The sequence below is a fragment of the Malus domestica genome, chromosome 17, assembly GCF_042453785.1.
Source record: "Malus domestica chromosome 17, GDT2T_hap1".
NCBI lineage: Eukaryota > Viridiplantae > Streptophyta > Magnoliopsida > Rosales > Rosaceae > Malus > Malus domestica.
This window is the reverse complement of record NC_091677.1, coordinates 24,953,878-25,024,697: the sequence shown is the minus strand read 5'-3', so window position 1 is coordinate 25,024,697 and position 70,820 is coordinate 24,953,878. Positions and strand designations below refer to the sequence as shown.

The 70,820-nt window shown below is 38.0% G+C and overlaps 7 protein-coding genes across 8 annotated transcripts; 4 read left to right on the top strand and 3 right to left on the bottom strand.

Moving 5' to 3' along the window:
* Window positions 1-10,824: 10,824 nt before the first annotated feature.
* LOC103440704 (late embryogenesis abundant protein 7-like) lies at window positions 10,825-12,156 on the bottom strand. The gene is made up of 3 exons (XM_008379398.4): window positions 12,002-12,156; window positions 11,594-11,776; window positions 10,825-11,217 (listed from the first exon to the last, which is right to left on the bottom strand). The coding sequence occupies exons 1-3, from the start codon at window positions 12,062-12,064 to the stop codon at window positions 11,089-11,091; spliced, it is 375 nt and encodes a 124-aa protein (XP_008377620.1). The 5' UTR covers window positions 12,065-12,156; the 3' UTR covers window positions 10,825-11,088.
* Window positions 12,157-18,622: 6,466 nt separating this feature from the next.
* Window positions 18,623-19,935, top strand: LOC103440842 (late embryogenesis abundant protein 2). The gene is made up of 2 exons (XM_008379547.4): window positions 18,623-18,747; window positions 19,227-19,935. The coding sequence occupies exons 1-2, from the start codon at window positions 18,688-18,690 to the stop codon at window positions 19,686-19,688; spliced, it is 522 nt and encodes a 173-aa protein (XP_008377769.2). The 5' UTR covers window positions 18,623-18,687; the 3' UTR covers window positions 19,689-19,935.
* An 8,522-nt stretch (window positions 19,936-28,457) lies between these two features.
* LOC114822799 (uncharacterized) lies at window positions 28,458-31,769 on the top strand. Of its 2 annotated transcripts, none has more exons than XR_011578454.1 (3): window positions 28,458-28,617; window positions 28,951-30,963; window positions 31,365-31,769. XR_011578454.1 is itself a non-coding variant. In XM_029097977.2 (3 exons), exons 1-3 carry the CDS (start codon window positions 28,547-28,549, stop codon window positions 31,554-31,556), a joined length of 360 nt encoding a protein of 119 aa, XP_028953810.1. In that variant the 5' UTR covers window positions 28,467-28,546; the 3' UTR covers window positions 31,557-31,769. The 2 variants fall into 2 exon arrangements, 1 of the variants encoding a protein (XP_028953810.1); XM_029097977.2 differs by having other exon boundaries at window positions 28,467-28,617; window positions 30,867-30,963.
* A 1,554-nt stretch (window positions 31,770-33,323) lies between these two features.
* On the top strand, window positions 33,324-36,533 carry LOC103440699 (uncharacterized). The gene is made up of 3 exons (XM_070816902.1): window positions 33,324-33,393; window positions 34,535-36,018; window positions 36,195-36,533. Exon 2 carries the CDS (start codon window positions 34,571-34,573, stop codon window positions 35,996-35,998), a length of 1,428 nt encoding a protein of 475 aa, XP_070673003.1. The 5' UTR covers window positions 33,324-33,393; window positions 34,535-34,570; the 3' UTR covers window positions 35,999-36,018; window positions 36,195-36,533.
* Window positions 36,534-40,043: 3,510 nt separating this feature from the next.
* Window positions 40,044-43,168, top strand: LOC103440700 (monothiol glutaredoxin-S15, mitochondrial). Its single transcript, XM_008379394.3, has 7 exons — window positions 40,044-40,204; window positions 40,352-40,436; window positions 41,117-41,251; window positions 41,365-41,464; window positions 42,302-42,368; window positions 42,766-42,844; window positions 42,938-43,168. The coding sequence occupies exons 2-7, from the start codon at window positions 40,362-40,364 to the stop codon at window positions 42,998-43,000; spliced, it is 519 nt and encodes a 172-aa protein (XP_008377616.1). The 5' UTR covers window positions 40,044-40,204; window positions 40,352-40,361; the 3' UTR covers window positions 43,001-43,168.
* A 1,056-nt stretch (window positions 43,169-44,224) lies between these two features.
* Window positions 44,225-51,176, bottom strand: LOC103440701 (periodic tryptophan protein 2). The gene is made up of 7 exons (XM_008379395.4): window positions 49,839-51,176; window positions 48,185-48,436; window positions 48,004-48,096; window positions 47,374-47,745; window positions 45,628-45,972; window positions 44,923-45,150; window positions 44,225-44,809 (listed from the first exon to the last, which is right to left on the bottom strand). Exons 1-7 carry the CDS (start codon window positions 51,057-51,059, stop codon window positions 44,639-44,641), a joined length of 2,682 nt encoding a protein of 893 aa, XP_008377617.1. The 5' UTR covers window positions 51,060-51,176; the 3' UTR covers window positions 44,225-44,638.
* Window positions 51,177-56,630: 5,454 nt separating this feature from the next.
* LOC103440702 (uncharacterized) lies at window positions 56,631-60,429 on the bottom strand. Its single transcript, XM_070817749.1, has 11 exons — window positions 60,367-60,429; window positions 59,841-59,866; window positions 59,610-59,706; window positions 59,254-59,365; window positions 58,207-58,243; window positions 58,026-58,095; window positions 57,830-57,934; window positions 57,517-57,667; window positions 57,350-57,432; window positions 57,106-57,199; window positions 56,631-56,998 (listed from the first exon to the last, which is right to left on the bottom strand). Exons 3-11 carry the CDS (start codon window positions 59,641-59,643, stop codon window positions 56,911-56,913), a joined length of 774 nt encoding a protein of 257 aa, XP_070673850.1. The 5' UTR covers window positions 59,644-59,706; window positions 59,841-59,866; window positions 60,367-60,429; the 3' UTR covers window positions 56,631-56,910.
* Between the last annotated feature and the right edge of the window lie 10,391 nt (window positions 60,430-70,820).

The following is a 70,820-nucleotide window of genomic DNA, read 5'->3' as shown; positions in this document are numbered from 1 at the left end:
GGGCGGAGCCACCAAGGAATTAGGGTAGTCCCCGGCCCATCCTGACTTCATATGAGGTGTGAACCTCATGGAAGAAGATAAAGCAAACGACGTCATTAAGTTGTTTTGATTTTAAATCTTTTCGGTTGTCTAATGAAACGATAAGTTTGGCAGGAGAGTTTTAAAAGAGATGTGCAATTTTAAATGGAAAAAGCAACACCACTTCTGGTTCGATTCTCTCACCTAACAGTAATATACACCCTATAATTTTCTAAAGCAACCCACCTTCTTTATTTGCAGACCTCTCCCCCTTGTCTTTCTTTTTCTACTTCTTTGTATTTTCTTTAGCCTTCCACAACCTACCTCTTACTTGGTTGTCTGGGTTTTTACATTTTTTCTTCTTAGTATTGAATTTAAGAGAATTTTTTTAGTTTTGTGAGGATTACACAAATTGCATATGTCAACATGTTATGAATTCAACTTTTTACACACACTCATATATATATATATATATATATATATATATATTTATACATATTTGTGAAAGACCCCTCCTCATTCAGAATTCTGGCTCCGTCACTGTACACACACACACACACACACACACACACACATATATATATATATATATATATGTGTGTGTGTGTGTGTGTGTGTGTGAAAGGTCGATCCTCACTTAGAATTCTAGCTCCACTGAACGTCAGGTGAAACGTAATATGGACTTGCAACAAAATTGTTACGGAACTTTAAAGTTTAAGGGCAATTTGATGATTTGGCCATATTTTGGACGCTTCTTTTATTTTATCTTATTTCTGGTTTTTTTTCAGTTCACTAGGACCCACTCAGTCTCTCTCTCTCTCTAACCCGTACACTCTCTCCTTAGGGTCTTTTTTTCTAAGATCTTAGGATTTTGTTATCGTGACCATTTATCGTACATCGTGTAAATCATTTTAAAATTTAAAATTTAAAATTAAATATAAATGATACCTAACAAAAACTGACCGTATGATCACAGGATCTCTAAAATCCCTCGGATCCTTTTCCCTTAATTTCTCTCTATTCTCTCTTCGTCATCTCTCTCTCTCTTCTCCCTGTTCTGCAACAAAGAATAAGATAGGCTGCGAAGCTGCCGTTCCTCGGCGAACCCAACCTCCAACCACCACTATCAAACCCTATCTTCCAAGTGAATATGACTCCAGCCTTAAGTCTCTTGAAAATTGAACTTTTGTTTAGGCCCAAAATATCAGTTTGGGCCGAGTATAGAATCATTCTCGGCCCGAAAGGCCTTGCGACATGGGTGCTATGGATCGTTCAGTACGTGGGCTTCCAAACCTAGGACGGCTAGGTCATGACGCAAGACAAGTCGAGTCCTAGTGCAATAAGGAGTCTCGGCAGGACCAATAAACCGGAAGTGAATTCCGTTCAATAAAGGACTAGGTTCACAATCATAGTGAAAATAGGATTGGTCGAGTTAGTGTTTGATCAGGAGAAGAAGTCCTAGTCCAAATAGGGTTTTAACTCGACCTTGAGGGTATCCGTTGCTATAAATAGAAGAGGCTGTACATAGTGCAGAGGCCCCTCCAATTCAACACACAATTGCCATGCGCAAACTCTCTCAACAACTTTGAGATTTTTATTTTCTCTTTTCGCTGACACATCTTCCGTTGGCATCAACAGCACTGTGAAAGCAACCGGTGATATCTTAAGTCGGCATAGATAGCTCTGTCATCGCAGAATCAGCCGGTTTCGCAGTATCTTTCTTTGGCATCAACAGCACTGCGGCGATGACGGTTGGTTACTTATCCAAGTCTCGGTCGAGAAGGATTTCCGAATCCTTATTGATTGAGGTCATCTCATTAGCCTTCTCGGCGAAGTGAGGTGTTACAGTTTATTGAGCTCGGCGCATTGCACGCCGAGTTATTTTATGATTGGATACTCCCAAGTGGGATTTAGAGTTCGACATTCAGACGGCCGAACCACGTTCACTATTAAGACTTATATTCGCTTTGAGTATTTGTGCCCTTACACTTTGGTGTCGATTCGGCGAGAGTTTACTCTGACGAATAACATCACTGTGACCGAATCCGACGACGGCTATTTGTGAACTTCGTAAGAATAGTAACCTTGTCTTCAGGTTCGAGAGCCCAAGAGGCTGAGACGTGTTCCTTTCTCAGTCGCAATCGCAAGACGCAGAAGTCAGCCGTGCACCCAACGCAACATCAACAAATTTACTCCTCGGCCGAGCTCGGCCGACGAGTTGGGACGCCCCGCATTCACTGAATGACGTAGTTAGCTTATAGATTACTCGGCTTGCGCGCCACGTAGGCTTGGTAGTTTTTAGGGTCAACAATTTGGCACGCCCAGTGGGACCCAGTGCTAAACTACGAAGTTCATGCCAATTGAAACACGATCGGTAAAAAAGAAAACAGCTATGGGAAAATCAACAACCGATTTACCAACTCAGAACATAGGACACAGTTTGCCACAGGCGCAGAATCCCATCAGCGCCGTAACGCCTGAGTCCACGAGCGCAACTCACCGAGAAAGGGAAGTTAATCTCGGCGGTGAGTTTCGCAGTCTCGAAATCCCCGACAGGAACACATGCGTCCTCAATGAAGGGATAATAGAGGATTATGACGAAGATGGTGGCGAAGGATCTGACCCACCAACAAGGTCGTTTCTTTGAAAACAGCTCGACGAGCAATCTCGGACGGTCGAGCAGACGTTTAGTCGAGGAATCGATAAACTTCATGACGTGATACGCAATACCAGTGAGGCACAAACCAGATTACTCGAGATACTGGTTAGTAAGGGCAGCGACGGTAGGACTTTCGATCTTACTCAGCATTTGCCACAAAAAATAATCTCATACCAAGTGCATCAGCCAAGTCAATCCCTGCTTGGCTCAAACCAATTAACTTGGAGAGAGGAGGAGGATCAAACAGTAGGTTAGACGGATCCGACCAGAGAGTGGAAGCAACACCCGTCGATATGACTGAGGTCCAACGGATGATCGATTCGGCCATAAAGAAAGGGCCGAAGTTCCCTAAATTTATACATCTGTATCCGGCTTATGTGGAACAGTTCGAATACCCTAGAGGTTTCAAAATCCTGGATTTTAGCCTTTTTGCTGGAGAATCATCCTTATCCTCATTGGAACATGTGGCTCGTTTCACCGCGCAATGTGGAGATGTCAATAGCGACTTTCACAAGCTGCAACTGTTCAATTTTTCGCTGACGGGTTCAGTATTTGCTTGGTATATCAACTTTACACCGCATTCTGTCCAGAACTGGGAGGAGTTGGTCAAGAAATTTCATGAGCAGTTTTATCGACCAGGAATGGAAGTGTCAGTATCCTCGTTAGCAAGGATGGCTCAAGCATCCGACGAATCACCAATGGATTATCTTACCAGATTTAAATCAGCCAGGAATTGGTGCCGAGTACCTCTCCCTGAAGTCGAGTTCGTAAGACTTGCTCTAAATGGTCTTGAGGTGGAATATAAAAAGAAATTCTTGGGGGCAAATTTTTGGGATATGTATGAACTAGCCCAGCATGTTAAGCAGTATAAGTATTTGCTCCGTGAAGAGAAGATCTCGAAAGCTCCATCCAAAGGGACGATTTACAAAAATCTTACTGTCAGTTATGCATCGGCCGAAGGTGAATGTGTTAGCGTGGATGCAGCCGAGATAATCATAGATAAGCCATACGTCTGCAAGTCACTGACTTAAATTGACTCTAAGGAGGCCAAAACTCGCTCGACCCACGAAGAAACAATGAAAACGTCAAAGGTCTATACTTTTGATATTACAAAGGCCGATGCGATTTTTGATCAATTATTATCAGCAAAGATCATTAAACTTCGGCCTGGACATAACATTCCCAAGGCCGAAGAGCTTAAAGGAAAGATATATTGCAAATACCATAATTCAAGCAAACATACGACAAATAATTGTGTCGTGTTTCGAGACAACGTCCAAAGCTGGATTGATAATGGCAAACTGAGATTTCCAGAGAAGAAGATGAGCGTTGATACTGACCCATTCCCAACGGCAACAGTAAATATGGTCAATGCGTACCTACCTAAGGACAAATGGAAAGGGAAGGCCGAAGCTGTTGCGACGCAACGCTTTCGAAATCAGAACTCTCGGCCACGTTTCATGGCCGATTTTCATTCAAACGAACCACCTACAGCTTTAACGGGACCCGCTATTGTCAATCCTATAATGGATTACAGCACTGACGAAGACAGTAGGACGGTGGTTTTATGCAGTAAATGTAAAGCAAAGGTCAACATTGAGCCAGAAGAAAAGTCCTCTCCGCCTATAATGGAACAACATACAACCGCAACCCAGCAAAAGGCGACCAACGTAGGCCAACATCAAGGGGTTTTTGATAGGCTCGGTCCTAAAGTGAGGATGGAAGAGACACCTTCAGTCAGACGGTGCCTCGATTTTGATGCTCCGTTCTATGACGAGGACTACTATAAACGTAACTCTAGCAGCTCGGAATCATCGCGGAGCCAAAAAACTTTCAAACCTCCCGAACCTAGAAACCAACATTGGTATACATATCACTCTTCGAAAGGCGTCTACACCGCACTGTCCAAATCCCAGAAACACCGACACCAAAGAATAGATTGCATGGCCTGCCGACGGGAAGCCCAAGAAACTTCGGTCCCTAAATGACGGTCGAAGGACACAATTGCCACTGACGACGAACGACCACCTCCAGCGATTATGACAGAGTTGGTTCAAGGGAAACGGCTGGTCAACCAAGATATCGAAACCAGGTTCGAATAGGCTGATAAATGGATCAAACTTCTTCTTCGACCTGGGAGATGAAGGCACGGCTCAAGCATTTCAGGCAAGAAGCTGAAAGCAAATTAGCCCCGCCGGCCACACAAGAACCTTTGATCAAAATTCGACGGAATTTGCATCCACCATTCCTCGATGAGGCCTTGGAATATATGCGAGAGTTTCATAAAGAACATTCAGCCAACGATCTGTATGGTTTGCCGAAAGCATGTCAAGACACAATCGATCTGGTCCTAACTTGCCCTGATGTCGAGCGAATCATTCAGAAGACCTCAGACCCAGGATTGAAAGCGAGGTTCCAGCACATACGAGAAGCACGTGTCCTTGTTTTTAAAGTTGACCCATACACTGATATCGATGCAGCCGACCTTCCTTTCTCAATGAAGGACCTTCAGTATTTACGATATCACTTCGAAGTATTTTCGGCCGTTTCTTTCTTCGGCCTTACGACCGATGAATTAGCACGTGTCGCATGGTTGGATGCCTATCTCGACACTAGGGATGCCCGGATACACTACCAGGAGCAAGTTCGGGCCCTGGCCCCAAGCACACTTTCGATCTCAGCCTCACCGGAGGCACTTACGCAGAACCAACAGGCTGCTGAAGAAACACCGCGGGATCAAACCATTGATGAAGGAGCAGAAGAGTCTCTTTATCCAACTCTGATGGCAGCGGAGGCTGCAGTTGCCAACCAGGAAAGAGACGAGGCTAGCGAAGAGGATCGTAACCCGATGAGACCCGTCAGTCCTGGATAACATAGAAATCAGTATGGTCTATGTTTTGCCTGCTGATTTTCAGTCAAGCACAGCTCAACCGAATTTCCTCGATGGTGATGTAGTCGCCGAGGAAGCCGGTCATATCGATTTTGTACCTATTGCTGAAGTCGAGTCAATAACAAAATATGATAGTCTGAAAGCAGCTTTGGTTGAATTGTTTTCTCGTTCATCATCGGCCAAACTTCATCATTTGAAGCCATTGTATGTGACGACCCATATCGAAGGGTATCCTGTCTCCAAAGTTTTTGTCGACTGTGGAGCCACCGTCAATATCATGCCTGTAAACATCATGAAGGCCTTACGTCGCTCTAATGATGAACTTATTTCGTCCGGGATCACGATGAGTAGTTTCGTTGGCGACAAATCCCAAACCAAATGAGTACTTCTGTTAACAGTAAATATTGCCAGCCGTATTCACATGACCATTTTTTTCATTGTCGACTCCAATACCGAGTATAATGCACTGCTCGATCGAGACTGGATTCATCAAACCAGCTGTATTCCTTCATCATTGTATCAAGTGCTCGTCTTTTGGGACGGCAAATCGATCACTGTTCACCCGATCGATAGCCAACCCTTCGAGGCTAACATGATCCAAGCATGATATTACGATGATCACGTCAGTTATATCACCCTACAGGGTTTCAATGATGAAGGACGACCGACTCGGATTTCTGTTCAAAAAGCTATCGAGGTTGGCGCCGAAACTGTCCACCAGGATTCGACGAAACTCGGTTTAGCTAACTTCATCCCCGATCCCGATGTTTGACACCGATCGGGAAAAACGTCAGGCCGCGGTTTCATCTACTATAGAACGACTGCTAGCTCATTGGTATATTATATCTAAATAACCAAATTCGGGTGTTAACCTCGTTGAGTTCCTCGCCGAATGAGATAATGGTCCTGTCTTATCTCTTGACAAAATTCAAGCCGCACCGGCTGAGATCGAAGACAATCAGCCCCAGGTCAAAGATCCCTTTGAGGAAATTAATGTTGGGATGGCCGATGACCCACGACCTTTATTTGTTAGTGCTTTACTTTCTCAACCTATGAAAGCCGAACTTCGTGCCTTGCTTGAGGAATTCAAAGATTGTTTTGCTTGGAACTACCATGAAATGCCTGGCTTAGATCGCACTCTTGTCGAGCACGAGTTACGTATTAAACCTGGATGTAAACCTTTCCGTCAACCACCTCGTCGATTCTCGACCGAAGTGCAACTCGGCATCAAGGATGAACTAGTTCGGCTATTAAAGGCAGGGTTCATTAGGACAGCTCGATACGTTAAATGGTTGGCTAATATCGTTCCTGTGTTAAAGAAAAGTGGTGCATTGCGCATTTGCATCAACTTCAGAAATTTGAATCTGGAAACTCCCAAAGATGAGTATACAATGTCGATTTCGGATTTGTTAGTCGATGCTGCGGCAAATCATGCGATCTTATCCTTTGTGGATGGACATGCTGGGTATAACCAAATTTTCATTACCGAAGTCGATGTGCACAAAACTGCTTTCCATTACCCGGGGGCACTCGGCACTTACGAATGGGTTGTCATGCCATTCGGCCTTAAGAATGCTGGCGCCACTTACCAACGGGCAATGAACACCATATTTCACGATTTAATTGGAACCATCATTGAAGTCTACATCGATGATGTTGTCATTAAATCTAAACGCCGACAGACACATCTGGACGATCTCCGACATGCTTTCATCAGAATGCGTCAACACAACCTTAAAATGAATCCTGCCAAATGTGCCTTCGGTGTGTCGGCTGGTAATTTCCTCGGCTTTCTCGTGCATCACCGAGGGATTGAGGTAGATGAAAATAAAGCACGCGCAATCATCAATGCTCCACCCCCGACGACGAAGAAACAACTACAGTCCTTACTCGGTAAGATAAATTTTCTCTGCCGATTTATAGCTAATTCGACAGGTAAAATGAAGGCATTCTCTACGCTTTTGAAACTTAAGGACTCAGATAAATTTGAGTGGACAGACGAGCATCAGGCGGCGTTCACGCAAATCAAAGTCTATCTCACAACACCACATGTCCTTGTTCCACCCCAGCGCGATAAGCCTCTCAAGTTATATATCTCGGTGGCCGAAGAGTCCATCGACTGCCTCCTCGCCCAAGACAACGATGCCGGACGAGAGCAGGCTATTTTTTACCTCAGTCGAAATCTTAATCAACCGAAAATCAATTATTCCGCTGTTGAGAAGCTCTGTCTCGCCGTGTTCTTCGCCACCTCCAAGCTTCGGCATTACATGCTTCCGTCGGTCACACAAGTCATCACCCAGACCGACGTTATCCGGTACATGCTTACCCGACAACACTGCGGCGAGGACGGTTGGTTACTTATCCAAGTCTCGGTCGAGAAGGATTTTCGAATCCTTATTGATTGAGGTCATCTCATTAGCCTTCTCGGCGAAGTGAAGTGTTACAGTTTATTGAGCTCAGCGCATTGCACGCCGAGTTATTTTATGATTGGATACTCCCAAGTGGGATTTAGAGTTCGGCATTCAGATAGCCGAACCACGTTCACTATTAAGACTTATATTCACTTTGAGTATTTGTGCCCTTACACTTTGGTGTCGATTCGGCGAGAGTTTACTCTGACGAATAACATCACTGTGACCGAATCCGACGACGGCGATTTGTGAACTTCGTAAGAATAGTAACCTTGTCTTCAGGTTCGAGAGCCCAAGAGGCCGAGACGTGTTCCTTTCTCGGCCGCAATCGCAAGACGCAGAAGTCAGCCGCGCACCCAACGCAACATCAACAAATTTACTCCTCGGCCGAGCTCGACCGACGAGTTGGCACGCCCCGTATTCACCGAATGACGTACTTAGCTTATAGATTACTCGGCCTGCACGCCACGTAAGCTTGGTAGTTTTTAGGGTCAACAACTTTATAACCTTCAATTGAAAAGCTTCAGTGCGAATTTAAAGGTTCTAACCACCACGAATTTTCTTCTTTTGATAGGTAGTGTAAGATTATGTCCTTGCATGTTGAGATTACTTTCATTTTGTAGTCTTTCTCGAATATCTAACTTGGTACGTTTCCAGCCAGCCCTCGAGACCGTGACCATCTTAAGGGCCTTAATCCTAGTAGTTTAGACTTGGTCTTAGATCGAACGACAGACCAATGACAACAGAGTGACAACGATTTGATGATTCTTGGCCAAAATCTGCAATATTCGACGATAAACCGGCGCCAAGCCCAGTCCAAACTCGGTTTAGACTCGATTCAAGCAATTGAACCGAAATATTTCAAAGGTATATCTCTTATAATCTTTTCCTTTGATTCTGAGTGACCAAAATCTAGAATATTTCAGCCAACACGATGAAATATTCTTTCGTTGGCAACGACTACAAGTACATCCGTGTGGAGTCGTGCGACAGTGCATAACGGTGCATGTGAATTTATGGACGCTAGAAATGGTAGTTCGAGCCCCATATTCTAATAATCTAGTATTTAATTAGTTTACTAAGTAAATTTACTTAGAAGATAATTACCTTGAGAACTACATAAAGCATCAGGGTCAGGCAATTATGATAGTTTATTGTACCTGTTTGAGACCAGGACTAGCATCACATGTATATGTTCACACTGCACCATTATACTCACTTTGGATCCATTGTACGTGGCAACTTATACTAGTTTGCATTATGATCAAGGTTTCTCATTCTAAAATGTCTATAAATAAAGTCAGAGGCCTTAAGCTAAGGACCTTCGTCAAATTCAATTTGTATGATTATACAAAACTATGAGTGATTCTTCAATCAACCGATTGCTTTTTAGGACAAACTTAATTGCTCTTTGTCAAATTCAATCCCTAAGATCTAAGACTTTTACAGCTCTGTCATCCTATGGTATGATTCGGTTGATGTGTCATTTCAACCACCTTGATTCCTTCTTGAAGGCATATGTTTTATACTAAGTCCAATTTGATATTAGTTATCTCCAGTCAACTTACATTTCATGTAGTTCGGCTCATCGGCGTAGTTTTTACTTTTGTAAACGTTTGTAATCCTGACTTCATCATGAAATGATTACATTCTGTTTATTTTTTATTTTATTTAGTTTATGTTTCGCTTTCATTTACTTTTTTAGGCAACCATATACAAAGTGACACTGAATTTTAAGCCCTTGTTCACTCCAGGCATAAAAAAGAAGTTAACCGAACCAGCGTCTAACTCGGTGAACAATCATTTTGTTAAGTAGTCAGATTGATGTGCAAACTTTCACACACGTTCAAACACTAACACTGTGTTGGCAACCTCCTTCAATGGCATGCCTACTCTCTCTTTCTCTTGAGCAATCTCGTGGCATTGGGACCGAAAACAACACTAAATGCAAGTACGGGTTGAACCTAATCTAGCCTCCATCTAAGTTTTGACACTAACATGCACCTTGTGTTATCACTAGAATCAATCAATTTTACAAGGCTTTTTATCCAAAATGGTTCTTGAGATTTGCATAACTCCTCATTTTGGTCCTTGAGATTTGAAATTGATAGAATTGATCCCTGATTTGTCCACCATCGATTATTTTGATCATTCTGTGAAAAATCTCCATTAAATAGGGATAAAATGACAAAAATACCCTCAATTGTCAAATCATTGTGGCCTATTGTTTACTAAATTGAGGTTAGTTTTGTCATTTTAATATTTTTAACATAACTATTCATTGAAGGATTACAATAATTGATGATGGACAATCTCAGGGACCACTTGTATTGATTTCAAATCTCATGAACTAAAGTGAAGAGTTATGCAAAACTCAAAGACCATTTTAGCTATAAAAAGAACCATTTTACAATTTCTACCTATAACCAACCTAACCACATATGTACATAGCACGCGCATAAAATGTACGGACCACATAGTGAACACACACGTACAAAATTAGGTTTCTTTCCACATTTATTAAGTCGAAGGCCCTTTTTACTTCTTACACACTCCTTATTAATTTTTCTCCTTTGATCTTCTTTAATTCATCTAATTCGACGGCCGAAAATTAGAAGGGTGTGTGAGAAGTGAAAAGAGGTGTGTGGATATCACACCCCAAAGTCATACTATTAACCACAAAACCTACATAAAATGAGCCTCATTTTTCAGATATGATGTAAGCAATTATATGGTGTGAGTCGTGAATCTCTTAGACAGATTCTTTTTTCGGTCGAACTCTTAGACAGTTTAAAGAGTGAAGTTAGAGGTTATGGCGATGATGCAAATTAGAGAGAATAATAAGGTTTTGAGACAAAACACTCTTTTTTTAGTATTAATTCATTTCCACAACACTGTTAATTAACGAGGGCACATAAGGATTTCTCCTTTTATTTACCAAAATGGAAAAAACAAGGGAATAAAAATACAATCTTTTGCATCAGACAGAAAACAAAACATATAGCCATTTCCACAGACCTAGGATGGCTAGCTAATCGCCATGACCGCAGGTCATAGGAACTTTAGTTGAAACTGAAGGCAAAGCAAGCGTTGAAGAAAGAGCACTATCTTCAAATCCTAGTGCTTGGGTTGCTTGGGGTATTGTTTTGGTTGCTTGGGTCGTTAGGGTTATTCATTCCCAAAGTGTTCTTGACTGCATCAGCTGCTCCTTGAGCCATGTTTCTCACTTGCTCACTTGTCTGCAATCAAATACATGTAGTACATGCACTGTAAAGTATGTATATAGTACAAGAGAAAGACCATTGCTATTCACGTTCCCATGTCGTTATTCTACACACATTCCATGAATATTTTAAAATAAAAATAAAAATATTTAATTTGGAGTGCAGAAAACCAATAACGGAGTGCGAATAGCATTTGCCTAAGAAAAAAGGTGGAAAGGACTGGCTTTTATCTTACTAGTTAACATAAATGGGTGATGAATTGATACTAATTTATATTGACTTATGTTTGGTGAAATCTGAGTAATTTTTTACTGGATATCTAATAAGAAATATATTATAAATAAAAATTCAAATAAATAAGGAGATGGCAGGAAGTGGTTGCATTGCATGCCTGTTGAAGGAGGTGGGTGGCTTGGTCCTTGATGTCAGTAGGAGATTCATCAGATGCCTTGTTCTGGGCAGACCGAGATGCATCAGATGCCTTGTTTTGGGCAGACTGAGATAAATTTGATGCCTTGTTTTGGGCGGACTGAGCTGCACCCGATGCCTGGTTTAGAAGCTCATCCTTCTTAACCTGTGGCGTGGATCAGTAAAGAAAAATAGATTATTAACTTGATGAATGCAACTTGATTACATTATTACAAAATCAAAGTTAATATTAATTACATTATAATCAACAGTTAAACCAGAGCTGCAAACGTGGGCATCGCTAAATTGCTAGATCTAATGTGCTCGCCCCTATACGAATCCCCTCGCTAGGTTAAAAGTATAATATAAAAAACCAAACAGCCATATATACCTGAGCTTGACCAGTCAACTCGCCAGCCTTGTGACTCAAATTCTGGTTTTGGTTGCTTGCCATTTTTGTGCTTGCTTAGTTTTTTCTTCGATGAAAATCAATCAAATTTCAGATGAAGAATGCAGGATGCAAAAGCTGTTCCATTTGAAAACTATATATAGGTTGAGGAAAGTCTTCTATTCTCGGCACTTCCTTGTTCCTACCCCATTTTTTGCGTGCATTCACTAGCATAGTTGTGGCATGTGTTGATGTAGGAATGTTTCAAACAAGTTTTGGCTTGTCTTAATTAGTCAAGAAAGAGAGTCCGTTGGCATAGACTCCGGTAAAATTAAAGCTTTAATTACCTTAAAACAATGGTACAAGATTAGGAATTAGGATATCCGAAGTAAATTAGGAGTAGCCAAAATTGAAAATAAGATGAGAAATAATCGGTTAAGGTGGTTTGGACAAGTGAAACGAGGTATAAATCAACTTTAGAATTTGTGCACCTCATCATTTTACACCAGTAACATCATCACTTAATGTTGGTAAGTTGGTAATGTCATCAATTAATTAACGTTGATGACCTAATAGATGTCCAATTTTTAAAACGTTAGATTATTAGGAATTATTAGGAATGATTTAAAGGGTTGATACTAATTTGGAATTGTCCCAAAAGATTGGGTAGTTATCTGTACTTAACCTTTTAATTTATTATTTTTTTCAAAATCACATTTAGTTAATTTAGTACTATCTTTTCATTCATCTATTATATATCCTTATGATATACAAATATCACATTGGCTCCATTATTTTTTGTGAGCTGTAACACTGAAACGATAAGTGATAGCTTAATTATACACCTAACTGAACAAACATTTTGGCTGATATAAGATTAAACAAACTATGCATCACTAATTAGTTCGTCCCTAACATTTTGGCTGATACTAGCTTTACTAACTATAAATCTCTCACATGTGTACGTAACATATGAAACATTACACAAGGAAGCATTCTCGTCAGTGTAAGGAAACAAGACTAAAGAAATAGAGAAGACCTAGAGAATGAAAAACTACATATTAATTGTAACCTAATTGACATGTATTATACGTGGCTCATTTCATGATCGTAGCATTAATTTTACGGTTTTTAGATTTCATAAATTGGACAATTGTAATTTTATTTAGGACCAAGGGTGCATCATCATCTAGTTGTTTCATTCACTTGGAATTGTTGGAGAATAGAATCCTACATCAAGCATTTAAGAACATAATATGTAATCACTGTTATAAAAAATGGTGTAGGTGGTGCCTAGGCGCTAGACGGTAGAGGAACGATGAGATTGTAGGCCAAAACGTGGAGTAAAATTGGATAAGGGCTAGGCAGGCTAAGTGATGGTGGTGGTGGCAAGGTGGTTCCATTGTTTTTCAATTTTCTGATTAACTTAAATGTTTTTCTAGGTTACTGTTAACTACATTGTAATGTTTGGGAATTGAAGAGAAAATCAAGAAGAAAGATGAAGAAAAGAAAGATCAATACAGAGAGTTTGAGAGAGAGAGAGTTTAGAGAGAGAAATAGGATTTGTATTGACTAACTCACATGAAGATTACACATACTGTTTATATAGAAATCCTAACTACTTTAACCAAATACTAACTACCTAACTATATTACTAACTGTATTACATTTTCACCCTTAATACTCCCCCTCAATCTCAACTGGGGAAACTCAGTTTGAGATTTGAGCAGACCGATCAATGGCGCTAAGTAAGAGTAACCCAATTCCCCAAGTTTGGGTGCACCAATCTTCCAAAAGCTGAAAGCAATTTGCAAAGTACTTTAATTAGACATCATCAACTTCTTCTTGTAAAAAGAACAAGAAAACAACTGTTCCATCATGGGTGTGTAAAATGGCAAAAATGAGTATCTTCTCTGCTTCAAATGTTATCAACCCGTGTCCAATTTCAACTCATTCAACTTGATCTGGGCAAATAATTTTCCATTAATCTGTCACTTGCAGTTTGGAGTAGTGTGTAATAATGAAGTTTTTCATCTTGCTATTTCCAGCTTCTGTATCCAACCAGTGGACCGAGCTTTAATCAGACATCCTTCCCCTGCCTCTAAGAGTATCTTCACAAAGAACAACCTTCTATAAAGGAGTCGTAGCACACCCTCATGCCGGTTATAACAATTTCTTACGGGATTACCCTTCGTGGGATTCACCGTCAACAATCTCATTCAACTTGGCTTCGGCCTTTAATATTTACAAAAAACAGAAAATTAACAAACTATAGTGTGGCATCGGCCTTAACTATAGCACCACGGGATCGCCCTTTGTGGATTTTACCAAAAAACAACTTCTTTGAACAATGGCATCGGCCTTCACAATTGAAAATCAACATCTATGTAGGATTACCCTTCGTGGGATTTACCTACTCACATCACGGAATTACCCTTTGTGGGATTTACCGTTAACAACTTCTTCTACCTTTCGTAGGATTTACCTATTCACATCACGGAATTACCCTTCGTGGGATTGACCGTTCACAACTTCCTTCATCGTATAACCGGACTTACTGTAGATTCATGCTAACCACTGAGTTGGTTAGACTCTGAAATTATAGGCTGAGATAAGAAAATATACTGCACAACCACGATATAAACGAATTGTAAGTAATCCCATCGGGATCTATTCCTTTGCTTAACATTTCTGATACCATTTGCAAAGCCCAAACTCTGTCTCCACAGTTCCACAGTGCACTAACCATGGTGTTGTATGAGCTCACATTCGGAGGACATCCCACTTCACAGTGCACTAAACATGCTGTCATATAGAGGCCAAAATGCAGATATGAGAACAAGAAACAACGCATGCAAGACACTGTTAGGTTTCTGATTCCCTTAGTCCAGGTCCATCAATGTTGTAAATGACAACACATACTATACATTCATTTGTCGTATCTTCCGATCCATAAAAAAATGCAAGAAGATCATCCATGAACCAAGAACTAAATGGTTGTTGCACTTTTGACGAGCTTCTAGAATGAGTCCTTTTGGTTTTCAATTGATCCCACAGAAGTTCAGCTAAGACTACCACAAAGACTTCACATGAAACGTTTGAGTTGGGCATTTCAACAAACACCTGGTCTGCACCCATGTCTGATCTTTCTTCCATACCAGAGAACAGAGTAGAGATCAAAGAATTTACTGACCCATTCCTTCAAACAGTTGGAGTGCACATAATCATAACCTGAAGAGCTCCCAAGATTTGCAATCTTGAACAAACAACAACCATTTCCTATACAAAAACAGAGTACAAAACAGTACTTTCTTTGAGCAACAGTCCAAACTGAACAAATTGAATCCCCAAAACCATCTTCAAGAATCAGAATTACCAATTAAGTAATTAACAACTGTTTCTTCATATACCCAATTAAGTAATTAGCAACACCACCTCCTTGAATCGAAAAACTGTGCTAGTCATCTACTAATCAAAGCAAGTAATTGAACCCAATTCACAGTCCACTGTTCTGATCAAAGATCTCTAAGAACCCTCCAAGAATCAACAAATCGAGTTACCCAATAATGAAATTAAGCAACTGAATCGGAAAAGCAACATTACCAGGCAAGTAGTGCAAACGCCAAGAGTTGCCCAACCGCCATGATCAAGATATCAAAGAAACCTCCGCAATCGGACCCAGAATACTAAGTCTCCTTATACTGCTTTATGTACCTCTTAGCAAGATTAACGTAGAAGAAGAGCGGTTTCTTGTTGTTGGATACCTGAATTATGTTCTTCTTCGGCACCTCAATCGATTGCGGCGGTGGAGATGGGACTCTCTGCATTTGCTCTGCCGCCATTTTGCTTTGAAATTTTTCTCCAACTTTCGATCTCTCGCTTTCGATCGGGAATAGACTCATGAATTTGATCGGAAAGAAATCAACCCAGAAACACATCAACCCAGAAGTAAAAGAACGATCATGGAAGCACCCAGAAACTTATCGTAATTCCTAACATCTAATGAAAATTTGGATAGAAACTAAAGCGAGAAACACAAGAAAAAAAAAATAGGAACCACCAGAATCCATGGCGTGAGCCTGGTGGCTCTGATACCATGTTAACTACATTGTAATGTTTGGGAATTGAAGAGAAAATCAAGAAGAAAGATGAAGAAAAGAAAGATCAATACAGAGAGTTTGAGAGAGAGAGAGTTTAGAGAGAGAAATAGGATTTGTATTGACTAACTCACATGAAGATTACACATACTGTTTATATAGAAATCCTAACTACTTTAACCAAATACTAACTACCTAACTATATTACTAACTGTATTACATTTTCACCCTTAATAGTTACCTACCCAAAAAGAGTCCAAATTATTTCTCTCACCGTTTCTGTTTCTCTTCCCCATGTCTCTTCGCACATACACGTTCTCTCTCTCTCTCTCTCTCTCTCTCTCTCTCTCTCTCTCTCTCTCTCTCTCTCTCTCTCTCTCTCTCTCTCTCCCCCTCCTCTCCGTTCGGGCTGACTTTGACTTTGCCTACGCCGTCTCTCAAAGCTACAACTGAATAGTGTTGAATTCTAGATACATGATTCCATTTACATATATTGATTCATTGAATCTTTGATTGATCTATGATGAAAGATTATGCCAATTTTAAATTATTGAATTTTCAAATTTGGTTTTGAATTTTGGGTTTTGGGTTTTTCTTATTTTTGCTAGGTACATTAGTCTATGAGGATGTTAATGTCATGATGGCTTAAGTTTTAATTTTTAATTTTTCTAAATTCTCAATACAAATATAATTTTTTTAGAGTATAAAATGTAAGTAGACAATTATTTATATGATATAATAAATTTAATGAAATCCGTCTAGTTCACCTAGGCCCACACCTAACTGCCTAGCGAGCCTAGGCGCTAAGCTCTGGCCTACTGCACAACTAGTGCCTAATGTCTTTTAGAACCTTGTATATAACTAATATATGAGATATTTCACTCCTATTATCACCAACACTTTTTTTGAAATAAAACCCAACACCTAGTAAAGTAGTAATAGGTGGTTAAGTTAAAACAATATATGTGATGTTGGTGGTGCACCATGTTGTACCTAAAAAGTTTAACATATTAGATCAGACTATTCTTTCGACAAGTTGCACTAGCTCCAATTTAGGGATATTGATTGTATCACAGGCCTTTGAAAAGTTGCGATGACGATTTAGTGAATAAATGATGACTGGCTCTCGAAAACATTAGTTCTCAATGTGGGAATTGGTTTTCCTTGTGACCATGTATGGGGCCAATGTGTGCCTAAAAAGTTTATCAAGATTAATGTATTTTTACAATACTTATAGACGTTCTAACCTAAAATGTTTATTTTTATTTTCTTTATTTAAAGATTATCTTTATAAAAAATTACTAAAAGTAGTGATGTTTTAATAACTAGCTATCCATTTGTATCGATAGGAGGGTGTCACTTGTTATCAAGATCATTCATTTGTTTGATACATACAAATGACTAAATGATTTCTAATTTGATTATTTTAGATATCTTCTAATCACTACAAAGAAATAAACATTTTTTTATTACAAAGTTTGTACGATAAAAATACATTAACGTAAATTAATGAACAAGTAACACCTACTCCCATCATATATATATATATATATATACTCACACATGACTAAATGAATGCAAATTGAACTGATTTTTTTTAGAGATATATAATCTTTTGATATTGATTAAGAAAATAAACATTCAAAACACCTTAATCACAAATGAGTGGACAGGAATGAACATCCATGGGTTTGGGTTTATGCAAGTATTGTCCTCAATCAAATTACTGGGTTCTTTCTTGGCTAGCATTAATTTACTTGCCAGCTATTATGCAGTTTAATTGAAATTAATTTTTTTTTTTTGAAAAAATGATTTATTCACAACATTATAAGATAGTACAAAATTCAAACGTGAATGTTAAGAACTAGAGTACACTCATCTTCAGTTTTATAACTACAATTAAAGCTCTCCAAAATATTGATACTCCAATCGAAGGGTTGCACATTATTGATGCGGAACTCGGTAACTACGTGAGGTAAAACTTCAATTAATAGAAAAAAGAGCACAACTTATGCCTTGGGACAAAGATTAGTCAACTAGAAGCAATAGCTCTATCCTACTCCAAGTTACAATCCCTCGCCAGTAATGCAAACTTAGTAGATTTAACTCGCCACACCTATTCAAAACAAACAATATCAATTATAACCACTGAGAGCATAAAAACCATAATTCCAAATATCAAATAAATAAAAAGAAAATTAAAAACCAGCCACAGTAAATAAACAATTGCCCTACCTCTATACAGCCACAGATTAGCGCTGTAGTTTTTCTGCATTAAACAATCGTGTAAACCCTACCATCCACCACTTGTACGTCGGAACAGAGAATCACGACATGTCAACGGACGATAGGCTTAAGACATATCGATGCAATCTCTTGGAAATTAAAACCGACGCAGGCAAATAACCTCGCCTCCAAAAGCATACGACGTGTCAACAGAGCAGGACACATGTTGACCAACCAGCCTACGTGAAAACGCTATATATACCATGCATGCACCGTTCCTTCTCATCAATATCAATTCACAAGCTCGAAGATAAACATACATCTAACAATTTCATCACTTTTATTCACTCTTTTACAAAGCTAAAAATGGCATCCCAGGATCAGAGACAGAGCTACAGAGCTGGTGAGGCCAAGGGCCAAGCTCAGGTATATAGATTTAATACACACAGATAACTTATGTGTATAATTTTGAGATTTAATTTAAATAGTTAATTTGTAGATTAATAAAATATATTAGTGCATTTTTTGTATGGTTTTGCAACTGGTATTAGTGATGCATGTCCATATGCTTAATACATAATATTCACAAATCTATTAAGTTTTTTGCGTTATGGTATGCTATTAATCTAATCCTGAATTTTTTTTAACTAATTTAGATTGACGGTGTGATACATCTTACCTCAATTATCTGATAGAATAATTTTTTTAGGGGCAATTAGAATATATATCTACAATGACCTAATGGAAGGGTTTATAGTATACATATTGTATTTATCATACTTACAATTTTAATTGTAGTATCTGGTGGTTTAGCTCTGCATGTATTTGTGGTTGAAGTTATTTATTTTATTGTTGCAAATTAATGTTTTAATCTAACCTAAACGAGTTTTGTCTTGATCTTTTAGGAGAAAACTAACCAGGTGATGGGCACAGTGGGGAACAAGGCACAAGAAGAACGGAACAAGGCCTATGACACAACCCAAGCAACAAGGGACAAGACATACGAGACAGCCCAGTCAGCCAAGGGCAGAAAACAGGCCCCTATGAACCAGGTGAAAGACAAGACCGCCGAGAAGGCGGAGCAAGCAAAAGAGAAGGCCTGGGAGACCAAGGAGACGGCCCAGCAGAAAGCAGAAGAGGCAGCCCAGAAGACCAAAGAGACCGCCCAGTACGGCAAAGAGAAAGCCTCAGGGATCATGCAGCAGACTGGAGAGCAGATGAAGCACATGGCACAAGGTGCTGCAGATGCTGTGAAAGGCACTTTTGGGTTGGGCAAGAATGATGATAAGGAAGAGGAAACTGGTGTTTATTATAACAAGGACTCCACCACCGGCACTACCGGTGGCACCACCAAAAGATCTTATTAGTTTAAAGTATTTTAAACTTTGTCGTCTATTTATATTTAGTGTCTGTTTTATTAATTTCAGGTGTTGGTTTGTTGTTTTGGTTCAATAAGTTTATGTTGGCATGTTTTAGAAGTCCTGTGGCTTCCCCATCTAACTGAGTTGGGCGAATAATATTCAAGCTACCTTGTATTTGGTGTTTTCGGTCGTCTGGTTTGGAGGAGGATATGTAATTTCCAGTCGTAATGAAAAACGATATAATACTGTTCGTGTTTATTGTACAAGCAGTGCAATTTTCTCTTCTTTAAGCAGAATTCATCTAGGTTACATGTTGGAAGGATAGTAGATGAAGTGTAAAAGAAGTGTGTATGGAACACACGAATTAAACCAAACTAAAAGTTAAAAGACAAAATTTTAAGTTAATAGGCATTCAAGTTTTTGTTTTTATATAATCTTCTTCAATTTCCCTCTTCCACATCTCCTTTCTTCAGTACTCCACTGATCCCTAGGTTTAGGTTTTGTCTCAGAAATTGAGGCTTCGCCTTTTCCCTTCGTTTCTGTGATGGCCGGAGGTTCCAAATCACAGCGTAATTGTGTTTGTTGTACCGCCTAGTGGTTTGTGTGGCCTCGCTTTTTAGCAATTTTTGCATTGTGTTCCTTGGTTTCGAATCTGTCACCATTGATCTGTTGTGGCAGATCCACACCACTGGTTCTTGTGTCGTGTTTTTGTGTTTTGTTGTGGTGGTCAAGTAGGGGATTTATTAGTGTGGGTTCTACATGATTTATTATCTCTAGATCAAGGATTTGGTCACTAGTAAATATGCATCCAGTTGACACCTCTCTTGCAAATGTGCTGTAATTGCGTTCTCTATCAATGGAATATCGTTATACTTTTATTAAAAAAACTAGACACACATACTAACTAGCAACTTTGTTTCCACGTTGTCTTTAACCTTCAAGTGAAAGTGGCATGGCACTAACACAGTCGTCAATTACCTTTTCCTCAAACTTTGCTAGCTAGAGACTAACGCGACCATGTAGAATAATGTATAAAATGAAATTATTTTTGAAAACCATAAGACATATTTTCATAATTAATTTTAATTAAAAGACATAAAAAACAGTGATAAAAAACTAAATTTTTTCTCTTTAAAAACACTCGACAATAAAACTGATTTTTCTGGAATGAAAATAAAGCTCTGTGCAGTCGGGCTACTGAAAAAAAACGTTTGCTCTCATATGATATTTCATGCAGCAGAAAACAACCAAAACCACTCTAATGCATTCGGCACATGGGCAACAAAAACAATGAAGACAAATATGGTCTCTCTCTTTCTAATCCACTGCTGCTAGTGGTACCGACTAAACTCTCTTAAGCTCGAATATTTGTCGGTGCGTGCAAGTGTGGTATGCAGCAGCAACCCCAACAAGATCTAATATGCATGGAACAAAACCAATATGTGCAGATAAAGAAATATTAACCTAGGGCTAGGGTATATATGCGGCTCATTAAAATGATATATTCTTTTAATTAAGATTAATAAAGTCATTAAGTAATAAAATAATTACATGCAAAGCCCATGACTTAATTGTGAACCCAAAGTTAAACAACCCGTTGCAAAACTAGATTATATGAACGTATATGCATGCCGAACTTATTTGAGTGGATGTTTTTGAAACTCTTAATATTCTTGTGATCGAGAGCATGAGAGACGCACATAAAATTAGATTATTATAATCGAAAACATGCACGGAATTAAAACATTACAAACTCATGTATTTTATTACGAATTGCCAACCTTATTCTAAGATGAGAATTCCAACTTTTATTCTCTTACTTCTGAAATGAACTTGAATTTAAAAGATATTTTTGAAGTTTTATGTTATTTAAAAGAGAATAATAATGGCTTATGAATCCAGTAATATAGGCGGTACGCCATAAAGCTGAGAAAGTTTTTAAGTGTCTCTTTCCTTTTATAATAACATATATGATCATATTCCGAACACACTAAACAGTATCAAATTTTACAGAGATGCGGTCCAACAGCTGCCGTGTAGACTATGGAAGGGGGTTTGGGTTGTCCATATTTACCCAAACATTGCCACTAAACCCAAACGTTTGCCTCTTTGCACTAGTAGAAAAATATGTTTGCGCGACGAAACCTTGCGCGACGTAGATCACTTCGTCACGCAAAGTATGTTTGCGCGACGACAACACACAGGACGTCGCGCAAGTGGTCTTTGTGCGACGGGACTTTGCGCGACGTAGTAATGCGTCGCGCAAAACAGTTTTGCGCGACGACGGTACAACTACGTCGCGCAAAGAACACTTGCACGACGTCCTGTGCGTCGCGCAAGAGTTTGGCGCCAAACCAAGCTTGTTTTACCGCTTTTTTCGAACTTTGCGCGACGCAGGTTCAATACGTCGCACAAAACAGTTTTGCGCGACGCATGATGTACATTATGCGTCGCGCAAAACAGTTTTGCGCGACGTATTGAACCTGCGTCGCGCAAAGTCAACACGAAAATATTCCTTTTTGTCTTTCTTTCCAGTGTTCTAACACTAGTCAAAAAGCTTCATAACTGCCTTCCCCTCTTCCTCACCTACAGACCTCCATAGCTGCTGATCACACTCAGGTGATTTAAAAACCTCTATGTTATTTATCCATTTTTTTATATATGATTGTATTGAATTTTTGGTTAATATTACCTAATATTATCCATTTTTTTATATATGATTGTATTGAATTTTTGGTCAATAGATGGGACTGATATCGGATGTGTTTGTAGGCAATGCGTTGATTGCAATGTATGGGAAATGCGGGTCGGTTGAGGATGCAACTAAAGTGTTCGAGATAATGCCTGAGAAGAATTGTAATTTGTTTGAATTGTAATTTGCTTTTATTGATAATGAACTTATTATGCAACGTTTTCATAACATGAAACATCGCCGACAATAATTGTAATTTGTTTGTATTGATTAATTATGGAAGACATTACTATATTAAAAAATTTAGTTGTTGCCATTTTCCTTTAACCTTATATTCTTTTAAGTTCGCCCCTACCCCCGAGAAATTATGTCTTCGCCATTGGTAGAGCATGCTAAGAGGCTGCTAAAGACGTTTGGATCAACTGAACATGTGATGGAGGCTAAGGATTTTGAGGTGCACACAGGAGCTGGCGTTAGTGGAAGAGTTGGTGACAAAATGGTTTTGGTTGGGACTTAATATGTGTTTACAAATTAATATTTCTTGTAGTTTAAGCAAATACCAAGCCAAAGTTCCTCTAAAATAACGGTATCTTTTATTTATTAGGCCAAGCATAAAATGAGATACATAATAGTATTATGAGAATATATGAACTATGGAAGATAGGCCTGACAATTCCTGACACGACCCAATAACACGACACGACACGACACGAAAAAAAAAATGAAACAAAAAAGAGAGGGAAAATGAAAATTAATAAAAGTTGTGAGAAATTTTATTTTTTTTAAGTTATTAACTTTTTATCACACATATGACATATCCCACTATTTTTATAATGACACGTGATATACTACTTTGTGTACCAGTCAATTATACGTACAAAATAAAGAGATTTAAATCTACTTAATAAATAAATAAATATATATATATATATACACACACCATTGAACTTGATGGGATACGAATTATACGAAACTAATTTCAACGATCCAACCGTCAAACTTGTTTGTATATGCTACGAGATCGTATCAGCAAAAAATTGCAAAAACCAAACATTCAGAGATTAAGTAACCGAACAAAACTTTTCAATGGTTAAAAAACGAAAAATCACGATTTAACGGTTATTTTAACTCCGATTTTGATTATTTTTTATAGCTACACTCCTTAATCCTATATGAATACAATGAATGAATTCGATCTTCAATTTAAAATATTTACACTAGTGGATACCAAAAAAATCTTATGTTATACTTAATGAAAGTATGAATAAACTCTTAAGTATTAGTGAATTTATTGTTTTGATGGGATACTCATTCTACGAAAGTAGTTTCAAGGATCCAACCGGCGAACATGTTTGTATATACTTCGAGATCGCATACGCCAAAAATTGCAAAAAACAAACATTCAGAGATCAAGTAACCAGACAAAACTTTTCGACGGTTATAAAAAGAAAAATCATGATTTAACGGTCATTTTAATTCCGATTTTGATGATTTTTTGCAGCTACACTCCTTGACCCTATATGAATACAATGATTGAATTCGATCTTCAATTTAAAATATTTACACTAGTGGATACCAAAAAAATCTTATGTTATACTTAATGAAAGTATGAATAAATTCTTAAGTATTAGTGAATCTATTGTTTTGATGGGATACTCATTCTACAAAACTAGTTTCAATGATCCAACTGTCAAACATGTTTGTATATACTTCGAGATCGCATACACCAAAAATTGTAAAAAACAAACATTCAGAGATTAAGTAACCGGACAAAACTTTTCGACGGTTATAAAAAGAAAAATCATGATTTAACGGTCATTTTAATTCCGATTTTGATGATTTTTTGCAGCTACACTCCTTGACCCTATATGAATACAATGATTGAATTCGATCTTCAATTTAAAATATTTACACTAGTGGATACCAAAAAAATCTTATGTTATACTTAATGAAAGTATGAATAAATTCTCAAGTATTAGTGAATCTATTGTTTTGATGGGATACTCATTCTACAAAACTAGTTTCAATGATCCAACCGTCAAACATGTTTGTATATACTTCGAGATCGCATACGCCAAAAATTGCAAAAAACAAACATTCAGAGATCAAGTAACCGGACAAAACTTTTCGATAGGACGAAGGATAACATCGTCGTTAGTAGCTCTGGTGTTGTTATTAAACAAAATTGTCCTATGCAGTGGGAGAAGTGGGCAGAAATTCCCGATAGGACGAAGGATTTGGTGCGAGACAAGTTGTCGGTTAGTATATTAATTTTTAGCCTTTATAATGAAGTTGTTTGTTAGTATATTAATCTTTAGCCTTTAACTACTTGGTTCTTCATAAAAATATTGTTCTTCTTGATGTTCTGTATATTCATTTTGACTTACTGGATTACTTAGGTATGTTTCGAATTTGGTAATGAAATTCAATCATCTAACTCTTTTATCTGGTTATTTAATTCATTTTGATCTATTTCATCAAATTTTGAAATGAACTCTTTTGTTTCTTATTCAAATTCATAAGCTAATCTTATCGAATCTTGTTTATTATAATCTTGTACTTTATGCCATGTTTGAGTTGCTTGTTCATGAATGTCACTGGGTTCATAAATTATATTTCCGATTCTTGCATTCTTTTCATCTAAATAAACAAATTCGGATTCAATATCATTTTTTTAGTTTTGTTTACAAATAATAAAAACCAAATTATATTATCTTAATATTATTAAAGTTCTTACTATTATTTTATTGTTTTTCATATTCGTAGGTCATTTTTGATCTTGATGATATATCCCCCGAGGTCAAGGCCTACTTAGATGAGACCTTAGCAACCCGGTACAAACATTGGAAGAACTATCTTCACACGCATTTTAAGCTATGGGATACTCCGGAGATTGCTCGCCTAAGTGGTTGCCCAAGCGAGTTGAAGGACCGGCCAGAGGATTGGGAGTGGCTCTGCAAACATTTTACGGACCCAAATTTTGTGGTATGTACATAATATTTTAATAATAATTTCTTATTGTTTTAGTTATTTTTAAGGTTTTTTTATTAATTTATTTCAAATAGTCGCACTAACATGTATATTGTGTGTTTAACAGAAGAAATCTGTTGCTGGCAAGATAGCTCAGGAGTCAAAGACACTTCTTCACCATTCCGATTCGAAGCCCTTTTCGTATAGGCTTAAGGCACGACGTCAGGTAAAAGTATATTAATTTAGAAATTTTATACAATTTATTTATTATTATTGATTAATAAAATTTTCTTAATGTTTTTTTTTCTTCAGGAGGGTTCTAAGTTCCCAGAGATCGACATGTTCGAGGATGTTTACGTTCGAACTGGAGATGCGAACACTGAGCATCTTCATGTAAGTAAATGTAATTGTTATTATTCTTATATGTATGCATGAATCGTTCAAATATTATTTATATATATGTTTTTTCTTTATTATTACAGGCTCTTATGGTGGAAAAGCGCACTGCTGTTATCCAAGAAGCAACATCGCAACTTCCCCCTGAGACCCCGATTGAGGACGTCCCGGTACCCGAGGATGCAGGTTTTCAGATCCTGACTGATGTCTTGGATCAGAACCTTGGTCGTCGTCACGGCAAGGTTGTTCGTGGCATGGGGAAAGCACGAGTTCGTGAGACTGGTGCCTCTTCTTCCAGATCGAACACCGCAGAGGTCGATTCATTGAAGGAGCAAGTGACAACCCTACAGGGTTAGCTTCAGGTCCAGGGCGAGCAGATGAGGGAGCAGATAAGGGCCCAGGGCGAGCAGCTGCAGGCTTATGCTGGCCACATGAGAGACCTTGTACGAGCCATAGAGATGACTGGCCTCCAAATCTCGCTACCAGTAGTACTTGATCTTGCTACACCTTCGACTTTCGAGCCACTTCACCCTACTGATACCTAGTAGCCATTTCACCAAGAAGATTACTTGTAGTTTTTTTCTTTTTCATTCGGACATATACAATACATTTCCATATATATATATATATATATGGAAATGTATAAACCCTATATATATATATATATATATATTATAATGAAATATTTTTCTTTGGTGCATTAATTATTGTTTAGAATTTTAATTACAATATTATTTAAAAAGTTAAGAAAATAATATTTTTGACCATTTCTTCAAAAAAAAAAAATTCACGAAAATCCACTTTGCGCGACGTATACTACGTCGCGCAAAGTCACGCGACGCTACTTTGCGCGACGCAGCATACGTCGCTCAAAGTTAATTTGCGCGACGCATGTAACCCTTCGTCGCGCAAATCAAAGTGGATTTGCACGACGTATCATACGTTGCGCAAAGTGGATTTGCGCGACGTAGGATTACATGCGTCGCGCAAATTCACTTTGCGCGACGTATGATGCGTCGCGCAAATCAACTTTGCGCGACGTAGGCTGCGTCGCGCAAAGTGGATTTGCGCGACGACGGGTTACATGCGTCGCGCAAAGTGGATTTGCGCGACGAAGGGTTACATGCGTCGCGCAAAGCCTTCTGTCACTGCCTTGCCGCGACGGTTTGCGCGCGACCAAGGTGAGTTGGGCAAAGTTTTGCACGACGTTTTTTGACTTTGCGCGACGAAGGACCTGCGTCGCGCAAAGTGTTTTTTTTACTAGTGTTGCTTTGTAATCCCTACAATCATGGCTGCCCTTACTGCAAGCACTAGAATCCTGACGAATGTCACAATTTTGAAATTTGATTGAAAGACTTGCACCAATTTGAAATGTAAAAACCCAAAGAGTCTCCACTCCACCCATTCCCATCACTGTTTGTCAATCTCGAGCCACTGTTTTATTTTTTTTCCCGGATTTTTGGGACTTGGCGGTTGTCATGCATGAAAAGGATTTGATATGCTCATGAAATATTCACTAGGCTTTGGCAAATTATTCTAATCCATGATAGACTTCCTTTTGTATATCAATGTTAATAGTGAAACCTTATTTTTCTTAACAAACAATATTATCTACAATAAAAATGTGAGATGGCAGGCTAAGTCTCACAATGGATTAGCCATAATAATATTGTTCAAATTCGCATTTGGCGATAATCGAATCTAAGACATTTCACTTACAAGTAAAGAGTAATACACATAGACCGTAGTACTATGTGGCACAACCACTTTTTATGTTACAATATAAATTTCATAATTGAAACATTCCAATTTCATAGATTAAATTTCACTTTTTATGTCCAGTGGTGGTGGTCTCGAGCCTCGGTTGTTTGTCATGTTGCCAAAAAATGATCGGAAAACTCGCGGGTTGCTTGAGTTTTGACCCCAACGATCATGAATGAGATTCTTGAGAAGGCTAGGTGTTTTGGACTCTTGAGGATGAGATGAAATTGGTGGTGGCTTCGATTTGGACAATGTTGGTCGGGATGACAGTGCACTGTGTCTGCACAGTGATAAAGGGAGAGATAGTGCGTGAGGGAGAAAGTGAGAGAAGAGAGAGGGAGGGAGAGAGAGAGAGGAGAGAGAGAAATCAGGAAATGGGAGCACATAACTCATTTATATACTGGCAATTAAGTCATTTTAAGATGTAGAAAAATTCTCTCTGTCCGATTTTTGTGCATGACGTGTGCATATTTGAATTATCCTATTTCTATTCCAATATTAAAATACTGTCATATTTCTGAATATTTCTCTTTAAAAAATTATTCGTGCATTAAATACAATTGTGACCCATCTTTTCAATTTTTTTTTTCTTTTTCAAGTAATGAAGAAACAATTGTAATATATGAAATGTCCGTATAATTTAAAGAACCAATTATATTGATACAACGAAGTTAGGAACGAGTTCCTTGATCAAGTTTGATATGGACTGAGACGTCGTGTATCAATGTAAACTAGGTAGGATTGCTACCCTACAGAACAAGGCAAGTACCAGACGACGTGTCAAGAAATCAGGACATGTGATGATCACCCAGCCCCAGTTGAAACGTAGTCATGTAGTATATATGCCACATGCCCCATGGTGCACCGCAAACTAGCTAGAAGAATTCTCACAACTCTCTCACACACACACTCTCTAGACACACACACACACACTCACTCTCTCTCTCTCTCTCTCTCTCTCTCTCTCTCTCTCTCTCTCTCTCGACGCGCGCGCGCGCGCGCACACACTATATATATATCACTCACTGTTTTACGATGAGAGAATATGGAGTTCCATGATCAAAGACAGAGCAACGGAGCCGTGAATCTGGTGATCAAGGCAAGGGCCAAGCTCAGGTATGTATAATCCTCAACTTTCCTATGGATTCTCTTCATGAATGCATATATATAGAAAGCCTTTAAAGGAAGAGATCCTTATTTTTTTTAAATAAAAATATGGATTAGTTGTAGGGTTTACACGACAACAAATTTTAACGATCCGAACCGTCTATTTTTTAAATTGCATCTTATAAATCATCCTTACAAAATATTGGTCAAATCGAAAATATTTAAGACATTTAATTGGGTTAAAAAAAAATTAAAGTATATTTTGTTATATAAGAAACAATGAAATTTTATCTTGATAATTAAATAGTCAAATGATTTTGGATTGAATTGAATTTTTGCAAGGATGATCTATGAATCGAGATTTACAAACTAGACGGTTCTGATTGTTGAAGTTTGATATGAAGTGAGTCTCACATCTATCCTTTTGCATAAAGGGACTCCACACACATATGTATATGTGTGTGTTCGTGTGTGTGTGTCTGTGTAATGTACCGACCAATATGACAACATATAATATAGTATATGTCAGAGGTGGAATACGGTTCAGATTGTTGAAATTTGATATGAAGTGAGTCTCACATCTATCCTTTTGCATAAAGGGACTACACACATATATATGTGTGATGTACCGACCAATATGACAACATATAATATAGTATATGTCAGAGGTGGAATTGATAATATGATTAAGATCCATATCCTTCAGTTCAATGGGCATAATGATTCTAATTTCAGATTACTTTTCGATAATGTGAAGAAAAAAAATCCCCCTAGATCATGAACTTATTTTTCATGCTATATTTTCATGTTATATTATGTTTGATGGTTACACTTATGGAGGGTGAAAAAATTAAGGGATTATGTTCTTACAAGTGGTTATTGTCTCATATTAGTTTTATAATAGAATTTTCTTCAATTTTTCATAATATTATAACATGTCAAACTTTATTTTCCAAATATTATAACATGTTAAGTTAAGTGTCCAACTGTATATTGATCTCACGTGATCAAATATGTATTGTTCGCATATTAAACTTAAATTACCCCTTATAGTAGGCTTAAATAACTCTTCAAGTAAGATGGCGTGGCAAGAGTAATCCCATCTCCAAAAAAATTAAGAGATGTTCTGCAAAATGGTTTTTTTTTTTTGGTCAAGGAGGACTTATATAACAAAGTCCAAACGGACACAGTACAAAGACAACAACCTCATAACTGAGGGAGGTACAAAAGAGACGCCACATATGCATTGATCGCATGAGTAAAGGTTCTCAATTATACCTAATAAACAAAAAATTACATAAGATATGGCTCGGCCCAAAAGCCAGAGTCCACCCGAAGAGGCCCAAAAGTGACCCCTCTACAAAACCTGATAACCCTAAGCCGAGAAACACCCGCCGCCACAACCGCCGCCGAAAAGATGGAGACGCCCGGCGAACGGAACACCTGTGAGATACCACCGCATAGAGCAATACAAAAACCCATCAAAGCTTCAGAGATGTAGAAAAGAAACCCCACCTGCAGATCAGGAATATCCCACACCTTCTCGAACGCCACACCTTCGGTCCTCAGACGAACACAAACACAAACGAGTACCCAGAACCAAGCTGTAACCAAAAAGGTCAGGTGGTGTAAACACCATTCTAAACAGATACCAGACCTTTGTAGGGGTGACAACATATAGTTGTCTCTGACCAGAAGCAGCATACAAGAGATGAGATGAAATCCCCCAAAACAGGAGTGGAATTTGAGAGCAGATTCGAAGTATTGGAGTTGATTGAGAGTAGAACCCCAAAGTCGACCCCACGAACCCCAAATCTGTTCCCACAAACCCCAAATCAACGGAATAGTACCTTGAAACAAGGGCACAAAACCCGGAAACAGAGTTCCGGCCATACCACCACTAGATGGCTGGTTGCTCCACCGATCCAAGAAAAGGGTCGGGGCAATCGTATTTGCGGGGAGGGATAAAGCCCCTGGAGATAGATCTCCAACCACAACGGGAACCGGGACCATAGCCGAGCGAGGAAGTAAAAGGGGAGGAGGATAACACATAAATTGAAAGGGTAGCAGCCACCGGCCCCAAGCAGGAGCTGGAGGCCGGCGGCGGAAGGGTTTTCTGCGAGGGGTTTTTTAGAGAGAGAGAGAGTACAGACTACAGGACAGACAGCTTTTGCAAAATGGTTATTTAACTTTACAGTAAAACATCAACATTTTTTAGTACTATATTTTTCCTTCATAGTCGAACTTGTATCTTTCAGGTCTCAGGAAAGGACTGGCCAAATGATGGGCTCTTTAGAAGACCAAGCTCATGAAGGAGGGGACCCGAACTACCACGCGATCCGGGAGGCAAAGGAGGTAGGGAAGCATAAGAAGTATCACAAATCACAATTGATCATAACACAAAACCATAATCCATAAGCTAACAAAGAAGACTAGCTTGAAGAACTCCCATTTGATAAAGCTATGGATCAATAAAATTGCGGAACCAAACACAGTAGTGCTTCCCTTCTTTGTCGGAATCCCAATCTTCAAACTAAGAGGGAGCTGAGGCGACTATATATACTATCTTTGCTTCTCTCTTGAAATTATAGGAAAATGCTTTCTACAATATATCATTTTAATGCTTGGAAATAATCCTTCACCAATAAGGATTAGCATTATAAGACATTAAAATTGGACTGAAACAGCCGGCCACCTGATCTCAAAAGCTCATACTCTAAGCATATATAGCCGGACTTAGATTTCCCATGTCTCAGGAAAGAACTGGCCTGATGGTGAGCTCATTAGAAAATAAGGGCCAAGGAGGAGGGGACCCGATCTACGACGCTATCCAAGAGGCAAAGGAGGTGATGAAGCTGAAGGCTCAAAAGGAGAAGACTGGGGAGTATATGAATCCGATGGATCAAACCTATAAGGGTGTTCTTACCATTGACAAGAAGGATGATTAGAGATAGAGGGAGGAAGCAGTGGTGGAAAAATATTGGATATTTTTGGACTTCGATTAATTTTCCCTAACTTTTTTCTATGTCAGATTGCTGCTTGATACATGCTTAAAGATAGAAAAGTCCTATGTGGTATTAGTCTATTACATGGGATTGTTTATATTTTGGTGTTACTAGTCACGCCGTACTATAAATAAAATTTTCGTAATTTTCAGTTGACACATATATGTATTTTATAATACAGGTGATATTTATTATTTTAACTCTTATTAATAGGGGGTTTTGAATTCAGAACGAAATGAGGATTTGAATTTAAGACGAAGTGGATTGAAAATGAAAGCTTTAATCATCTGAACAATTTACTACTTACCTTAGTCAATGAATGAAAAGAAAAGTTCTAACCATCTGAACAATTTACTACTTTAGTCAATGAAGATCATCCACTCCATCTACTACTTCATGAATTAATCTATTCAGAAAGCATGTTGTTTGCATGAACTAAAAAAATCAAAGGCTTATTAGAAACAAAAGTCACAGTACTTCTGCTTTGTTTGTTTGTTTGTTTTTTTTTTAATTAACACTTAAAACTATGAACATAAGTTATGCATGTGTTAACTTGAAAGCTGCATCAAATTACAACAATGAGAATAAAATAGAAAATAGGTGAATGCCAAATTACCCTTCAGCTTTAGATTTATATTAAATTTGTGTTAATATAAACTGAACAACATTGACATGTACCTATGTGATTAAAAATGATGCAGGTTAGCTTAATATAAAGTATATACTATAGTTTATGAGCTGATAGTTTTTATTAAAACCAACAAATTAAAAAAAGAACAATACTTGGCTGCTGAAAATTCAGTAGCCATTCCTACTTTCACCCAATCATATTTGGACACGTGTTCAATTTGTGTTTATAATTTCATTATTTGGACACGTGTCAAAATTTGATTGGTTGAAAGTAGGAATGGCTGCTGAATTTTCAGCAGCCAAGTATTGTTCTTAAAAAAAAAGGTTTAAGAGTATACCTACTTGTAATGCTCTAATTGATTCTTAATTGAAGAAGAGCTCAAGTAAATAAAACTTTATGTCTAACCATTATTTCGTTTTTTGTTTTTACTTTTTTGTGCTAGTGATAGAGAAGAAATATCAGTGTTACAGAAAAGTTTATTCTCATTTACCTCCCTAAAGAATCACATTCCTTACAGATTAGGAATGTCACACTCGATTTCGTGTAGAACTCACAGATAACTTTCAGTTTCTTGATGAAATTAAACAAGGGAGAAATTTGGAATATGAATTAATCTCGTTCTGCTTCTCATTCCAAATTAGTAAACATGTGTTTAACTCAGGGTTGATAAAGTCACTCAGTACTACGATCTGGTGATATCTCTCTTTGCTTAGAAGTAGTGAGAGGTCTTAGGTTCGAATATCGTAGATGGCAAATTTGATATCAAATTAGGTTGCCCATTGTATGGCTTAGCCGAACTCCCCCTCCTTCTAGTGTAAAAATATCGATATACTCAAAAAAAAAAAAAAAAAAAAAAAACCTCAGGGTTGATAAAAGAAACTCGGGTCGGGTATTTGGGAACCCGATGGTCCAGGACTCAACTTTTGGGATTTTGAGACGTAACCGTTTGGCCTAGTCCAATTACGATAAAGTCCAGACCAGAACAAGAGACTGAGGGTAGTATAGTCTTTTAACACCTGGCAGACGCCATCCGTGTCTCTCTTGTGTATATATAGAGCTAGCACGCCTCCTACTTTTTCAATTTTGCTTAGAAACGCTCGCTCTCTTCTGCGGAAGTTTCCCCAAAGTCTTCAACGACAACAACCTCCGGTAAATTCCGAACCCTAAAATCCTTTACAGTTCGATACGATCTATTTCTTCGATTTATTTTCGCAGATCGTGAAATTATTACTGAGTTTTGATTGATTTCGTTATTTTGGGTTCGAAAACTATGAAAATTTTGAATTTTTAGCGCAAAGATTGTCAATTTTTGTGGATAATTTTAGCTTTCTTTAACTTTGTGGTTTTGGCTGCTTTTAATTTGGGTTGATGGCTTCTCTGAACATGTTAGGATCGTTTGTTCATGCTGAAATGTCGAATGGGTCAACTGTGAATATTGAATATGGGCAAAGGGATTTCGGTGAGGCTTCTGGGTGTAATTTTATGATTTGGGTAGTGTTGAATGGCTGCTATTTAGGTAATGATGTTGCGTTTTATGTATTGATGTCGAAGATATAAGGAAAAATTGGTAATTTAATTGGAAGGCTAGGAATTGAACTAGAACTAGGAGCTAGGTTGAGTTTCTTTGAAATCTAATTATTTTATGTATTTTGGTCGAGTGTGTCTATTTTCATGAATCACTAGTGGCTAAGTGGTATGGGTCGTGTGGTGGGTGGTGAGCTTCGTTGAAATTGTATGTGTATTTTTTTTTTTTGAGAAGAGAAATTGTATGTGTATATGGGTACTTAGTTTGTAGTTAAGCCTGGATAAATACAAGAAATTTATTTTCAACTGACTCTGCAATGGCAGTAGCCCCGTGCACTGGGCTGCACATTTGTGCAGGTTTCTTGGAGTTTGCTAGTAATTATTTATTAGCGTTCATGATTAAGGTGTTGCTTTCTATTGTGGCGTCAAAGTTAGTTATACAGAAAAGGAGTTGATAGATTTTGTTATATTCTTTTTACCTGACTAGTGATTAGTAATGGTTCAGTTGTTTTGTTTGGATCAAATGGTTCTATTAGTATACTTATGACATATCAACAATTATGATCTCTGCAATTTAAGATTGAGAATACAATCATGCACATAAGCACCCACAGATTATGCCACACAAAGGCCTTTTTTTCGTTAAGATTTGTTAAAGTCTGGTTTTCCGAATCTGCTATGCATTTTTTTCAGTCTTTCGTAATATATGTAATATATTTCTTTCCTACATTTAACGCTTCCTAATGTTCTGTGTTGAAAAAAGTAGGTTTTAGTATTCTGTGGTGGCTTCTTAACTTCAAAAATGCCTAAAGTTAGAAGAGATAGTTCCTTGTCTCTTGATCGATCTAGGGCATCTCCTTATCCGTGCACCTCTGATGATTCTGATGCTTACAACCTGAAAAATCCTTTGGAAAGCAAAGATAACGCAAAAGAGTGGGAAGAAGCTAGGTGCCCCATCTGCATGGAACACGCACACAATGCTGTTCTTTTAAAATGCTCATCTCATGAGAAGGGCTGCAGGCCTTTCATGTGCAATACAAGCTATCGGCACTCAAATTGCTTTGACCAGTTTTGTAAGTCATCTTCGCCTTGCTGCTCAACAGTTATGTTGCAGGAACTTCCTCTCACACACACCTCTCACATTGCTAGCGAGGAACAGTCGTCGCCTGGGCAAAGCAGCCCCTGTGGCAGTCAATTGGATTTGAAGCCAGTTTGCCCTCTTTGTCGTGGAGAGATATATGGGTATGTTGTTGTAGAGGCTGCTCGCCACTTCATGAATGCCAAAGTGAGGAATTGCTCTTCTGAGACATGTGACTTTAGTGGGACTTATTCAGAACTGAGGAAGCATGCTAGGTCTGAACATCCTGCTGTCCGTCCATCCGAGGTGGATCCAAATCGGCATAGTGATTGGGTAAGGTTGGAGCGTGAAAGGGACTTGGAAGATGTTCTTAGCTTGGTCCAACAAGGACCCGGAGATGAACTTCTTGATGATTCATCAGGGGATCTTAATTCCTGGATGTCGACCGTGTTCGCTGCAATGTTTCGTTCTCTTGAGGTCATGCTTGTGACTCGTTTGATGGATTCTTCAAGTGGCTCTTCAAGTGGCAGAGAGCAGCAGACGCATAACCGCAGATCAGGAAGGACATCCAGGGTTCATTATGACAATGATACCATTCCTTCCACTAGACGGAGCAACAATGTATCAGATAGTACATCTCGTCCCAGACGTCTGCGTTGGCGGGCACTGAATGATGATGTGGGGACTAGTCGTTCCAGATGGGGTCGCAATTCCATGTCTGGGGAGGCTGGTGGTCATGCGCCTAGATGGGGCAACAGTTTGTTATCAGAGCAAAATAGCCGTACCCCTAGATGGGGCAACAACTCCTTGTCAGAGGAAGCTAACCATGCCCCCAGATGGGGCAACAATCCCTTATCAGAGGAGACCAGTCGCGCCTCTAGAATGGGCAACAACTCCTTAACGGAGGAGACCAGTCGTTGGCCTAGATGGGGCAACAACACCTTACCAGAAGAAAGCAGTCGTGCTTCTATATGGGGCAACAACTCCTTACGTGAAGAAACCAATCGTGCTCCTAGATGGGGAAACAACTCCTTAACTGAAGAGACCAGTCGTGCTCCTAGATGGGGCAATGCTTCAGCACCTGAAAATACCCCTCGTACTGGAAGGCTGCGCTGGAGAAATCAAAGATGGCCAACAAATAACAGGCGGTGACTGCGGCAGACTATTATGAGGTCAATTTTCTCGCGCTAAAAGTTAGTGTCAAGATTTTTTATGAAACTACGCTAAAACCTAGTGTCAAGATTCTGTATGTAAGTTTCACATTTCGCAGAAGTGTAGTCATTTTCCAATGTTTCACGTCTTTCTCATCACTCTTTCCTTTTTTTTCCCTTGCTTTTGGCGTTCTCAGATCGAGCAGCCGCAGTAGCATCTTCAGATTACGTCTGTGCTCGGTTGCGGATCGTGTCGGACTGTTTAAGAAGAAGAAGCATTGAATGAACTGCGAAAGCATGAAGTTTCATTTTGTCTGCAATGTTAAAGGGCCTCGAGAACTCTCTTTTCTTTTTTTTCTTTTTTTCACCCTCTTGTTTGATTCATTTTTAGATTGTGTTAGCACGGTTGAGTACTATGTTAGTTATGGTTTCGGTTTATGAGGATGCTTCTGTACACAGGGTCGTTTTATATTTCTGGATTTTTACTTTTTCGCCAAACTTTTTGCAAATAATTTATGGAAAGAATTATTGAATCAGTTGAAGCTACTGGCAACTTTATTTTACCTGATGGAAAGGACGACCTTTATCCTGAGCAATGTATTAAAAGCGTGCGTGACTGAGGTGTCCGAGGGATAGTCCGGCCTAGACATGAGACATAAAGCAAAGCCGTACGAGATCTAAATTTTTTAATATATACACTAAGCGTACACATATATTATATTAAAAAAATATATTAATTGATAATCATCCTGAGCGCATATATATTATAAATATATATAGTTATATATATGTAATAGATGATGAAAAACACAATGAGTACACATATAACAATGCACATAGACAGCACACACATCTATTATATAAAAAAAATAAAAAACATAAAAAAGAAAGGCAGAGAGATGATACTGCAAGGAAGAGTAGGGCTGGGTTCGGTTGGCAAATTATGCCAAATTCTTTGTGCCACTTGGCAGCCACATGTACATAATTACCAAAAATTAGTTACTACTAGCCAACCGTCTTCTTGCAGTTGCCAAAAATTGGTTCGGCCAAAATTATTGGCTAGTTCGGTTGGTAAATGGCACAACTGGTGGTTTACTAAAATCTCAAATTTCTCAAATCAAGAATATATTTTTATTGTGCCTTTCTACAGATTTGCTTAAAAAGATAAAATATAGTTCAACTTTTCTACATGATCGATCGATTGGTGTTAGGGCTTATGATATATGAGTACATCTTCTAACTCCAAAGGGGATACAACAGAAAAAATTCATTTAAAAATAATACTGGAATACAACAGTCCTATGAATACGTAAGATATGCATAAAGCAACACAATAAATCCCCAAGAGAAGGGTTTCACAAATATTTACCTAAATTTGAAAGCTGATGAAGAAGAAGATTTCTGGCAAAGATAGCAGTTGGCCGGATGACAAGGAGGTGTGCGTTGAAGAGAAGAAGAAAATTGAGAGAAGGCTGCTAGAAGTCGTGCATATATTTTTCAAACCCTAAAACTAAGGAGTCATTTGTTTTCTAAACCCTAAAACTGAGGAGTCAAGCATGTAAAAAAGTACCTAAAATATCTAAATAGAAAAAAAATATGTATATATATTGGTAGGTATGGCACACCGCCGACATAAAAAATCAATTACCAAAGCCATGCCATTAATTGTCGGTTCGGTAAAATGCCAACCAATTATGAAAAAAATGCCAAAACTATACCCATACCATTATGAGCTGATCGGTAAATCGGCTTATGGAAAAAAATTTCACCCCTAAGGAAGAGGTATGAGGTAGTTAAAACCTACCCAAAATTTGGGTTTGCGAGTTCCAAAAAAAAAAAGCCCTGAGGCGTGCCTAGGCGGCTCCAACGACGCCTTCTACCCACTCTCTCAAAATAGAGACGGCAACCCTCACGCCCAGCCTTAGAGGACGCCTAGGCGCGCTCTGAGGCGAACCTTTTAAAACATTGATCCTGAGCCAAATTAGCTGATTAGTTGAGTTTATTTAGTGGCTCATAACCTAGTTTGGTAAATTAGACTTTTTTATACAATACTTGTATTTAATACTATCATCATCTGACAGTCAAATATAATTAATGTGAATATATGTATTTAATACAATTAGTATCTAACAGTTAGGATGATAATTGTATTAAATACATCTAAATATTGTAGTCAAACTTAAATTGTTCGATCTGGCTCAATTTCTCGCTTAGCAAGTCAACGTGCCCAACACGTGACACTATTGTATAACAAGCTAAGATGAAATGTGAAAAAGGTTAACGACGAATCTTTGAATAAAACAATGGTTGGTCTCCATGGGCAAATAATTGGGGATGAAAGGACTGGAAGAAACAAAAAGACATAAACGTGACACGGTATTAACAGTTTAGACGTGTTGGGTGGTTCAATTCAAAATCTGGATATATAACAAGAAAATCTCATTAATCTATTCATCAAAATTTCTTAACAAACTCGATGTATGCTCTCATAAGTCCTTGTAGAATTTTAAATCCTATCAAATCTATCACTTTATGTATCTTTTAAAATCTTCCAAAATTTTAATTGACTACACTTGCTGTCGATTTTAAAAATTATAAAGCCTACGTGGCGAGTAGAACGAGTAACTATGAGCTAACTACATCGTTTTTGTGAATGCGGGGTTCCAACTCGCAACCGAGCTCGGTTGAGCAGTAGAATAGATGTGGTGGTGATAGTCGTGTCGATTGCGCTGCTGACTTTCGTGCTCAAGCGATTATGGCCGAGAAAGGAACACGTCTCGGCTTTGGATTCTAGAACTTGAAGACAAGGTTGCCTAGATCATTGGTAAGTTGAGGATCTCCTCTCCTACACCAAGTTTGGCTGCCTCGACTATATTCATCAGAACATAGGTGCGCTGAATCGATATCAGGCTATAGGGAACACAGGTACTCAAAAGAGATGAGCGTTTTAATGGTGAATGTTGTTCGGCCGTCTAAGTGCCAAATTGCAAAATTCACATGAGAGTAACCAATCATAGAACACTCTACTTCGCTATGAAACTAATGAAGTGACCTGTTTCGGTAATAAGTTAAAAACTTCTTCACCGACCGAGACTTGGATAGATAACCAATCAACTAGAAGTAGTGTTGTTAGTCCAAATTGAAGATGCTCCCTGACTGTTTGATTCTATGGCTTCAGTGCTGTTAGTCCATGAAGATGTCGCCGATTCTCAACACAGTGTTGTTAGTCTAAACTGAAGATGTGTTGACATGAGAGTTAGGATAGTTAGTGTTTTTAGGGTTTTAGGTAGAGCGAAGAGTTTTCGCGCAGTGCATTTTAAGTTGTTTGTTGAGTTGAAGTGACTTTAATGTTGCGGACCCTTTTCTATTTATAGGTGAGGTATCTGTAATAAACAAGCCTGCCAAGGCAGAGTCCTGATGGGATTGTATTTGCTTGGCATTTGCTTCAATATTCCCCTTATCCTTTAATGGCCAAAACTTCATCTTCATCAAGTCTCGGCCTATTTCATTCCAACTAGGAGCTCGGCATCTGCTTCAATATTTCTCTTATCCTTTAATGGCCAAACTTCATCTTCATCCAGCCTCAGCCTCTTTCATTCCAACTAGGACTCATGAATCTAGTCTCATTATGAGATTCATTCATCTTTATCTACTTGAGCAAGCATTCTAATCCATTGGGTAATTCATATTTATTAAAGTTTCAATCTAATCTTTTGCAATCTCATTTCGTATAGGACTTGACCGAGCCACCCACACTTGGTTTCTTCATAGTCCTTCCATCATTAGGACTCGGTTGAAATGATCCTCTTTGTGGGGCTAAAAGCCCATTGGGTTGAAGGACGCATACTAGGCCGAGAATCATGATCAACCCATCTTTGCCCAAACTGTTGTTTCATGCCCAAAAACACTCGCTAAGTGAATTTTACAAAATTTTGAGTCACAAGGAAAATTGACAATCATCATAAATTTCAAGGGTAAATTGAAATAAGTAAAATTCAAGGCAGGAATTAGAATGTGTAAAAAAATGGACCAAAAATATACCAATAAAAAAGAAGGAAACTGGATTCAAATAGACCGACACACGTTGCAGAAACCTTCAACACACTCGAGAAAAACGCACCGTTTCACCAGGTTCCCTCTTCCTTCTCAGCTCAGAGCTTCAGCCTCCTTCCACGGCGGTTCCACCTCTCTCCTCCTCTTCTTCCAGGTAAATCGATCAAGTTCCCGACTTTCCTTCGTTTTCCGACTAACCAAACAGGATTTTCACATCGGTTTTTATGAATGAATGTTATTGTAAAAAGCTTTCAACTTTCCTTCGTTTTCCGACTAACCAAACACGATTTCATGTTTTTAGGGTTCGCAGCATGGCTAGGTCTCTTTCGAATTTGCTCTTCAAGGGGCTTTCGTTTTCCGGGACGGCTGCTCGTCCTGCCACAATTGTAAGACTTTTCCGGGTTTTCCACATTTGGGTATTAGTAGTTATTGCGGGGGGAAGTGATTTCCGCACACCCATTTCTCCCCCACCTTCCGGTTTACATCAGTTTGTTGATTCTCTTTCGATTTCTTCAATTTGAAGGCGAGAAATAAGAGTGTGTACAAGGAGAAAAAGGAGGTGTAGAAATCACTAATGGTAGTAATGAAACGAAAGTGCGTAACTCAAAGAGTGTTGAGACTGAGAGTTTTGTTCAAATCACACTAAACCCAGTTTTACAATATGGGTTTGTTTTGGATTAAATACTGTTTTATATATGATTTTAAGAAAAAAATACCGTTGTATTTTGATATTACCTGTCTGTGATTGGAAATATGTTTCGGTACAGAGTTAATTGGATTATCTTTGTTCGAACATACCATGAACCCTAAACCCTGAACCCTGTTAGTCATGTGGATTGAGATTTTGATCACATGGTATATATTATATAGTCTGGCAAGAAACATTAATCTTTATTCCGCATGCTTTATGTTTGTGTTTTCAACCGCACCATGTATAGGAGTGTGCACGCAACTACGTGCAGTGTATATGTTATAACAACACGTTAATCCACGCCATGTTTTAAATTTGGATTCATTATACTTCATACTTAATAATGATAACTTTTAATGGTTTCTTTGGTGTTAGGCTCCTGCATCCTTTTATCTTAGTGGCTTGAGATACAACACCAGTGTGCCAAATGAGCCCGACACACATGATGATTTTAAACCGACTAATAAGCTTGAGAGTTCTGACCTTAGCTTGAAGGACCTTGTTGAAAAGGTAGACATATGCCAAACAAATCTTCTTAATATAATATTTTTCTTTCCCTTTGTCATCTGGATGAAGGTTTATTGTTTGTTACGTTCAATGATTCTGATATGTTTCTGGTGTAGGATGTCAAGGACAACCCTGTAATGCTTTACATGAAAGGAGGGCCTGAACTTCCTCAATGTGGATTCAGCTCACTTGCTGTTAGAGTATTAAAACTATATGGTAAGTGCCGAGTCATTCAACACTCCAACTTTCATTCATGGCTTTCTAAAGTTCATTTAGCAACCAAATCTATCGACGTATGAATGGAAATAACTGAAATGAAAGCAAAGTGGTGCTCAATATCTTCATGATTGTTCATATGTTCCATCAAAGTGAGATGCCTCTAGCTAAAGATGGATATAAATAGCTCGCTAATGTCAAACAAATACATAGAGGTGCATTTGATACTTCCTGCATAAAGAGTCAGTTTCTTACAAATACGCGATGCACCTAATCAACTAGAAATTTCGACAATGGCTAAAACATAGTCAGGCATATGTTGTTCATAAAGTAATCCGGAATGAAGTAGAGTACTGTTTCGGTGCACAAGGCTCCCGCTTTACGCAGTGATTGACTAAAAAGGTCGTACCCAGTGCACAAGGCTTCCGCTTTACGCAGGGTCTGGGAGAGGTGAATGTCGGCTAGCCTTACCCCCATTTATGGAGAGGCTGCTTCCAAGTCTCGAACCCGAGACCTACCGCTCATGGGCGAAGGCACTTGCCATCGCACCAAGTGCGACCTCTTTACGCAGTGATTGACTGATTGAATTAATTTTCTTTTCAAGTTTACTTATTGCATGAAGTATGTTGAGTGAACCTCTTCTGATTTGTTTCACTTTTCAAGTTTTTTGGAAATTTAATTCAATAGGTAGTCCAACAAGAAATTATGAATTAACTGGTTCTATGTTACCGAGTATAGCTTGAGGTTATGAACAGACATGACTATAACAAGGTTACTTTCGTGTGTTGTTATGTTCTGCTGCTAATTATTTTCTTATGATAATTGTGAATTTTTCAGAAGTTCCTTTGGCTTCTAGAAATATCTTGGAAGACCCTGAACTGAAAAGTGCTGTAAAAGCCTTTAGGTGAGTTGATTCTTTGCCGTTAGTTTTTAAAGGTTTCCCACTCTGGTTTTAGTTTATATAATTTTGCCTTTCCAAATTTGTGAGCACAGCTTATTAACGAAAGTAGTAAGCAAATCTTTTCTTTTTTTGGTTAAGTACATAGTACTATTTATTAAGAAATCGTGGTTGAATGAAGGATTATGATTGTCACGAATTGTGATCGAATTATAGAACTCATTGTTTTCGTTGGAAGTTAAAACCTACCCCTTTTCACTAATGATCGTGCAAACCTGAAACGAAAACTACTTCAAATTTTGTTCGTTATACAGAGACAGGACCGTCGATTATGCTTAACGTAGGCATTTTGGCCTTTTTGATTTGGAGTTGATTTCTTAACTTCCTTTTTTTACCTATGAAGCCACTGGCCGACGTTTCCTCAGATATTCATCAAGGGGGAGTTCGTCGGAGGGTCAGATATTATTCTCAATATGCATCAGGTTAGTCCTTATAAATTCGATTAGTTACTGTATTTTTTGTTATATATTCAAGGCAACGCATTTGTTGTAAGAATGTTGTATTTTCGTTTGTAGAGTGGTGAACTGAAGGAAAAGCTTAAGGACATCTCAGGCGGTCAAGAGAAGAAATCTGAATAAGTTGTTGAATTTGGACTGTGGAGTGCAGAGTGATACATTTCATCCATGTTTTTCTTTTGTTGCTGAAAGATGACAAATATGTGGGATTATGCATCACTGGAGTTAATAAACCTAATTTTATCATATCAAGATTCAAGAGGAATAAATCTCGCTTATTTATTTATCTCATTTCGTCCTTGTGCAATATATCTAGTTTTCATGTGAGATTGGGTTTGAGTTAGTTGCTCTGGTGCGATGGGATTGGATTGGATAACTCGTTGTATTTAAGGAACGTTGATGGAAGAAATTTTGTCCGACTTGAAGGAAGAATTTTTAAATCCATAAAAAAAATATATATATGTCGGATTTCGTATAATTCCCGAATATGAAAAATCATTCACCCTTACCTTTACAAGGCTCTTGAATTGTACGAGGTAATCAATCCATCCAATCCTAGAAAGTAGAAACTGAACTGAGTCCTAAGATATGTAGATTTAAATTTGAAGCGAGGAAAACCGGAATTAAAGTATAGAACAAAACAATTCAATTAAAAATGGGTTGCTTAAAAACATGATTACCGAGCACAAAACGGTCCCGTATTAGACATTTAGAAAGTCCTCAAAGAACCTTTACATATATTTTTCCGCGCCTTCAAAGGGTCCCCAGACCGCCTCATGTGGATCTGCCCATGCCTAGACACATTTGTTTATTTCCCTCCCTTGAAATAAGATGCAAGTCAACGACTTCCACTACTGGAGTGAAAAATCAAACCTCATTGCAACCAAAGAAATGCTTTTTCATAAGCATCAAGAAAAAAAAATTGAAATATTCATGTTCCAACTGCTTCTTCTGATCCAATCCATCAACACCAAGACGGACGATTTAGTGAAACCAGAAAGAGTATAGTTACCATCCACTTTATTTATGATTTTTCATTACTCTGATTTTTCATACTAGAAAGGAAGAACCGAACATAAAACGAGTAAATTTATGATTCTTAAGAAATTCAATTTGACTAAAAAATAAGGAGTTTTAACGAAACACTGTTGGTACTGTTTTTTTTTAACGAAAAAGACATTTTTACACTAAAAAATCACTCATGGTGCTATTCACTTACAACACATTTTTGTCCTTTTAATTAAAACTCAAGGTTTTCAAACCCTTTTCATTAGTTTTTCTGAAAAAAAAAAAAAAGACCTTGCTACAATAGATGTGCGTATTCTTCGCAAGAAAATGCAAAAGCAATTGAAACGAATTTCGTTTGTTCATATCATTCCAAACTCTACATAGACAAAAGCAGACCAAAAGCGGACTAGGGAAAAAGGAAAACTTCAAGACATACATTTCCCCAGGACCAACTCTCTTTGTCAATATAGTACAGAAAAACTGCAGATCGGTATCAGATCATACGATGAATGCCTATTAGCGTCGGACAATGTTTCAAGACAAATCTACTTTTTAACTACCAGAGAGACAACATTAACTGATGCCACAAATACATACCGCCTGCGACGACTGCAAGACTTTCCTGCACGGATGATGTTTTAAGCAACAAACTGCAGTTCTTGTCACAAGCCTCAATTTCACACATTGCAATGAAAACAGTAATCTTTTACCCTGAAAATTTTGTCGAGGTGTGTAGCAGTGTTGCCATGCTTTTCATTTCCCTGAGCTTGCTGAACATAAATATCGAAGCATATATTCGTTGGAAGAACAGGTCTCCTTCAAATCCTGATGTGTTCTTGTTATTGCCTTCTGTAGGGATTTTAAAGCAGGAAGCAGCTTTCGAAAGTTTTGTTGAATAGAGTTACCATGAACCTTGCAGAGTTCCTGCAAGACAAAACAAACACAAACCATCAGTGCGGTCCTGATATGAAAACAATCCCACTGTAAGAGGTATACAGCATCTGAACTGAGCAGAAACGGAAGTCAATAGAAGTTACCTGACACCACTGAAGAATGAACTCCACATGCGGGCAACTTTCCAAAAGATCTGCTAATGCCTCGATTAACCTTTGCAAATATCTGTAAGGAATTGATGAGACGACAGCAGGGATGTCTATCGGACTAACTTTGAAAATACACTTTTTAATTAGACTGTCTTCATTTAATCTGAGACTGAGGATTAAAGCCTTGCTCAATTTATCTTCATTGAGTGCAGCATCAACAGCCTGCAGAACAATGTGATCAGAAAACAAATGAAAACAAAACAAAATTGAAGGTAGAAATCTACAAAAACTAAGAAAATTAGTGCCATTTTAACGAAGGGTCTCACTATTTAAAATAAAATTCTCGCAAGCCTTCCAATCAGGAATTCTTTAATATCCATTATAAACCTTGGATAAGATAACATTCAAGGACTGGTTAAAACATAAATCTCTCTCCCCTCCCCATCCACTCTCCCTGCCACCGTCATCCAGCTGCTTGCCTCCTCTAGATTTCAAAGGTGGACAGTCTACCTAGTTTTTCTTTCATTAAGTTTATGTTTTTATCAGACAAATATTGATGTTTATAGAAAATTGAATTTAATTAGAGCAATTGTAGTATTATGGTGGCATACTGAGTTTTAAATAAACAACATTTTGAAATTGTTTAATGGTAATCTAAGTAGAGGGATGTTCAGAATATTTCAAAGTTTCACCAAGTACCTCAGGTGTGACATCTATGTCAAGATCAGTTGGGTCAAAGATAAAAGAATCATCAATAGAATAAACTAGAACTCCCTCTGTTGTTGCGGCTGAGAAGCTCCGACCAGTGGGGGCAATTCTCAAGCATTTTGTTCTAACAACTGGCCTTCCACGGTTAGGCATGGATCCTGGTAAATCATAACCCAACTTTCCCCGGGTTTGTTTATCAACACCTTCTTCTATATCACTGTTATCATCGTCAATTAAATCCAGTGGTCCAGCATCTGTCATATTCTTTGAGTTTAAGAAGTCAAGAACTCCATCCAAAGATAGATTGTGAGTTATTTGAAACCTCCGCAGCAACACCTGCGAAAATAAATCCACTACATCAATAGACCTAAGAACTTTAGGTTTTAACATAATGAAGAAGTGGAATTCCTCTACAAGCTAGATTCAGAGAAAAAACCATGGTACTGAGTGAGGCAGAAGGACAATTCTATACAACATAGACAAGGACAATTCTATACATCCTAACTTTTCTTTTCCCAACTTATAGGGGGCATTCTCACACTGGATTAAAATACATTGTTGTATTACCAATCCAATGATATATTTCTCTCACAGGAAGGGAAGAAAAAAGCATTAGGACAAAAAAGTTGGGGTATTTTCTAAAGAATAGGTTTAGATAATTGATGTAGAAACAAGCGGATTGTAACAGGTTTAAGGCCAAAAACATTCTACCCAAGAGCATATGCATACAAGACGGCAAAAGAAAGAAGCAATATAAAAGTTACACAAGCTGCTTTTTTATATCAAAATATACAACAAGCTGCTTAAAGTTCATTCAAAACTCGAAAGCATTGGGTATTCAGATAACCATGGAAGTTGCACAGCCCTAATCAAAGTCCTCGTTAAATGTTTTATATTCTGAATATGCGACTTGGAGAAATCTTAATTCATTGGGACACTGGCCAAGAGGTGGAAAGTTGTACAGCTCTTATAAAAAGCCTCATCACATATTTGACCTTATCTTCTGAATATGCAACTCGTACATATTCAACAGATCTGTTCCAAATTTGGAGAATATGTATGTTACCTCACTTTTCACTACTTTTCCTGTATATTAAGCATGTGGTTCAAAGCCTTAAAAGCTGCCTACGAACACTCTCTAGATCTATCCCTCTAACTATCTGAAGTTCGAAATATTGGTGTTTGCAACAGGCCTAATAAACTCTAGAGTGTATTTTCCATTAAGCCACTTCAGACACCAATTTTTAATCTATTAACTAATAACCAACGGGACCCGAAGATGGAATGAAAGAAAATTAGGAAGAAAGCATAGATCAAAGGTAATTAGAAACAGACACATTTGAAACCCTGCCAGAAATCATGGGAAGTCTTACATCCGTGTGGCTGAAAAGGTAAATGATGGGGGCAAAAGAAAAAGGATAACAAATAACATACAAGCTTTCTATATATCACAGTTGTTGGCTAAAGTTGCAATAAATCAAAGTAAAGATCATGTCTCATGTAAGAATGTGTAAAAGCTTGTGACCCAACGGTTAATGAAAATATAGCTCATGCGTTTCTGAGCAGTTTCTTTAAAGCATGAAAGAGATGCAAGAGATGTATGTGCATAACTGCATATAGTTCAATGTTTAAGGTCTTGATGTTCCAGCCAGAAAACAAAACAGTAACAAGAATGTGAAAAAATTGAAGTTTGAGAAACATCATTGAGTGTGAATCATGCTGTGGTAAGAAACTAACCTGATCAGCAACATCATACATGCAGATGTATTTGCTACTTCCTCCAGCTAATATGTAACTCCCATCAGCTGAATAACATAAGGTTGTGAAGAACTTTCCTGAACTTGAGTTGGCAGCTGATCTACGATCTGTCATAAGACGACCTCCAGAAATATCCCTACGGCCCTCAATGGTATACATTAATAAACCATCAATCGGGTCCCAGAAATGAATTTGACCGTCTAATGTGCTGCTAGCCAACTGCTTTCCATCTGGACGGTAAACCAATGTAAGAACATCATGTGTATGAGTGAATGTTTCAACGGCACCTTTTCCATCAAAAACATCCCACAACCGAACTGTTCTGTCCCATGATGATGAAGCTAAAATTGCCTGCATGTGGGAGAAAAAACATCTCATCAAGCTCCAAAAGCTATCAATGTTAAACCTTGCAAATAAACTCTTGGTTGCATGAGAATATAAAAACAACATACATAAAGAAAACAACTTAAATCATAAATAGGAAACACCTCTATAAAAGTACATGCATCTGCAACAGCCAGAATGAGCATTATAGAAGCATATGCATTTATAATAAACCAACAGAACAATTATACCAGCAGAACAATCAAATATAATATAACTACTCACATTTGTAGGAGAAAACATCAAACCGTGAACTGGACCTTCATGGCCACTCAGAATATCCAACAGACGGCCTGTCTTCATAGACCAAACAAAGATCTATTGTACATAACATTAAGAAAAGTCAGGAAACAGAAACTAAAATGAAGAATCAAGTCAAAAAGCTATGATCAAAGGGGCAATATACCTCAAAGGAATCAAGGGTTCCAGCACAAATCACTTCACCACTCTGATCTGCTGCCAGTGAAACAAATTGCCTAGTTTCAGGGGTGGTAAATGTTCTAAAATTTCGATAACGGTACAAATCCCATGCACGAACAGTCCCGTCCAGAGAGGCACTTAGGAGACTATGGCTGTTAGCCATAAAATGGAGTGCGGTGATTGCATTAGTGTGCTCAGAGAATGTTATAAAGCAGAAACCTGATGAAACAGTCCAGACCTGCACAAGAAGAAGAGTAAACTCTCTGGGTATGATAGTCCACAATTGCATTTTGTACGAAATATTAATAATCCGCACATTGGCAAGTTGATGTAATTATGAAAGCGCAAATAGAAAATGGGTGTGGTAATGCAACAATACATCACAAACCCACCAAACTGTCATGCATTATTAAACTCACTAGACAATTCTGCAGTACATATATCACCAATGATCATCTGATCTAGTGGCACCCAATCTCCACTTTCTTGGAGAATACCCTGAGATAAAATCTCATGGACAGCAATTGTTGAGTATAAACAAATCATTCGTTATGAGAATCATAAAACAACAATACATCACAAACCCACCAAACTGTCATGCAGTATTAAATTCACTAGACAATTCTATAGTACATATATCCAAGGTACTAAAAGATGCTAGGCACTAGTTGGGCGGCAGGCTAGGGCCTACACCTAGGTGGCTAAGAGGGGGCCCAGGCGGACTACTCGGATTTAAGTAAATTTATTATATATTGTATAAATAAGTGCCTATTATACTTAAAAAAAAAACATACATAATTAAATTGAGATATGTAAATTGAAAAAGAAAATGACATATAAATTATAAAGCATGAAACATATTGAAAACATGGGGATGGGGAATAAGCATATAATGAGTGTTCATCCAAGTATTCAACAAGTCTCTTACATTTTATTAAAAAATTAAAATGCAAAATGAAAGTTATCAATTTTCTGTCCAAGTAAGAGTCACGACCTAGGGTGTCTAGGCAGGTTTAGGCAGTCTAGGCGGGCTAGGTGGATGCCTAAGTGGGTTTAGGCGCACTTTCTTCAACTTTCAAACGCCTAGGTACTAATTGGGGGGGGGGGTAGCTAGCCGCCTAGCCCCTAGGCGGGGATTTTTAGAACAGTGCATATATCACCAATGATCATCTGATCTAGTGGCACCCAATCTCCACTTTCTTGGAGAATATCCTGAGATAAAATCTCATGGACAACAATTGTTGACTATAAAAAAATCATTCTTTTGGGAATCATAAGACAAGAATCAGGTAATGCAAAGCCATCGTAACATACAAATACAATGGACCTACAGTACAAAAGAATTCTAAGTTGCACCTTTCAGTCAGTTATGAAACGAGTCATCATTTATTAAAGGCAACCCATACCACAACCGAAACAAATGGATTAAATAAAAAGGGTTAGTATTACGCTGAAGAAAAACCCACAAAAGTAGAGACAATATATGAATCTGCAGATAACAGCTAACAAGTTACTAATCCTCATTCTTCAATCATAAGAGCTTAAACATATAGCTAAGATGCTTGAAAGAAAATGTTGCATGGAACTACACAAGCAAAGTCCTCTAAATAAAAAGCTTCGCATTCTAAAAACTACTTTACCTTGACTTTGTTATCATCTGCTCCAGTGGCTAACAGTTGCGAATCTGGTGAATAAGCAAGACAATTCACATCGAAGTAATGCCCCTGCTGCTTCAATATATAACTCTCTGACTTCCACTCCCACACAAGCAACTGTCCAAGTTTCGCACACCCAAATGTCAGCCAATTTCCAAGTTCATTAAAAACTGCGGTGGTAATTTTCTCTCTTGATATTGACAACAAGTGCAAGCACACAAAATCAGGCATTTGATATAACCCAAATACACCATTTGAGAACCCAACAACCAACATATTAAGGCCCCTATGATAATCACATGCTGTCAACTTCGCCTGGGACTGCAAAAAATTGTTCTTCCCCAACAACTCCCATTTCCTGTTTCGCAAATACCCACCTTCTTCATCCAAGTCACCTTCCCTGCCCTCATAACCCTTTCTCTTCTTCAAATCACCACTTCCAAAACCTTCAACTTCACCGTCAGCATCCCCATCCGGTGTACCTGGTGAGGGTGGCTCTTTAACATCCATTCCATCAGATTCACCTTCATTGTCACTCAAACCCCAACTAAACACATAACAATCGCGGGTAACCGTATAAACATTGCATACCTTATTCGTGTTCTTATCAATTCCAAAAAACACACCCACAACTGTATCTCTATGACCCAAAAACATAAATGGCTTCCTTTTAACCCCGCCTGATTTCAATTTTTTCATACAGAACAACCTAGCAGTAAAATCTTTTGACCCGATAAGCAAATAATTCGAGTCCGGGCTCCAATCCAATGCTACAACCTTATCATCACAATCAGCAAAAGTCCTAACCAATTCAAACGGAAAAAACTCCTTCTTGAAACCAGGACAGCGCCAAATTTGAACCAACTTACCCGTGGCGACCGCGATAAACGCCCCATTGGGACTGAATTCGATGGCATTGACGGAGTTTTTGAAGGAAATGCGGTGAAGCACCACGCGCTGGCGGAGGTTGATGAAGAGGCATCGGCGGTTGTCGTCGGCTGTGAGGAGAAAGACGCCGTCGGGCGAGGCGGCGATTCGGGAGATGTTGGAGGAAGACTGGACGGGTAGGGTTATGGATTGGGATTTGATGAGGTCGGTGACGGAGACTCTGTTACCGACCGGTGAGATTAGCTCGGTGTTGTTGGTGATTACGGCGTTGCCTCCTCGGTACGGAGCTCCAAGGAGGTTCTGGAACCTGTAGTTCATAACTTTTCACAGATTGAGTTGCCAAGAAAAGCGCAGGACTGAAGAAGCAGAATTTTCTCGGCAACCAAACAGAGGATGAAGAACGTTGAGAGATTTTAGTTACCAGAGCTAAAGGTTTAGCTAGGGTTTAAGCGAAGATAAATTTACACTTTGGGTCCCATCTTTCAGGTCATTTGTCATTTTGCCCTCTTGAAAATTCAGTTTTAACAAATGGGTCATGATATAAGGTTCTTTTTGGGAACTTTGACAATATGAGGGGGCTTTATTGAATTAACATATTACGAAGCGGGCACTATCGGCTGACCCGAAAGTGCAATTTGTATTTCGGTTCGGTTTTATTTATTTATTTTAATTTTTTTTCTTTTTCTTTTAACATACAAAATGAAGAAAAAAGATGGAAAATAAGGCTTTCAACATATTTAGACATAAAGTTTTTTTTTTTTTTGTCAAAATATTTAGACATAAAGTTGTGTTTGCCTAGCCTTGGATTAAAATTAGACAAATGGTGACATGGAATTGGGCTTGAAATATGAAAACCAAACATAAATAAATAAATAAAATATTAATTCATATCTCATGCGGTGCGATTCGGTTTAGTTTTTGAGCCAAACACTGAAACCGAACAATAATTTTTTGTTTAGTTCAGTTTTTTTTTTCAACATTCGATATGATTTCGATTTTTGGAGCCCACCCCTAGAAACAAATAAAGCGTCTCTTACCCATGCAGGGGGACCTCAAACCATTTTAGGGCATGTAATGTAGCTATAGTTTGATAATATTGAGTTTATAAACTTGAAACATACAAAGGATTGATGTGTTACATCAATGGGATGAGGTTATAAGTCCATGACTAATCTTTTGAGGTAACTGTATTCGGATCAGCCTTATTCCAACCTTGAAAAATCATGGTCCCACAATGGTGACATGGAATTGGGCTTGAAAAATGAACACCAAACATAAATAAAATATTAATTTATATATGGTTCGGTTCGGTTCAATTTGATTTTTTGAACCACCAAAATCGAATCGAACCAATAATTTTTTGTTCAATTTGTTTTTTTTTTTTTTTTTGTTTTAGTTAGTTTTTTTTTTTTTTAGTTCGGTTTTCAGTTGGTTTTCAATTCGGTCCGATTTATTTATTTCAATTTTTGGAGCCCACCCCTAAAAACAAATAAATACATCTCGCACCCATGCAGGGGCACCTCTACCTCTATCCATTTTAGGGCATTTCGTGAAAAAAAAAAACCATAGCTATAAATAACATTTATATTATTGAGTTTGTAAAATTGAAACTTACAAAGGATTGATGTGTTGTGTGATGAGTAGATTTTATATTATATATTTTACCCTAATCTTAGTATATTTTGGTTAATATTTTGGAAGAATTTTGATATTTTGAATTGTATTTTCAATATAGGACTTTCAACTTCCTCTGGAGCAAAACAGGACCAAATGGATGAATTTTGTAGTAATTCCAGTTGGAGGACGTTCGTGAGTCACTTAGCTTGATCGTTTCAAACTTTGGGATTTTTCCACCAAACGGTTATTTTCTGGCGATAAAATAAAGGAGCGATGCGCAGTGCTGGAAAATGACGTTTTTGGGCTTAAATTGCGTTTTTGGAGCCCAAGATGACCTCGAATGGGTTTGTGGCCTTCTGGAGAAGTGTTTAGAATGTTCCAAATATTAAATCCAGCTATATTGGGCCAGTTTTGGAGCAGCTTATGGGTCCAAAACGTGGCTGTTCAGATTTTAGGCGAATTTTACCATTTAATTTAGAGTTATGTTTCCTATTTTTATTGGATTATTTTTAGTTTCCTAGGGGGAATAAAGGACCTGTTTTTAGGGTTTGTGTGGGGTTTTAGCAGATATATTGCTTAGCCATCTACAAGTTTTGAGGAGGCTTGTTTTTAGGAAACTTTGGAGACAGAAAGAATTGCTAGGGTTCTTGAAGATTTTCTACTTGGATTTGTTTTTATTCTTATTCATTTTAATTATATTTCCTTTTATTTTTATTATGAGTATATGTAACTAATTCTTTTGCTAGGGTTAGGCCATGAACCTTAGCAAGAATATGTAGTTTTATTAATTTGCTTATGAACGGATGCATGCTTGCTTTGAATTATTAATCACTGCGGTGGAGACTATCTATATATTTTAATGATTGATCACCATTCGGGAATTTAGACAAGTAATTTGATGCAATTTTTGTTGGAACATCACCTTGAAATTGAGAAGGGCTTCTTGTGATTAGTAATTGTAAGTTCACTTAAGGCGAACATCACGCTCTTAAGGGTTACATGGTTTTTCAAAGGGTTTTCACGAAGTTTAGTGAGTCTTGCTTGTTTATATTTGATTTGAACATCACAGACAAATTGCATGCTAGATATACGTTTTCGCTTGAACATCACAAGGAAAATATGCATTAGGAGAACCTAACCTTCAAAGCTTGGATGTGGAAATTCATAAGTAATTGATAGAATTGCATAGGATTGTGACGGTAACGGCTAAACCCTAGTCTTTCCCTAACTTGATTTTAATAAAAACAAACAAAAAACGTTTTTTATTTTTTTTTCTGTTTGCTGCCTTTATTTTCTAACTTCTAGGTTTCTTTAATTGTTAATTCAATATTTTCAAACTCAAACATCTCAAATCTTTGATAAAAATCTGTTTTAATGGTTAATTAAGAGTTGATTTAATTACAAATTAGTCAAACAATCTTTGGAGACAACGACCTTGCATGAACAATTATACTACAATTAAGTATTTTCAGTGATTTTAACCCTATTGCGTAGGTATAAAAAATCCTATCATTGTGAATTCAGTGTGTTACATCATATGTTGTGATTGCAACCCCTCGCAATCTGAGCTTACCATTTGACTCTGCGATGCCGCTTACAGTCACTCTCCCTTCAATTCTTCTGGATGCAGTCTTTAGTCATGTGGCTATAAACAGCACCACATGCCATTCAAACGTGGGGAGGGGCATCTTGATCATCATCTCTCTCCGTCTCCGTTCTATTTTTCTTAGGGTAGTCTTCAGAATCCCTAATCCGATATTATAATTTTAAGGAAAGATGAAATGATGGGGGATTTCAATAAGAATTGGAAAAGAATAGGTGTAAAAGTAGAGCTAATTTCGTATCTCATGAGAGATCGATGCTTATCAGTTCCAGTTCTCATAAACCCAATCACTTGCATCACAGCTCAACATGATATTCAGCTTCTCACGGGTCTCTGTGCATATTAGAGCAACTCCTTCGTTGCTTATTGCTTTGGGGATTAGTAACCCAATCCATTCTCTCCCGGCTCCTCCCCAAAACACTCCAGACCACTCGGGCAATTGGACCCAAGGGGAGTCCGACGGAGAAGTCAGACAATAATCGTTTAGCCCAACGCCCTACTTATGTGACGTCACCATAATGTTAGTCACAATTTAAATTATTAAAACATATAAAAATTATAAAAATTATAAAAAAAAAAAACTAATTAAAAATATAAAAAATTATATTTTTTTTCTTCTATAAATACTAACCATGTTCTTCTACTTTACACTACATTTCAATATTTTCAAATACTTATACCAATCTTTTATTATTATTTGAAATTAAAAATAAAGTTATCTTTTATTATTTTATGAAATAAAAAATACTAATATTTTAATACAAATTGCTTTGGCTATTCAGTTTAGGTGTGGAGATGCACTTTTGCAGTTACTGTTCATTGCAGGCTTCGTTTAAGGGGTTTGAGTTGTCTATTGCCTAGGGGACCTTCCTACACTGGAAGTGCTCTTATGGCCCAAAAGTGTGTAGCAACATCAGATACTGCCATCCATGTCCACTGTTGATTACTGAACTCATCAGTGACGGAGCTAGGAATTCACAACAATGGGGATAAAAAACTAGCTTTCAAAAATCGATCAAAATTTCATTTATAATGTCCACTATGTGTTCTCTTATTTTGGAAACGTCATGTCACAACATCATTATCAATAGAATCAAATACATATTTCACAATGTATACAACCAAGCTATCATTCAACTATTAATTTTCCATCCTATTATGATCCTTGACAATTATCATCGCCTAAAATGCTCTTTCAACAAAAGCTGCAACAAGTAAAATCAATGCTAATTTGACGAGCAAGCACACCAAGAAATAATGTTTATCCCTCTTTGCCTCCACCAACTTTTGTGCAAGACTACTAATTGCTTTCAATCTAAAAATTTCATTATGATAACATACATATAATTCTTAAGTTCATCTTCAAGAAGTGTTAGCTCCATATCAATTTTGGATAAAATTGAGAGATGAACTAACTTTTCAATGTCAAAGGTTGTCTGGGCTTAAGCATGCCACACAAAGAAGTAACTATGTCCTTGCCTCATTAAAACGATTGTTCAACTCTTGAAGTTGCTTATCAATAACATCAATAAAGAGACCAACACGATAATGCGATGAAGGTTTGTCAATTTCTCAACTCTACGCCGTGATCTCCCTCAAGCTACAAAAATATCGTTCATATCAGGAATACCAATATCTCACGTACGTTGGGAAAATTCCACAATCACAACTGCTATCAAGTCAGCTTCATCAATCCGATACTGGACGCTTGAACTGGGGCCGTTCACCGGTCATTGTCGCAGCGCAGTTACCTGAAGGCAATGTTCCCCGGTTTCTGAGTTCTTCTGGTGCACGTCATGAAATGACGGATGATGATACACCTGAGATATTCAGGGAAACTTCTAACCCCAACAAGGTTGCAAACGTTAGCTCACCATCACCGAACCAGAAACGCAGTGTCATCTCCACAATCCCGATCTACGTTGAGGTCAAGCTCTCCAACAGGCTTGAGAAGTGACCGTAAATTCATTTTGCATGCTGTGCCTTCCTTCCCTCCTCCTATTCCAAACCGCAATTCTAAAGAAGGCATCGATGAAATTGGGAATGATGATGAAGCTACCAACAAGAACAATTGGACAACACAGAAGGAGTCGAATAAGGCATGATTCTGGTTTGCTTTTAGAGCTCATTATAGACAATCTGCTTAATAATCGGACAAAGCTACCAACAAGAACGATTGGACAACACAAGCTACTGATCTGCTTCCCACTTCCGCAAACTCATCCAAAGACTACCTCTGTATTGCCAGAGTTTCGGTAAGCCTTGTTCTCAAAGGCAGTGCTACTTCGTGATGTCATTGCAAAGCTCGGTGATATGTTTGGGTGTCCATGGTGCGAGGAAAGGTGAAATTATCAGTTGCAATAAGATTTAGGGCAATTTTGCAGGTTCGTTTCGTCCTTCTTGAATGTATATCAGTCTATGCTGATGTTTGATTTTGTGAAAACTAGAAAGGTAGCATTTTGTAATGGAGACGTGCTTAGCAAATGATCAAAGTTCTTTTCAGTTATCATATAATTCCAAGCAGACATTGACTTGAGTTGCAAACTTGCAATTACTATTTTGTGAACTCAGGCAGACTTTTGCACCCACGATCGAATCCTCCTCCTCCTAGTTTAAATGAATTTAGTGTAGAATATCACTTGTATCTGGAAAAGTATGAACTCGGAAAATAGTAATAATTATACTACATTAACGAATACCAAAACAAAATACATCCAAAATTCAACCACTACTCACTCTACTCCCTCCAAGTGGAATACAAAAAGCACACCCAAAACTTTATTTGTAGGAAAGAACAGAACACAAAAGCGAATTAGAAAGGTCAGTCAGCTATACCCATATACTCCATGCCCCATTTTGTACAACAACTACTTGTACATGTGCGTTTCTCACCCGTTATTGTTAGCTACGTACTACTTCCTCATTAGCTCCACGCAGAAACAGTCAGATTTACGAGCGATACCCATCAAGCCCCAGCCTTGCAGAAAGCCAACTGGAGACGTCATTCATCTCTTTAGGGATAGTGTAGTGACCGAGCCTGCAATGTCGAACCAAATACTCAGAAAATTTGCTTAAAAGGGTTTGAACAAAATGTATTGTTTGAGATTTTTTTTAATTTTTTTTCTGATGGAAATGAATCTTTACCCTTCAAAGGGTTTGAACGAAAGGTATCGGAACCCTGCTGTAGTCAAGCAGTGGACTGATTTCTCTCCATAGTTGTAGGGTACTACATCATCACCTACAAAAAATATGTGATCAGTTTCGCATACTATTGTCGATGATCTTCAGTGCAGCATAATGGCTTCTGGTGTGACGTATATCAAGTGACCTAGAAACCGCTCAAATAAATGCAGACTGCAGTATTGGCAAAAAATTATATGAGACATACTGCTTCCATGGCATTGCAAAATGGGTAACGATGCAGCACGCCTCAAAGCCTCATGTGACCTTTCTATTTTGTTCCGTAAGCTCCTGCACAAAGTTGCAAGCCTTTTAATTATCGGACATTTAATTCTTTTGGTATTGATACTCGGATCAACACGTACAAAGTCATACCTCGCTCCTGGAAGCCAGCCACTTAGTCCAACAACTGCCCTCAGATTGAGAGGATATGGGTTCCCATTTCCGTACCTACCCGCAGCATAACAAGTTGCAGAGTAAAGGGCCATTGCAGCACCCATGCTAAAGCCTCCAATACCGACTTTAACTGCCACAAGAAAACGTGATATACATTTCAGACATTCAGAAATGAAAATATTCAGCATAAATTCTGAATAATTTCTTGAAAACTTGTGCAGATTTTAAAGAAGATGGTTTGTAAGAAACGGAGGAAAAAGAATCCCACAACGTCATTTAGAACTGAACGTACCATCAGCTGGCTCAGTTGACAACAAGTTCGCAATATGCGCTGCTGAAGCATCTAAACTCTCCCAATCATCTGGACCATCTTCTGAAAGCTCTCCAACTGCGAACCCTGATAAGGAATCACATAATTCAGAAGATTATTATCAACGTATGAAGAAGTGCAAAGTAAACTAGTTCATCTAACCGAAGTATAATCTTACATGCAGTGCATGCAAATCCACCGAGCATAGCCACAGGACGTTTAGGAGCAGTTGGGCAGATCCACTTAATCTGTTTCATAATTGTACATTAGAAAGTTAATTTTCATACAGGTTGAACAAAGTTGCAACAGAAATACAAATTCTTAAACTTAGAAATAGTTGGATACACATATATGCTTACATTTGGAAGAGGTAGAGATTCCAACATTTGAGATGTGCTGCAGACAGAAGGAGCATAACATGAGACTTTTTAGGTCTTAGATTATTCATCACGCATGCAATTCAATGGCTGAAAATTAAAACTGAAATTGCAGGTGGAACCTGTGCAGCTCTTCTGAACATGTTGAGAAAGCACCAACACAGGCAACGAAACCACAAGTGTGGTAAAAAGTCCATAATTATATCGAGGATAAAAGGAACCGAACCAGTTTATGTGTCGATTATGCAAGAATAATCCATACTTAGAAAGCATATTTGTAACCAATTAAGTGCATTTCTGGTTCCCCACTCGGAGAACAAAGTAAACTAGCGGTCCCCCAGTAATGACTTTGGCATATACTATTTCCCAAATCAAGGCTTATCAAATTAAGCTTGCCATCGATCAGATTAGAAGTGAAAGGGACAACTATCATATCATAAAATCTCACGGTGCTCCTCTCTTAATTGAATTTATTCGATTGATAATCTCACTGGAAAGATGCTGAAAAGATCTATAATGGAACCCTCCTTTGTAAAATTGTAGAATATGTACAAGTGTTGACATTCTTGAACACGTTTTCTTTTTCTCTTAAACGAAAACCAAAAAGTCCATCCTTGCAGTGCAGGACATATAGTTGATACAAAAGGGAAGGAATGAAGAATTGTATCGACGTTGATGATAAGTCAGGTTATAAACACCAAATTCGAAAAATCTGTCTTATGATAAAATTAAGGAAGACAAGTTTGGTGGTGTTATGACAAATCACGCTTGATACTCAAATTCAATTATGACCTTAACTATTTAACTGAGGAATGTTGCTGCAAGCAGCTGAGTTCGAAACTTTATGCTATTCATGTTGTCGTCTCTGATGCGATACAAGATTAGTCGGCTGAGGTTTTCTTTCCCTAATTAGATAGAGTAGAGCTTCAAGAGAAAGTCTTCCGGATACAGAACCACAGCAAAGCATGATATATCACTCAGAAAATGGGCAAAGGAATACAAAAACAAAAAGGGTAAAAGCAAGAATACCTTGAACCGTTGTCCCCAAGTCCATGCAGCCAGACCATTGTTGCTTGATGCTTTCCTTTGGGCCTCACCACGTGTGTCCTACCAAACTCAATTCTTCTAGCAGTTCTGCTACCTGAAATTTTTGTCAACATAAAGTGGCTACTCAGCGACTATACAAGTTTAAGATCCCTCAACTAACCATAACAACCCTTTTCCCCCTCTGTAGAAATCAATAATAAGAACACAAAACTTAAGACAGCGAAAACCAGAAAATTGAGTTGCCTAATTGAATGAAATATAGTAATATCTATTATCTATATAGACTTGAACAAATTGAGACAATGAAGTGCTAATGCTATGCTGGGCAAGAAACAAACCAGAAGACATGTTAGAATGCGTATAGCTCGTCATTGCATGTTTTTTGGGTAAACTGCGCTAAACAGGCCGCCTATTGCAACAAGCTAGAAGAAGGCACTGCAATGTAGAAAACCAAGAATGGGAATGTGTATTTATAGGCAAATGCTTGGGGGGAAGAGTGAGAAAAATGGAATAGAACATGTGAGAATATGCATCATTCATCACTATTAAGACAAGATTGCAATGCATACCAGCTACGCCAAAAACTGCCTCGAAACTGAAAAGGAGAAAAAGCAAAGCAAAGCATCATTGAAAAGGAGAGGTAAATAAAGGGACAAAAGTAGGAAGATAGCAGAGAGAATCCATGCCAAAGTTGAGCACATTCATCCATTCTTTAGAAAGAGAGAGAGCTCTTGCAACAAAGACAGACAGATAACATCTACAGAGAGAGAGAGAGAGAGAGAGAGAGAGAGAGAGAGAGAGAGAGAGGAATCTATGCTTCTTGCTTGTGGGCAGCGGCCAGAAGTAAAGCAAAAACCCAACAGCAACACCATAAACTGAAAAGAATATTGCTGAAAGAAAGAATAACACAAGTTTGTACAAGAAAAATATATTTTTTCCAATCATTAGTTAACGAATTTTTCATGATTGATTTGATGGATACCCATTAACCACAATTAAAATTTTTCTAGTGTTCCAGTTTTCCTTTTTTTTTTTTTCCGTCTACATTCTAGTGCTCAGTTTCAAAATATGAAATAAACTAGTGAAAAATCTCACCTGTGGAAAAGAGCCAAGAAACTGACGAACTGGGTTCCATTCAGCCTCCAGGTGATCTCTCTCACTTGTATTCCTTTCCCCTTAAAATTTATATTTTTTTTTTTATTGTATCTATACAATATTGATACGGAGATATATATATATAATATTGGCATAAAATTGTATGTATATATACACACACACTATGCTGTAATAACTTATATTTCCAAAAAGATTTGTGCATAGATCACCAACCTGGATTAGTTATATGAAAGAGACAAAGGGAAAAGTAAGTAAACTTTTTTCTCTCCTTCCATCACCTTTGCCAATTGCCAACTTTCTTACTTTCCACTACAATTAAACCCCCACCTTTTAAGAGTTTTTGTTCATATTCATTAGAGAAGACAACCAAAATCACAAGAATTTTTTTAGCGATGTTTCTAATTTCTAATTTTATTACCACCGATATTACTATTAAGCTAAGATTAAAAAAGGAGTGGGTGTCATTTAGTACTACAGTCTAGTGACACTATTTAATTGATAGGTCTTAGGTTCAAATCTCATAAATGATGAGTTCGATACCAATTTATTACACATTCCTTTGGTGAAAATATACTGTGTTATGTCAAAATGAGGAAGTGGGTCAGAAAGATGCAAGGGTTAAAGAGAAAAACTTTCTCCAACAAGGCAATCCACTATTTGCTTCACATGATGTTTTTAATGTGTTATAATATGATGATAGACAACATAATTATATGTCATAGACTTAAGGTAGTGTTAATTAGTTTAACACACATATTTATATGTGGATTTGTAATGCCAGATAATTGAAGTGGAAAGAATTCACTCGTCTTGAATAATATATAGGTCCAAAAACATATATAATTAAAAAAAAAATTACTTAGACCCTTACCGAAGTCCATCTTTCTTTGCATTTCCAAGGGACTAGCTAAACCACATTGCTTAGCTATTCTAACCTAAAATCACTAAAACCTTGCTCCAAGAGAGTAGTTATATTTCATCTTAAAATAGCTATGCGAATAGTTGCTAACTTGCATGATTTAGCTAAGAGGAGATATAGTTTAGCAAAATGTTAAACAGTTTTTTTGCTAATAGCAAAATATTAAACATTAAATAATGTTAAAACTCACCAGTTGCACTCTATCTCCTCTTTTTGGCCCATACTCTCCTACATTTGTATCACATCTCTAATATAAATAGGGCGCACTAATATCAGCAGTTTTCATCTCTATTAGAAAGATATACAAATATGATAGGTCAAATGTGATACTTTTACAAATTATTTGTAATAGCTAGTATTGTAAGATGCTAATTTAAACTGACTAGCGAAAACAATTTGCAATCAAAGACTAACTAAATCAAGAAAAATATAGCTAGTGCTCCTGGAGATGCTCTGGTAACACTTATGAAAACAAAAATGACGAGGGACGTACATATAAAGAGCCAAAGAATAAGTCCAAAGTTGAATACATCATGATCAAAATCAATGGTCTCTGAACTTGTCCCCCTATTTCATGTTTACGCTTCAGCTAAGATCAAAATCACTTTTCAAAAGATTTCCCATATCATGAAATGTTTATTGACTTAACTCTAACATTGAAAATAATTTTTTAACCTCAGATAAAAAACCCAAAAACTGTTATCACATCGTCAGTTACTTCCTTTGGCAACAAGCAAGTTAAAACCAGAAGTTTAATTATGATTAACTCATATTCCAATACTTTAACCTCAAATGCTGTTATCCAAACAGAAGTTCTAACATCTTCTTTTTTTTCCTCCTGTTTTCCAAATTATTTTGTAGTTGGTCACTCAGAAAGTGGCCCAGGAATAAATCCTGCTTTCAATGTGATAAATTTGATAATAAGAAGAAGCACCAATTACTTACTACGAGGCTTCATAGAGAATTAGGTTAGGGTCCAAAGCACATTATGCACCACTAAGATGCAGCATCCATGCAACATGGTGATGTGCATGAAGGTTTCCTTTAACTTTCTCTCCTTTAATTTGTTTTTTCTTTCTTTAACTTTGTGAATATTTTCTGCAAATTTGATAACTAGAACATTTTAGGTTCTGCATAGATTAATGTACAATTTACATAGCAAGAGAAATCACAAATAGGAAAAACATAATACTTTAGTGTCAATTGTTTATGCATGCATGCAATTGTAGAGTTTTAGATAAACTTTGGATCCATTAAAGTTTTTGTATCGCCCAATTGTTCACAAAATTTAAACTCTGATACCAAATTATCATTAGCACATCCATCAAAATGTTGAGAGTTATGAACGTACAAGACAATTTGTAGGAATGATTTTCTTTATATTTTAAAACATTTGACCACACATCTCTGGAAATACTACTAATTAACATGGCAAACAGCCGTAGGAAAATGGCAGCATCTAAAAACTTTGCGAGGTCAACATGCATTAGGAAAAGTTTTCCCTACTTTATGGAAATAATTTTAGATTAGCAGCACAACTTTTTTCCTTGTCAACTCCTTCCTTTTCCCACACTCCCATAGAGGAAGAATCATTGTCGATTAGACAACTGGGTTTATACTAACTACAGATTTGTTTAAAACAGACAACAATATGCTGTTGGCACTAGTGATCTGTTATTGGAGTTTATTTAATTCAGTTCATTATAGATTTATTGAAGGCTGCAAATGGTTTAAATTGACACTTTTGAAATTTTGGACAAAGTATCCTACTAAAATATGAGTATAAAATTTGGAGAGGCAGCAACTTTCGAAGTTTTAGAAACCAATGCAGCTCACAAGTTACTATGTTTGTTTGTTTCATTTGCAAAGCTGGATTGCACAAACAAAAGTCTAATCTACGAGAGGGACATCCAGGGTTCTTGAGGAACATCAACCTAGCTATATGTTGATGGACAAAAAATTTAAGCATTAAGTATATCTAGGCAAGAAGCAGGTTCTCCTCTATTGACTAGACATTTATGAATTGAACCATACCATTTCCTTAAAGTATTACTTTGTTTTCGAAACTTAGTTAAATAATTATCCTTTTTTTGGCAACATATAGATGAGGTCCTAATTCTAATTTCGTGAATGAAAATTTGTTTTGTTGAATAAATAAATAAATATGTATAGTTTAGTGAAAAATTACTAAAACAAACTCCGACAACCTTAGAGGTATATAGAATTTGATGGAGTTTCGTAGAGTTATATGAAAACATGAATTTTGAGAAAGTTTATTTTACTTCCATATAATTCATGTGAATTTTAATTGAATCCTACATGAATTTTAATAGAGTTTATGAGACTTTTATCATAGATTTTAATAAAATTATGCGGATATATTATCATGAATATTTTAACGACCAATTTATTAAGAGGTGTGTTATCCACACACCATTTTTTACTTCTCACACATCCCTTGTTAATTTTTGTCCGTTGATCTTCTTTAATCCATCCAATCCGACGGCCGAAAACTAAAAAAGTGTGGGAGAAGTAAAAAGAGGTGCGTGAATATACACCCCTTTATTAATACGCTTTTCTATTTTCAAGTTTTTATTATTGAAAAGGTGATTATGACCGTGGCAAGGTGACTTTTATGTTAGGATTTGATCTCTTTAGGCCGGCTATTTTGTTCTTACTGATATAGAAAAGTTTCCAATGTAAAGGGTTATACTTGGTCTTTATTTGAGACGGATTATCAGTTTCATACATGCATGAATTCTCATAGACGAATCACATAGATTGTTTGTACTGTGCTCTCATCACATAAGATATTGGTTAAGCATTAAACTTTTGACGGAGAGAAGGATCGCTATCGACTAAGACTTCAAGTTCATCGATTACAGGTATGTTTTCTATCTTATTTGAATTACAAGGTTTAGATTTAGAGATGTAGTTGAGCTTTTAAGAAGAAATATGGTAAATATACTTCATTACTTTAGTCATCCTCTAGGGTTACAATATATAGGTACATATTCCTTATTCTACAACGAATGCAATTACAAGGGTACTGAAATTAAATATAAAGATTAAAAATTCTAATCCTTCCTAAAATATGACTCCTAGAATATTCACAATTAAGACTCAAATCAACATTCTCCCTCAAGTTGGTGCATAGATATTATACATGCCCAGCTGGATAATTGAGTCTTGGAAAACTTTACTACTTACTCCATGAGTAAGAACATCAGCCAGCTGCTCTTATGAATTCACTAATGGTATAGACATAATCTTCCTTTTTAAGGTTTTCCTTGACAAAATGTTGATTAACCTTCATATGCTATCTCCCTTGCAGATTTATTGTCACAATATAACTTCATAACCTCCTTAATTTGGTTCAAAACCAAGACATCTCAAAAGTTTACGTAACCAAAGAAGTTTCACACATTTCGTGTGCCATTCCTCTATACTCAGCTTCAGCAGATGACCTTGACACCACTTTCTGCTTCTTACAATGCCACATAACCTTGGCTCATTTTCTGGGTTAAATTTGGCTCGAAATAGGTTTTAACCCAAAACCTTTTTTTAGCCCAATGATTGGAGAAGCTATGGGTAAGTTTAAAACTTAAATTTTGAATTTTAATCCAACCATTGGAGTTGGTCTTAGTGGAAACATATCGTTATGTCAAAAACAGGGAGTGGGTTAGAAAGATGCAATGGATTAAAGAGAGAAACTGTATCCAACAAGGCAATTCACCATTTGCTTCACATGATGTTTTTGACGTGTTACAAAATGAGTAAACAACAAATTATATGTCATAGACTTAAAGTAGTGTAATGTAATACCAGATTGAAGTGGAGACAACTCACTAACCTTGAAAAATAGGTCCAAAAGCATAATTTAGAAAAATTAATTACTTAGACCCTTAGTGAAGTCTAATCGACGAGGTACGTCCAGGGTTCTTGAGGAACTTCAGCCTAGCTATAAGTTAATGGATAAAAAAGTTTAAGCATCAAGTATATCTAGGCAAGAAGCAGGTTCTCCTCTATTGACTGGACATTTATGAATGGTGAACCATACCATTTCTTTAAAGTATTACTTTGTTTTCTAAACATAGTTAAATATGTCAATTATCGTTTGTTTTGGCGATATATAGAAGAGTTCCTAAGTTCTAATGAATGAGAATTTGTTGTTGAATAAATAAATAAATATATTTGTATATAATTTGGTTTAGTGAAAAATTACTAAAACAAACTTCAACAACACTAGGGGGTGTATCATATGTAGAATTTGATGGAGTTTTATAGAATTATATGAAGACAGGAATTTAAGAGAGTTTGCTTGACTACCATAGAATTTATGTGAATTTTAATTGAATCCTGCATGGATTTTAATGAAGTTTGTGAGACTTTTATCATGGATTTTAATAGAATTATGCTGATTTTTATGGTATTTTAATGACCAAATTATTAATGCATTCAAATTTTTATTATTTGAAAAGGTGATTAAGGCGACTTGTATGTTAGAATTTGATCATGAATCCAAGTCTTTAGGCCGGCTATTTTGTTCTTACTGATATAGAAAAGTTCCAACGTAGGGAGATATATTTAGTCCTTATTTTGAGAAGGATTATCAGTTTCATACATGCATGGATTCTAATAGAAGAATCACATGAATTGTTTGTACTGTGCTCTCACAAAAGATACCGGTATCGACTACGGCTTCAAAGTTCATCGATCTCTATAGGTATGTTTTCATTCTTATTCGAATTACAAGGTTTAGATTTAGTGCTGTCGTAGAGCTCTTATCGTGCTCTTATAGCGTTTTCATAGTGCGCTCTTTCTGTAGTGCTCTTATAGAGCCCATATAGTGTGTGTTAATGTTCTGATTTATTAACTTACCTTTGATCTTTGAGCGTTTAAACATATTCTTACATTTTATTGACTCTGTTTGTACCATACTTAGAGCTTCCGTATTTAGATCTCCTATAAATACTCAGGGGACTCAAATGTAATTATGTAATAAATGAAGGGGCAAATATGTAATAAGTGAGGAGCCCTTATTCTATAAAAGGACTCCTCACTCTCTTCATTAGGGAAGGCCAATTCTGAGGCCCTGGGAAGAGAACCCTCACTCTCACATTACAGAGGCTCTTTCCCTCACAATCCTCTCATAGAAATATAATATCAGTGTGGACGTAGCCCAAACATTGGGGTGAACCACGATACATCTTGTGTTCTTTACTTTTTTGCAGATTCACGGTTGGATTTACGTTGTTCCAAGACCCATCCGGTTTTGTGCATCAACATCTAGCACCGTCTGTGGGAAACAATACGAAAAGTTGTGTCGGTTCTCTTTCATTTTTTCACCTCCGCCTTGAATTTGTAGAAACCCAACACCCACACCCAGAGACACACCCATTCAATCTACAGAGAGAAAGATAAACTCAGGTGCATCTCTCTTGAATCCGCTGACCAATAGCCTCCAATTCCACAAGCAAATCACAGAGACAGACAACACAACCAATTGGGCATTGACCTCCAACTGATCTCAGCCATCCATCAGATCTATACTGTCAAGGTGATGGCTTCGGGGCCTACAGTAGGAGAAGGTGATAAAGCTAGAGAGAAACAGAGGTTCACGGAGAGCAAGGTCTATACTAAAAAAGCTTTCAAAGGCCTAAAAAAGAACAACATTGTCAACACCACCACCAATACTGTCCCTCTTCTCCTTACCCAATGCCTCCATGACGCCTTCCCATTCGTCACCTCACTCACAGTCTACTCCCGATCGCCCTCTATCGTCCAGATCGTCTCCCATTTGTGGCTGGGATTGTGCCGCATCTAGCTTGTCTGCTGGCATTAACGACCCCAATCACCCCTCGGCACCGACTTTAATCCTCTGTTCTCGACCTATTAGTCATTCTCAAAGCTCGACTTGTCAGAGTTCTACTACTGGACGGAGGACCTCCCGTCGGTTCTGGAATCATATCCTAACATGGCTCGATCTCTCACCAAGCCTAGTCTCTTGACGACATCGTTTACCGAGAGGTTCAAGTGTTCCTGTTTAGCCCCATTAAGTGTTGATCCTATGGAAGCTACAAAGAAGACGAAGGATCTCGTCGGAAACACATGGCAGCACTTAAAAACAAGCCCCAATTTTGCTGATGCTGCTATGGGAAGAATTGCACAAGGAGCAAAGGTTCTAGCAGAAGGTGGTGACGAGAAGATCTTGCCTTTCGTAGACGGCGAACGACTGGTAGAAGAGAAAGAATCTTCACCTTTACCTTCGTGTGTTAGCAATAACGCCGGAGCCGAGCATTGTAGTGGTGGTCAGAAACCCATATCTGATTCCTCTCGTCAACAAGGGCCAAGCTCACAAGGCTCAAGGCTATCATTACTCCTGGTGCCGTGTTGTCATTCTTGCCGGGTTCATGGGGAAGAGGGTTGTGTTTCTGAAGCAGCTTTCATCTGGCTTGTTTTTTATCGTTGCGCTCATGGATGACAACTTCTAGAAGGAGGTCGGTCAAGATTGCGCCGCTCTCGTCGAGTTCTACGCTCCCTGGTGTGGTCACTGTAAGAAGCTTGCACTGGAGTATTAAGGTCGCCCGAGATCGAGTCAGAACCGCCGCTGCTAAAAGCCCTCATCGACAGCGCAAGGCTCCCCTGAATCTAAAAGACAGAGAAAGAGAGAGTGGGCGTGTGCGTGAAGATGGACGAGACTCACGAGATTGTATCCTCCAGTCCTCCGCCGCTACATCTCTGTGTCATTCCTAACAATTCTAACCCTAATTACCAGGGCCCCACAACTGAAACTGTTCCTCCTTCTCCTCCACCTTCATTGCCACTAGCTGGATCATTTTTCGAGTCGGATCGAGATGATTCTTAAAGCCCAGAACGAGTCCAAGACCGTTGCCCGGTTTAAGGAGTACAGGGAGCCTGTGAAGGCGCAGTGCGTCGCGGACAGAAATGAGATCATGCAATTCCACTGCCTCGGTCCCACCAGCTCCGGCGTCGAGGTGTACGACGCTTACATGGGAATGTGGGGGTTTCACGAGAAAAAGAAAGAAAAGCAAAAGTAAGAAAAAGAAAAATGAGGAGGATATATCTTGACCAGGCTGCACATGTTCCCACTTTTTCTGAAAAAACCATTGGAAAGCAAGATATATCTTGACCAGGCTGCACATGCTCCCACTTTGAAATCTCAACTTGACCAACGAAAAGCTGTTGTTGATAATCTTGTGTCTAATACACGGCTTTTAGAAAGCAAGATACAGGAGGCAAGATACCCTCAAAGCACGTGCTCAGTCTGCGAAGACTGCAACTAAAGTGAGTGAGATGGTGGGAAACGTCAATACAAGTAATGCTCTTTCAGCTTTTAATAAGATGGAAGAGAAAGGAATTACCCTTATTTCGTCAAAAAGAAGAAAGAGTAGGGTCGAAGTGACAACAATAAAGGAAGACAATGAGAGCTGTGATGCTCATCAGAGACTACGAAGGTTGCCAAACTACTAATTCAAATAGTGGTGCCAAAAAATGGATTATTTTCTCGGCACCAAGTCCACCAACAATTTAGAACTATTAAAGAAAGCACAAATTGTAATGTGGGAGAATATTATGGAGCCTTGGGGGTGGACTCGTGGACCATGCAGCAGAAAAAGGGAAACAAAAGCAAAAGCAAAGCAGAGAGCAAAAGAAAATAAAAAGAAGCAGACATAATTGCGGTGGTGATGGCATGCAGAAAAAAGAATTATGGGCGTGACCCATTGAGCAGAGGGTCGGATTTATTTTTGAATGATGTAATTTATTTCTCTTATCTTTCGGAGACATCTATATAACCCCATCAGAGGGTAGTAAAAAAAACGGCAAAGCCCAAAATAATGGGGTGGAATGTTATGTGGAGGGCGAAAGCCCCCTATGCCCAAAAGAGCCAGACCCTATGGCTTCAAAATTATTCGGCACCCTGCCGTTATTATCACTAACCAGGTGATCAAAAGTACGCCCAATACTCCAAAATTATTCGGCAATCTGCCGCTCTTATCACCAACCAGGTGATCAAAAGTACGCCCAGTACTCCCGCCCAGTACTTCAAAATTATTCGGCAGCCTGCCGCTCTTATCACCAACCAGGTGATCAAAAGTACGCCCAGTACTCCAAAATTATTCGGCAGCCTGCCCCTATTATCACCCACTAGGTGATCAAAAGTACGTTTAGTACTCCAAAATTGTACATGAGCATCACTCATATCAATTATACATAAACATTCATGAGCATCACTTATGTCAATCATACATAAACATTCATAACCATCACTCATGCCAACATTCATGAGCATCACTCATGTCAACATTCATGAGCATCACTCATGTCAACATCCATGAGCATCACTCATGTCAATTAACATAAACATTCACGAGCATCACTTATGTCAATCAGCTTCGAAAGCTTCATTTAACAGAGCTCCAGCTTCGAAAGCTTCATTTAACAGAGTTCCAGCTTCAAAAGCTTCACTTGCAAAGCTTCACCTACAAAGCTTCAGTGCAGGGTATACAAATACCGCCTCCGAACAACCGCCACTTCGGCCCATACATGGATTCAATTTGAAGTCTCCAGCCAACATACTCTATTGACCGAAGACTTGGGGGACTACATTATGTACCATATATTGGGCCTCAACTGGGCCTCATAAAAAATACTTGGGGGACTTAGCCCATTATTTATTTATTGAGGAGCGAGCCCTTATTTTATAAAAAGGACTCCCTCACTTTTATTAGAGAGCACCCATTATTCATGTACTGAGGAACGATCCCTTGTTTTATAAAAGGGACTCCCTCACCATCATTAGAGAGCATCGCCACCTGTTGAGCAACCGCCTAGCCGCGAGCATCACTCCTAACCCATTATTCATGTACTGAGGAGTGAGCCCTTATTTTATAAAAGGGACTCCCTCACCTTCATTAGAGAGCATCACCGCCTGCTGAGCAACCGCATCGCCACGAGCATCACTCCTAACCCATCACTTATGTATTGAGGAGTAAGCCCTTGTTCTATAAAAGGGACTCCCTCACATTATTTCAGATTGGGCACCGCCTCGTATCGAGTATCAGTTCTAGACGACATCTAGTTTCTTCGGCCCACACATGGACTAAATTTTAAGTCTCCAGCCAAAAGACTCTCTTGACTGAAGACTTGGGAGACTACTATTTGTACCATACTTAGGGCATCCGTATTTAGATCTCGTATAAGTACTCGGGGGACTCAAATGTAATTATGTAATAAATGAAGGGGCAAATATGTAATAAGTGATGAGCTCTTATTCTATAAAAGGACTCCTCACTCTCCTCATTAAGGGGGGCCAATTTTGAGGCCCTGGGAAGAAAACCCTTACTCTCACATTACAGAGGCTCTCTCCCTCACAATCCTCTCAAAGAAAAACAATATCAATGTGGACGTAGCCCAAACATTAGAAGGAACCATGATACATCTTGTGTTCTTTACTTTTTTGCAGATTCACGGTCGGATTTACGTTGTTCCA

What these genes read in the sequence shown, in the direction of transcription:
- LOC103440701 (XM_008379395.4), bottom strand. Translation starts at nt 51,059, where the DNA reads ATGAACTACAGGTTCCAGAACCTCCTTGGAGCTCCGTACCGAGGAGGC. An exon ending in CAGATGATAACAAAGTCAAG is followed by an intron (nt 48,437 to 49,838) that starts GTAAAGTAGTTT and finishes CTTCTTGTGCAG; the next exon opens with GTCTGGACTGTTTCATCAGG. An exon ending in TCATTCTTCAGTGGTGTCAG is followed by an intron (nt 44,810 to 44,922) that starts GTAACTTCTATT and finishes TTTGTCTTGCAG; the next exon opens with GAACTCTGCAAGGTTCATGG.
- LOC103440699 (XM_070816902.1), top strand. Translation starts at nt 34,571, where the DNA reads ATGCCTAAAGTTAGAAGAGATAGTTCCTTGTCTCTTGATCGATCTAGG.
- LOC103440702 (XM_070817749.1), bottom strand. Translation starts at nt 59,643, where the DNA reads ATGACGAGCTATACGCATTCTAACATGTCTTCTG. An exon ending in TGGATTTGCATGCACTGCAT is followed by an intron (nt 57,935 to 58,025) that starts GTAAGATTATAC and finishes ATTCCTTATCAG; the next exon opens with GGTTCGCAGTTGGAGAGCTT. An exon ending in GTCAACTGAGCCAGCTGATG is followed by an intron (nt 57,668 to 57,829) that starts GTACGTTCAGTT and finishes TTCTTGTGGCAG; the next exon opens with TTAAAGTCGGTATTGGAGGC.
- LOC103440842 (XM_008379547.4), top strand. Translation starts at nt 18,688, where the DNA reads ATGGCATCCCAGGATCAGAGACAGAGCTACAGAGCTGGTGAGGCCAAG. An exon ending in AGGCCAAGGGCCAAGCTCAG is followed by an intron (nt 18,748 to 19,226) that starts GTATATAGATTT and finishes TTGATCTTTTAG; the next exon opens with GAGAAAACTAACCAGGTGAT.
- LOC114822799 (XM_029097977.2), top strand. Translation starts at nt 28,547, where the DNA reads ATGGAGTTCCATGATCAAAGACAGAGCAACGGAGCCGTGAATCTGGTG. An exon ending in AAGGCAAGGGCCAAGCTCAG is followed by an intron (nt 28,618 to 30,866) that starts GTATGTATAATC and finishes TGTATCTTTCAG; the next exon opens with GTCTCAGGAAAGGACTGGCC. An exon ending in CGATCCGGGAGGCAAAGGAG is followed by an intron (nt 30,964 to 31,364) that starts GTAGGGAAGCAT and finishes CCCATGTCTCAG; the next exon opens with GAAAGAACTGGCCTGATGGT.
- LOC103440700 (XM_008379394.3), top strand. Translation starts at nt 40,362, where the DNA reads ATGGCTAGGTCTCTTTCGAATTTGCTCTTCAAGGGGCTTTCGTTTTCC. An exon ending in TGAAGGACCTTGTTGAAAAG is followed by an intron (nt 41,252 to 41,364) that starts GTAGACATATGC and finishes TTTCTGGTGTAG; the next exon opens with GATGTCAAGGACAACCCTGT. An exon ending in TAGAGTATTAAAACTATATG is followed by an intron (nt 41,465 to 42,301) that starts GTAAGTGCCGAG and finishes TGAATTTTTCAG; the next exon opens with AAGTTCCTTTGGCTTCTAGA.
- LOC103440704 (XM_008379398.4), bottom strand. Translation starts at nt 12,064, where the DNA reads ATGGCAAGCAACCAAAACCAGAATTTGAGTCACAAGGCTGGCGAGTTG. An exon ending in AGTTGACTGGTCAAGCTCAG is followed by an intron (nt 11,777 to 12,001) that starts GTATATATGGCT and finishes TCCACGCCACAG; the next exon opens with GTTAAGAAGGATGAGCTTCT. An exon ending in CCACCCACCTCCTTCAACAG is followed by an intron (nt 11,218 to 11,593) that starts GCATGCAATGCA and finishes ATTTGATTGCAG; the next exon opens with ACAAGTGAGCAAGTGAGAAA.